This window comes from Haemaphysalis longicornis, unplaced genomic scaffold (assembly GCF_048455015.1).
Source record: "Haemaphysalis longicornis isolate Haplotype H1 unplaced genomic scaffold, Haemaphysalis longicornis Haplotype H1 scaffold_12, whole genome shotgun sequence".
Classification (NCBI taxonomy): domain Eukaryota; kingdom Metazoa; phylum Arthropoda; class Arachnida; order Ixodida; family Ixodidae; genus Haemaphysalis; species Haemaphysalis longicornis.
Window position 1 is genome coordinate 53,620,324 of NW_027526225.1, and position 71,882 is coordinate 53,692,205.

Here is a 71,882-nt window from a genome sequence, read left to right on the forward strand (position 1 = left end):
GATGTATTGTGCTTAGGCTCCCACCCTACCATTGTGAGCTCAATCCCATTGAGCTCATATGGGCGCAGATGAAACGAGGTGTCGCAGCCAGAAATGCCACATTTAAGCTGGCAGATGTAGAGGTGCTCCTGAGGGAAGAAGCTGCCAAGGTAACAGCTCAACACTGGGCAAACGCAGTTCAGCATGTGATCAGCATTGAAACAAAGTTCAGGGGAGACGGTGGAGCAAGTGCGCATGTTCAACCTATTATAATCCATCTGGATGAAGATGACATGGACTCCGACAGTGACCTATCTGGTATCGAGTCCTTTGAAGATGTGTAAGGCGGCCAGCTATTCGCCAGTGCCGCCTTTGCCCCTTTCAGTTAGTGTGGAGTGCGCAATTTAGCTTAAGTAGGTGTGTTTCCATAGCTGCAGGAGCAAGAAACTCCATCAGACAGCAGAGAAGACCAGACATGCTGTTTGTGTGCGTTATTAAGACTTTCATTTGCCATTACTGAATGTTGTATGCTGTGTTGTAGAGTCGACAGGGATTTTCCAGTATGACAGTGAGGGTGACAAGTTATTTCAACAATCGATGCATGATATCATTTGCTGTAGTGAACCGAGCGGTGTATTGTGTGGTGCTGGCTCAGGACTGGTTGCCTTGATATGTAGCTATGAGAATCAGAAAAGGCTGTTGCAGTGCTTGGTTTCTGATTTCATTTGTTGCAAGTGTGGTGCAGGAATTAGGCCGAATGAATGCAGTCCTGACAAGACACTGCGTGGCAGACGTATCCATAAAAGAAAATTGTACATCTCGAGCTAGAGGAAACCCACACTGTTCCAAACTATTTTCTGGAAGCAGGGCCACGCTTGCACTATGCGATAGTTTTCGCTGCACAGGGAGGATGGCTATTCGCATGTGTAGCATGAGGTGTGTGCAAGCAGAGTCAAGCGAGTTCGCAAATTCACTTCAAGCAGAATCATCTGCAGTGTGTGGCTCTACGGCTCCTTGTGCGACACTATATAAATGGCTATAAAGGCAAGTTTCACCTACAGGAAAAGACGCTAGCTCGAGTTTTCACCCCACGTTTTTTACATTGTTTGGACACTTATGCGTGCATTGGATGCAGAAACAAAGTTGCAAATTAAATGCCTACGTGAAAGCATGTAACTGAACATTGTGTGTCCGTGTGGCTGGCTGAGCCAAGTTGTCTTCTTGTAGAACATTGAGAACAAATAAATCTGTTTAAGTGTCTTATTGCTCGTTTCATTTGCTATGCATAATTCAGCAGTGCGTCTGTTTAGCTGTCTGAGCCAAATCTGACAGGATACAGCAGTGAGGACAAGAAACGTTGCTTCGGTGTTTTATTTCTAATTTGATTCTATTTAGCTATCTGCTGTCTTACGCACGACTTAGGATAAATAGGTTTTATCTGTTGCCTACTCCACTGGATAAAATGCAGAATCACAATGTTAAAAACAATCCCCAAAGCTTTGGGAAGGGGAAACAAGGTTGGTTTCAATCGATCCTCCCATGTATGGGAATCATTTCATGTAGTGCATATTTGGCGAGATTATAAATTTCCTCCTGAACATATGATCCGATTTTGCCTTTGTGTAGCAAGAAAAGTATGATATGCATTGACCAGTTTCAGTGCAGCGATGTGTACCATATGTGTGGTTCCATGCATCAACTCAACCGACATGTCATCAATCAGTGCAGATCACTACGTAACCCTTCAAACAGACTTCATTGCCTGTGTTATGAAGTGGGCATCAATTCATGTTGTCATTATGATTTACACTCCTAATATATGTGTAGACATTGCACGAGTTGAGTTGCGAACAGTCCTGTGGCAAGCAGCAGCTTGCTATTTGACTTGGAGCAGCGAGCTTCTCGCTCCAGCGGCCACTTGTGACGCAACAGTGAGAATGGATGAAATGCTGAGCTGTTTTCCACCCTGAATGCTCTATTTTGAATTTAGAGCACGTGCATGCAGATGACCATTGCAGCAGCAGCTTCTTACTTAAGAGACAAACACAAGGCGGGCAGTGTCTATATAGCTTCAATAATGCACATCTCATGCAAGAATTTGATTTGGTGAACAATATGCATGCGCATGTGTAGAAAAAGCTGAAAGGTGGTTTATTTGATTTCAGTGCTGCGTTTCATGTCTTCACATGCATTGTTGCAGCTGGTCATACCGGTGAAATCTAGCTAATGCAATGTCACTATCGCGAACCACAGCTCATTCACAAAGCATAAACGGGACAATGAAATTGAACTTACACTGGTAACACTCCTGTGGAATCTTAATTATCATAGACAATGCAAACTCAAAGCAGATGCCTATTCGTATTTAATTCACAAAGGTTTTTGTCCGAAACAACAACTTAAGGCACTCCAACAAAAAACAGGCGACAAAAACATACTTGTGGCAATTAACACATTTAACAATGGTATCTCAGCGTAACCGAGAAAAAAAATAGAAAAGGTGGCATATTAAATCCCATCACGTAGCTAAGCTACAGCTCGTACGCATTCACCGTCAAAAAGTGCGAAAATTCTGCTTCTTGTATTTGGCAACTTGATCACAATTTGGGCGAATACGCTTGCGCCCGACATGGACTTGGGACACACGGCTCGACATATATGCTTTAACGAAATGCAGCGCGCGCCGTCGCGTGGCTTGCGTTTCGCCCCGTGCGTACTGTCCATGGCGTTAATAACTTGCTGGCGTAATCTACGAGAAATAAACAAGGAGTTATCGCCCCCTGTCGCAGACACTGGTGCGATAACGTGGGTAGCACAGACACAGGAGGTACTAAACGGTAGAACGGTACTTCACGCTCAAGGCCAAACGCCCGCACAGGATGACGACGACAGCTTCGTATCATACAGCGTACTGCAGTAACTGCAGCGGCGGCTGCTTACCGGCAACGCGAGCGCTCACAAAGCAGAAGAAAAAACACCGTAGCGATTGTCATTACCGAGCATGTTAAGAACACTGCACACAACAAGCAAACAAGGAATACGACTGAACGGCACTAAAAATCGTCCTCAGAGAGCCCGACGACGCCGACGGTTTGACGCGAACAGCGGAGGCGGCCATTTTGGTAGAAGTCCGGAAGCGCGGAAGAACATGTTTTGTGATTTCTTCCGTGAGCGCGGCGTGGAGGCGGTCTACCGCGACGTCACGTTGATACGGCGACACCATTGGCTGGAAGGGGGTCCTTTGATGAGGAAAAGCCGCACTTTTCTTGAGTTGTATCCGAGTATAGGCTGTTTTAGCTGCACAGCACTGCGGCGTTTTGGGGTTGTCTCACACGACACTGGCTCATTGGCTTAAGCGACGGTGTCTTACGTGACCATATTTGTCGAGCGAACACCATGGACCATGGTACACGAAGCGATGCAAATACGGTCAAGAACTAAGGCAGAAAATGGCCCTCCGCGGCATGGTGGTGCCATCTAGGTTGATTAACAGTAAACAAGGCCCCTCAGCCATGGCCTCCGCGATCGGCTGCCGGCGGCGCGCCGTTGCTCCAGCCATCCTCGATCCACGTTTCAGAGTATCGGCGCTCTTTTCTGTCATTTTTGTATGCCGCCGACAGCGGGCATTGGTCGAGCCGCTTCACGTGACATTGGTTTACCTCGGAACACCCATGGGCGCTGACATTTTGGTGCCTCTGGGTTGCCGCGCGCGCGCGTCCTTCAATAAATCGTGGATTCCGGGGCACAGTGTGGCTGTATGACACGTTGAAAGGGAGTTTTTAAGCCCCAGGCAGAGTAGCGATGCCGTGCTGCTCTGTACCGGGCTGTTTCAACTGGAAAGAACGTGGAAAGCACCTGCTTCGCTTCCCGCTGCGAAAGAACGACTGTGGCCTAGCATAACCTACAGCCACTAGTAAAGCGTAGCTTATTTAGTGGCTTTAGCGTAACCTATAGCATTGAAGGACTCTGCCTATAGCCACTAAATAAGCTACGCTAGCGTAACCGAACGCGACCCTGTCGCACCGACGTGCAGGCTCGAAATCCTCAAAAAGTAAACACAGCTGTCATGGTTGCCAAGCGGCGCCCGGACCTATTCCGCCCGTCAAAGTCAGCCGCAATAGGTCGAAGAAAGCTGGCCACTCTGGCGTTAGGCACCAAAATGGCTGCCGCCGCGCGTCAGTTCGTTACTCTAAAAGGAAGAGAAAACATAAGTTTGGTTCATTCAAAAGACTGCGTCGTTAGAATCATACTGACACCACTTCTAACGTAAATTCGCTTAAATAAGCTGCATAATTAAGAAAAAAGGGAATGGCCATGCGACCCACTAGCTCAGTTCCCGCAACCGAACCTATGATGTCATACCAGACAGCTCTGCGATTGGCGGAGGGCGGAAAAAGCAAACGCAAATTAGGCAGAGCTTATAAGCTTGCCGAACGAGCTATTTGCGCTTAAATTTAGGGCACATTCTTTTTAAAGACCTAAGAATGGTGGGACAAACAGTGGAAGTTACGAAAGCACATGTAAATATAGAAGTACCGATGCGTACTGCTGTTGGTACTGCGCGCACTATGCTTGGTTTAGCTGCACAGGACTGCGGGGCTTTGGGGTTGTTTCATACGACACTGGCCGATTCACGCGAGTGACGATGCCTTACGTGACCGTATTTGTCGAGCGAGCACCATGTTTCACGAAACGATTGTCTTTATGAACAAAACAGGCCAGGTACAAATACGTTCAGAAACAAACCTAAGGCCGAAAACGGCTTGCCATGGTGTGGTGGCGCCATCTAGGTACGCTAACGGTAAACACGGCCCTGTGATGTCATTGCAGACCACGAAAACGCACGATTTAGCGGGAAAATCAAACCTTTAACTTAAAGCAATTTATTTCTCAGTGAATAAAGCATCGTTTGCATTCTGAGAAGCACTGGGGCACTACAAAACATGAAATCTTTCGAATAACCCAAACTTGTATTTTGTCTTCATCGCTTAAGCGTAGCTTATTTAGTGGCTCTAGGCTGTCCCAATAGCCCGGAGAGAGCGTAATTCTGAAGAGGCCGTTTCGCCGTTTTCCGCCGCACCGCGGCACGCGGAGTCAATGGTTGAAACAAAAGCCGTGTGTGCTGCAATGCTCCTCAAACTGGCGTTTCATCAACTTTTGCGATTCTTATCGCAATAAAAGGAAAGCATAGGTGATATTATGGATGCAAAGCGACTCATAGAACCTGATTATGCATATATTTTAGCCACGATTGCAGCTATCCGATTCTTTAACATGTGCCGTATTACGCCCTCGACACACGCACAATATTCGCTACCACCAATGGAAAATTTCTGGCGCTTAAAACAAGTTCAGTTAGCTAAAAGGTCATTATTTTTCAGGTATTTCTTATCCCGGCTTACGTACTTTATACAATCCGCATGGTCAATGCAGTTCAGTTGAGCGCGGGGCGCCCTAGCGTCATACCCACGACGGATGGTTGTTCTCTAGCCTTCGAATTAATGCCTGTTGGGTGGAATCACCCGTACTATTTTTAGGATTAACACGTTTAAATAGTATTAGCTGAGCGATAGCTTCAAGGATAAGGCAATCTGTTCTACACATGCGCGTTAAAGGAGCCATGAAGACAAAACACAAGTTTGGTTCATTCAAAAGAAGGCCTCGTTAGAATCATACTGACAGTAGTTTTAACGTAAACTTCGTTCAAATAAGCTATATAGTTAGGAAAAAAAGGAATGGCTATGCGACCCACTCGTTCATTTCCCGCAACAGAACCTATGATGTCATGCCAGCCAGCTTTGCGATTGTCGACGGCCGGTGAAAGCAGACGCAAATTAGGCAGAGCTTATAAGCTTGCCAAACGAGCTATTTGCGCTTAAATATAGGGCACATTCCTTTTAAAGCAGTAGGAATGGTGGGACAAACAGTGGAAGTTACGAAAGTACAGTAAACATAGAAATACCGATGCGTACTACTGTTGGTACTGCGCACACTATGCTTGGTTTATCTTGGTTTAGCTGCGGGGATTTGGGGTCGTCTCAGACGACACTGGCCGATTGACGCAAGCAACGGTGTCTTACGTTACCATATTTGTCCAGCGAGCACTATACTTCACGGGACGATTATTTTCTCCCCGAACAAAAGCATGCCAGGTTTAAAAACGGCTTGCCACGGTATGGTGGCGTCATCTAGGTTCAGTAACGTAAACAAACGCGCGAACCGCCGTACGTATCTCGTTGCCAGTTACGCCGTACAGGGTAGAGACACCCTAGCCGCCGCAATTCGGTCAACGTGCTCAACGCGATATTCTTTTCGTTTCCAACGAGACCCAGCAACTCGAAGCAGATAAGATGATTCAAACTTCGCCAGTAAACCGCGTTGCGGCGATAATTTTAGCGCGATTTTGATACAATGAGTTGCTTCGGCGGCGAGCGAGTGACCCAAAATGGCGGCGCCTGCGTATACGTGTCTCCACCCTGTACGGGGGACGCGTGAATAAAGGTATTCTAGGCTACATAGCGGTCGGTTCCCGTGATGTCATTGCAAACCACGAAAACACACGATTTAGCGGGAAAATCAAAATTTTAACTTAAATTGATTAATTTCTCAGTGAATAAAGCATCGTTTGTATCCGGACGAGCGCTGGGGGCACTATAAAAGACGAAATCTTCCGAATATAACAAACTTGTATTTTGTCTTCATGGCTCCTTTAACTTTGTATTTGAATATCACTCACTTGAATATTTGAATATCACCATTCTTGTCACTCATGGTTGTGACAAGAATGGTGACGTCAGGTGCTACCTACTTCTTCACAGCCTTCTTCACAGAGTGGAAGGGCGCTAATTTTTTTTCTTTGACTTCACCCATGATCATTCATCATCATGGTCAGAGAAAGTTGGCTTTCCTGCAAGGCGTATTGGCGTACAACAGCATCAGTGAGAACACTAAAGCTTTGCTTTAGTAATGAGGACGACCCTTCAACTTTACACCATAAATGCGAGAACTCAGTGCTCTTCATGTTGCGTAAACAATAGATGGGGCACGTCAACAAAAAATTCGCCGTCAATCTGTGGGAAAAGAGTGACAGAAGAAGCGAATGAGCGCATGCAGCGAGGGTTCGCATTAGCTTCGGAACTAGAATGACGGCCACGAAATGACGATACTGGCCAACAAAAAATTTAGTGCTCTTCCACTCTGTGAAAAAGGAAGACCTGCAAAGCTGGACGCATTCCACGTAGTGCACGAATCAAAACATGTTTCCATGTAATTTGCAATTGAGCATGCTTCCGAGCAAATTAGCTGAAGGAAACTTAGAAGGACTCGAGCATTACTTCAGCGCACAAACATAGGGCTGTCTGTTTCCATCCCGCGTCGTAGGCATCTTACTGTCTGTGTAGCACACCAAAACACTGTGTTCGAGCAACGGACGGCAGGTGGCCCGTTTGACGCCCATGTTTAATCCTCCCGCCAGCACAATGGTCGTGTCATCAGTGAAGACCTGAAGCATATAGGTACGCGTGCACGCATCGCCTCCTGTATTTTTACAATGCCAAACTCATCAGCGCGGACCGGCCAACCAAGCCCTCTCCTACTCCGGCCACTCTCCCCTAATCCCAGCCTTCCCAGCGCTTTAGTCAAGTGACCAGTTCATCTTGGGGCGACGCGTGATGGAAAGCGGCAACGTTGACAAAATGTGCTCCGCCGCGGCTCTGAGTTTTCTAAGGCTGGTGAGAGCGCCATTACCTGGCAATCTCAAACATTGGTTGCCCTGGCAACCAGCCACAAGCCTCTCTCGAATTCAGTTACGGTTGAGTGATCCCGATTCAGATCGGGGCCCCACCTTACGACATGTGGGCACTGCAGGCGTACCACGCACTCCAATAGGGAAGCGCGCAATGCGTTTGGCATTGTAAAATGCAGAAGGCGATGGTGCACGCCCACCCCTTTTCCATTTCCCACCCTTGAACGCATCAACCGGCAATCGGTGTTGTGCGCATGCCTAAAGTGAAAGACACTCAAGCTAAACAAGAGTATTGGCTCACGTCGACGATCCAAGCGGGCAAGTTGCTGTCTATGCCGGAGGGATTTGCTGCTACTCGGCGAGCTGGAACTTGCGGCGGCAATGGCGGCGGCAGCGGCTTTTCTATGTTGTCGCGTCCATTCGCGCTACTGTGCGGCCGAAGCTACTTCAATTCCCGCTCTTCTTCCTCCGAGCAAACGACACGCGTCCGTTCCATAGCGAGTTAAAACCTGGAAAAACTCGAGCTTTATTCCATCAGTCAAACATGTCCGTTTCCTTCAATCGCGTCGCAGGCATCTTACTGACACTGTAACACACTGACACAAACCCAAAACGCTTGACCACGGAGGACAACTGACAGGTTGCATTGAGCCGCAGACTTCCATGTTTAAATCTCCCACCAGCACGAAGGGCGTATCGTTGGTACGGGCATGAAACCTAGCTGCGTGTCCGCTCCCTCTCCTTCCACCCCCAAACCGTGCACGCATAAACCGGCAACAGCCTTTGCTTAAGCGCGAAATACACCGGCGAAAATGTCGTACTGAAAGCCTTTCAATCTGAAGAACAATTACGGGTTCACTCTGGCGTTCCGAGCGAGCAAGTTGCTCTGCATCCGCGCGGAATTCACAACTGATACACGTGGTGGCACTTCTGGCAGCAACGGTGGCGAAATGTTCGGCAGCAGCGGCTACGTCATTTTGACGCCCATTCGTGCTTCTCTATTTCATCCGCAACCGTCTGGTAAAGGCGCTACCGCCGTTATCAGCCGTATGCGCAACTTGTGAAAGAGGCAGTGGTGGTGGCGAGGGGTGAAAAGGTGTCGGCGGTCGAGAGGAGGAGCACAAAAGCGGCGTCCAGTAAATCAGCTACACCGGAATGAAAACGGGGGTGGGGGGGGGGGGGGGGTGAGACATATACTGCTTCGCAGTAAAAAGAACGACAGGCGATCATTGCCCCTACTAAAGCGAGAAAACGTTACCACTGAGACGGTTAGAGCGCTCAGCTTGGTTGTAACGGTGTACGAGGGACTTGCGCCATGCTTAGATCAGCATTTACAAACTTACATGCTTCCCCAAGAAAAGGCTTCGTGTAGCATGGCGGGCGGTTGGCTGCGCTGTTCAGAAACAGTACATTCTAAAAGTAGCTCGCCACAACAACAACAAAAAAGCAAAGACCAGATTTGGTTTTCTGGCAAATTCAAACTGCCACAGGGTACGTCCCAGTGCCTCTACCGCAGCAGTGTCTTGGTCCCGCCATAGTGTCAGCATCGCACATATGTTTCCGTTCCCTACTTGCTACAGGCTCGAAAGTCAGCGGAGAGCCCGAGGATACTCCCTGGATCTGGGGCGTTGCACGGGATCACTGGAAAAATAGCCTTACTTGCTTCCACGTGATTTACGACCTGTACGAACCGAAATTCAGGCTCAAGGTAGGCGGCGCTATTGCTTTTGATCTCGTTTTAACCGCCACTGATATTTACTGGACCGAACTTGCGCTCCGCAATGGACTTAAAGGAGCCATGAAGAGAAACTACAACTTCGTTTAATTTGCAAGAACTAGGATTCAGTATCTCACTCAGCTCCATTACAGCCACAAAAGGTGTTTTTAACGAAAACAAAAGCAAGAAGTATTTAAAAACTTTCAAATTTTGCGCCACAGTGACGTGTTATGAGCAAGAATGACGTCATACGGGCCAACAATAAAACAATTTTCAGTGCGTTAACTGCACGTTAGCGTTCTTTCAGTGCGTTAACTACACGTTAGCATTCAAGTGATGCGGTCAAATGGAACTGGAGGCCCCATTACAGACGTCCAGTCATGTGTCGTCGCGACAGGTCAGTTAGGCGGCCGCCAATCGCACAAACAAGGTTCCGTGACGTCATAGAAAAGTTGTGGGAAATTGGCTAGGGGGCCGCGACTGCTTCACACGTCTTCTTCAATATCTCCGTTATTTGTTCGAAGATTGCGATGATATTGGTATCATTGTTATCGGGACTAAGCAGTCTTTCCAATAAACCCAACTTGTATTTTGTCTTCATGGCTCCTTTAAAGATCGCACAAGCTCCTTATAAGAAGTCAACGAAGTTACGAGCACAGACGAGCGTCGGCGCACGGCCGCTCGATGGAAACTAGGTCCGGCCTGCCCATTCACGCACCGCCAATGGGCAGGCGCATGACAGCGGAGTTGTCAGTTGCCGCCGCTACTTTCGGCGGGGGCGCCGCACATCGGTGACGGCTCCCGCGGCCCACGTTTCGGGGCGTCTACGGAAAATCGACGATAATCGTTCCTTTAAACGTCGTTCACTCGCGTTCTAACGCACGTATCTGGAAAATAACACCACAATTTACGGCAAACATATGTCTTCAATGTCTAAGAATTTCATCTGTTTGTTGGCGGTAGTTCTTCTTCGAGGTTTAAAAAGACGAGTGCGATGCGGCCGCTCCCGCAACCCAGTTCCCGCGATGTTCGGTATTATGACTGTACAACATGTTACAATGCCAATTCGGTTTAAAGACTGCAGCATGTTTGTGCTGGAAAATAAAACTCATGCTGCCATTCACCATGCTAACTGAAAGACAATTTTAAAACGGCCGTCTTATAACCTTGTTAAACACGGGCTCAGCAGCCCCAGGGCTGTCTCATGTTTGAATTCAGGCACGGTAATTTTACTCCGAACCAAATGTCCCCAAATGCCGAAAAATTGTAGAAGGCTACATTTATTAGTAAACCGGTTATTTATTCGTTAAACAGGGACGTAAAATGCATGCGCTGCGCAACTGATTGCTTTGCGTGAGAGAAACACCTGTGTACTATCGGTAATGTGTTTGTGATTTGTTTTCTTCTTTCCGTATTTCGTTCTAATACTGGTTTGACTTCCCATGTGCGCTCGAGTGTCCCGCATGTGTGAAATTTGATGTGTGAAGTCTGATAGGCCGCTTGGGTGGGTATTCATAGATTTAAGAAAAACTGCTTGGCAGTGAGAACTTGTGAATTTTTGCGTGATTTATATGTTGCTTGGCATTTACGCTGCTCGTCGTTTTTCATTATGAACAGCACTGAATTAACTCAGCTTCCAGTATTAATAATCTGTACATGTTAACTTCAGGAGGGTGGAACCTGAATTAATGCGGGCAAGCAACACGGTTGGAAGGATTGCAGCATCGCGCGTCGGGGACAAGCGTGGGCATGGAAGCGAAGTTTAGGGTTGCCGCTTGTACTCGCGATGGGCTGCCACGTATCGGCGCGAACTCGGTTTGTGCGCGAAAAGCAGCAGCGACGGGAGTGTTGAAGCTCTCGTGAGTGCTTTGAGCTTTTCGTTTCGCAGAATTCCGCTCACTGCGCGTGTAATATAGCGTGCTAGTTTGCTCCTGACTATGAAATGCCCAAAACTGCTGCGTCCCGCGCTGCAAGTCGAATTCCTCAAAAATTCCCCCGCATTTCCCCGAGGGGGAGAATGTGAAAGTGCGAATGCACGGTTGTCGGCCCGCTTGCGGCGCTTGCGCTCGGCCCCCGCAGCCCACCGCCTCGCCGCCTTCTCTTCCATCTCTTCCATCGGGTTTGTAGTATCACGTGTACACCACGCAGTTATCAAGCCGCTATAACGCCGCTGAGTCGCCAACGCACGATCCGATCCGAGGCCGCAAAGTCCTCGGATCGAAACCTGGCGCCAGATGCTGTTTTTTTTTTATATAGAGAGGAGGACTGCGGACGCCGCCGCCGCCGGCGATGGAAGGTTTGGGGTCGCTTATAAAGTGCATTGCTACCACGAGTTTCCTGCCAAAGAGTGACTCCCAGACGCCTGGCTGCACATCATCTCCCGTCAAGGGATCGACAAGGGCAGCCAATGGAAGCCAAGCTCCAGATCGGTCGTTTGCTCGCTGCACTCCAAAGAGGATGACTACACGGTGGGATTGAAGCGCAAGTTGTTGCTGCCAACAGCTGTTTCGACAAGATATCCGTCGTACCCAACGTACATGCAGCCGGGAAGCCCAAATGGAGGAGGGCGTAATTGTTCAGCCGCTGCTCGAGGCGTGTGCGTCGGTATCTCAAGTACGCAGTCAGGGGCAAGTGAGCACAATGGTTGCTGAAAATGAAGCGATTGAACGTTCAATTCTGGGCCTAACTATGAACGAATAGAAAGATCAACCACACTCACCGACAGAGGCAGACCCAATACTGTACGCTCTCGCGGCCATGCAATCATGCGGCCAACGTAATTTTGGAACTCGAGAATAGCAGACTTCGTTCGATCTGACAGGCTTTTTCGATAACACCAAGAGAAATGCGCGCCGCCTTAAAATGAAAGAAAACAGGCTAAACGAAAAACTGCAAACACTGCGGGAACGCTGCGACGAATTCCGCGAACAAGTGAAGTAGTATTCGAGGAGGATCGCGCTGTACAGGCAGTTTAACACCGCGGACAAATTTGTAAGCTCCTTTCAAACTGTCCGCTGATGTGGCGCGCCAGCAACAGGGACCCGTACCACTGTCATGAGCTGAGCGAAATGTTATTGAAAAAGGTATTGATGCCGCTTCTTGCCAACTGGGCTGGAGACGTTAATAGCTGTTTGGAGAATCTATTGAAGCTTTCGCCAAAGCATTTCTCGCCAAAGGTTTTCCGCTTGTAAAGCTGATTGCCGGTGAACCGTATAGGTGAAAAGGACTTACATATTTTCTGACAAACCCAATGAATCCCCTTTCAAATGTTGTATTATATTTACCTTTTTATGTCCCAGCCATCTAATGCACTTTAATTTACCTTCCAAATGTATATAATAAATATATATATATATATACAGTCGAACACGAATATATCGAACTCCAAGGGGATCGGGGAAAAATTCGATATATCGATAATTCGATATATAAAATACGCCTATCTGAAGATTATCTGACAAATCCGCACATCACTGAGAGTTTTCTGAAGTCGTGGAAAACGGTAGTTTACAGTTTTAAACCTCAAATCACGGAAACTCCGAACCGCAGCATGATGACCACCACACTTTATTTATCACTGAAATGTCTTTGAGGTTCGCTTGTTTTTTCTTCTGCGTCGTAAAGGTTGCCAAATTGTCTTTAAGATTACAAGCACGCACAAATGATAAAATCAACGCTGTACACTGCGCCACAACAGAGGCGAATAACGCTGACGGAACCTCGGCTGCAGTAGGCGGTTGGGAACGTTGTCAGGCACTGAGTGCCGTTGTCTTCAGTATCCGAACCGAACACCTCCCCCATCTGGAGGCGTGCAACGAAGTCGCTTTGCACCCGACACGCTCCTGAATAGCCGGGGTGGGTTGTGCTGCATTCGCCTTTACGTCAACGTTGATGCGTGCATCGCCCTCAAAACTAGTGCGAGGAATTCCGAACGCCTTTTCAACCAACATCTTTTCAGCAGCCTGCGCCCAACGAATTCCCGCCTTCGTTGCTCCGAAATGAATGCCTTGGACAAAACAAACATACAACGCCGCATCGGTCCCCCTGCACGAGCCACCAAACAGCTCAATCACAGAAAAAGAGTGCCTCCGGTCAATTTCTTTTGTTCCTTTATGTCCTTTCGCCCCAACCACTATCCGCGTTTTAGCTATCATGGAGCTGCCCCTCGTGCTAGCGTGAAAACCGTTGTTGAAGGCCATCGAAGCGACATAATGTCGCGGACGCCGCCTCTGTCTCACCAAGCCAGGCAGCTCCTGCGATTAGTCAACATTATCACCAACTCCACCCCATCAGAGGAAGCAAACTTTCAGGGGCACCTTCGGCGCGGAATTCGATATATCGAATTTGCCCGTGACCAGGAGTTCGATACACGCGCACAACAGTCCTATACTTTTGCATGGGATTTTCAAGGGGATGTTTGCATTGTTCGATATAGACAATAATTCGATATATCCGTGTTCAACTGTATATATATATATATATATATATATATATATAATCGCAGAATAATATAGTAAGGAAATTAGGGGCTCGTTGGGGAAATACAGATAGGTCAGCAGTCTACGACGCCAAAGGAGGCATAGGGGTGTGGTTAGGCTCTTTTCTTTTTTTACTACGGTTAATGAAGTGAACATTTTTTTTTAAATGCCCCCAGGTGGGTTCCGAACCCACGACCTCCGGAATACCGGTCTGGTGCGATAACCACTACGCTACCGGCGGGGCTACTTTATCCTCCACTTTCTGGGGTATTTATGTTCAGGTGTTTTGTTTCCTGCGCTTGGGGGTGGTAGCCAGCGCCACTCGGAGTACTCGGGGTGAAGGGGACCTTCTTTTTAACCCACGGGCCGTGACTCGAGCGTCTACGACATGTCGAGAGTGGTCGACCAGCGTTGAACCCTCCTAAGCTCCCTATGGCACCAAGACTGCTCACCTGGCGGGCATTTTTTCTCCACTTTCTTATTTTCCAAATTCTTTACCTTGACCAACTACATCCTCCCCTTTGCTTTCCGAGGTTGTCTTGACTGCCAATTCTTATTTCTGTCTGCAAATCCTGTAAAATTTGCCCTTCGTTCTGAATATTAATTTGTATTGGTATCAAAATGAATGTTGTCTTTAGTTTGAGATTCCTTTGAGCATCGTACAGCCAAAAGAAAACAGGTTTGGCAAGCCCTTGCTGGCTGTCGCATGCCCATGGGCAAAATTTATCGCTGATGCCAACGCAATGTCGTGTTCAAAATGACAGCATCGTTTTACGTGATTCCGCCCTTGGTCACATTTTTGACCTCTTGTCAAAACTGCAGGTTGATGCCAACCGGACCTTCCCTGGAAACCTGGTCGATTCTCAGGCGCTCCAAGCGGCATTCTGGGTATGGGGTGTTGCGTAATCATATTCTCGACTATGTGGGGGAAGGGGGGTCACATTATGTATTTGCAACGCACGGTCACCCGCGCTAAGCAAACAATCTGTGCGAACATTGACTGAATCGGGCTTACGAACAGGGACAAAGAACCAGAAGGCGACACATTTAAACAAGGCAGCGTTTCATGTGCGTACAATCCAGATAACACATACATTCGTAGGCATTCGTAGGTCGAACAATACCGCGACAGTGAGACATTAAGCAGCACTACTTAAGGGACACTGAAGTGAATTTGTCAAGCTCCCGGTTTTGCTTGCACTGTGTAGACTGGCTGAAATTAACACACTTTGCATCGTTTATCCGGTTGACAAGTCGGTAATTATTCTATAAAGCTCGAAACAAGAAAAACTACCATGCGTGGTCTGCGGCGGCCGCACCAACTAAAGACTCTGACGACGGGAGGAGGTGCACCGTGATTGGACGCTGCCCACGATTAGCATTAAAACAAGTTTCGGTTGCGGTTCTGTAAACCAACATGCTTGACATCCGACGTTATCTGATGCGCATTCTCAATATCTCAGTAATCGTCATACCGCGCTTCGGCCATGTTGTCGGCTGTAAAATACCTAAGATAAGCCTCCTAGGACGGATCGGAATCGTAGCATTCACTAGCCGAAACCTACGCAGTGCATGAACGCCCTCCGCGTACCCGCACGCGCCCAAATGTCATGCGCTTTTCCCCCATATTTGGAGCTTGCCTCACTCATGCCTGTATCGTAAAAAGCGTGTTTGCACCAGGCCAAGGGTCTGCTGATTCTGGCCTGTGCCCACTCCCCGCAAGCAGCCGGTGCTCATGGCAACAGCACGCCAACGAGAACTGGCTAGCGCGTCAGTGTCAGTCTGCGCGCGTTCTGCGAACTCGCTCGTGGAGCAGTGAACGTTACGGCCCAAAAATGGTGAACTCAGTATAGAAAACATCGGCCGAAAACTGAAAAAAAAAAAAAAAAAAAAAAAAAACAGATCACAAAAAAAGTGCCCTCGGGGATTCGAACTTGGGACTTTCAAAATATCATACCGAGCGCTCGAGAGACCACTCGGCCACGGGCCAGCGCTGTCGACGGCTGAAATATAAGGTATATAATGTATAACCAGTGTACACCTTTTTTTAGTTTTAGCGTTTTAAGCACCTTAGGTGACTATTTGTTGTACTGCGCTCGTTGAGTAAGCGTCCCCCAAATTTCCACAATATCTCACGTCTACAATTGCATTTCTTCGACGGAAAAGCGTTCGCAGATGCGTAGTCGTGCTGCTGACCGCTGTGCTTGTTCACCCAACGCAAAAAAGTGCTTCCTGCTCCCTAGTTTTACGTTGTACGGTAAAAGTTTCCGTTGATTTTATTTACTTAGTACCTATATTGGCTTCGCTGACTGTTCTCGCCTTCAAGTGGCCTTAGATTTTCCTACTAGCGTACGAGTCAGCGAAGCGTCGCATGTGCGCTTGTGCAGCGCTTGTGTGGAGCGACCTGGACTTGGAGCTTGATGCAGTATACAAACCAACAAAGTAAAGAAAGGCGCATTCTTCCATTCACAAACGTGTCGTAGCTTAGTTTCAACTGAGCGAACGAATTGCGACGACCCGTTGGCGGCCGGCGGGTTAAACGCTGTACCATAAACGCTGGGCCGGCTGACTCTGTCGGAATCTCGACGAGCCGTGCAGTAGCGCGGTCAAGCCAAGTCATCTCATCTTGACGTCACACGAAAACACCTCAGAAAATAGGCGAGGATGCGGAGAGGACAGCATTTTCGAATTGATTTTAAATGCAGAGCATTTCTTTAACTCACGATGTCACCGGCGTTGGCGTGCCTCGGCGTCCGCAACAGCCGTTCCAGGTGCGCCTTCTCCCCCACTCCTCCTCTCCCGCATCACGCTACCCTCCTCGCTCTCAACAACAGGTCCGCACCCCTCCCCCTACACTATATAAAACAATAATACTTACCGGCGCCTGGTTTCGATCCCACGACCCTGCGGGCGGAACGCAAGGTACATGGTGCTCTACCCACTGCGCCACAAAGCCGACACAGAATGGAAGGCTACGAACGCGCCTTATATCCTTGACTCATTCAAACTACGTCAAGAAGCTGCTGATACAACGCATTCACTACCTGTGGCCGGAACGCGAGGTACATGGTGCTCTTCCCACTGCGCCACAAAACCGACACAGAATGAAAGGCTACGAACGCGCCTTATATCCTTGACTCATTCAAACTACGTCAACAAGCTGCTGACACAACGCATTCACTACCACCAACTCCCCAAACACTAAACGTTAACGCAATACACCCACCCCCTATGCGACGCATTTACTCGAGTCCCCCTCGCGGGGAGATGGGTTTCTTTTTTTTTTCTACTCAACAAATTCTCGTAAACGCACTCAGAGTGGTCGAAACATGGCCTGAGGACTCCGGACTGCAATTTGCGCTAGTAATGCCGCAATGTTTACAAATCACTGCAGTGTCCCTTTAAATAGAGAAGGTTCAACTCACACTTGAGTACTGGGCAGCACTAACTACAGTACTTTCAAATTCAAAATTCAAATTTTGGGGGATTAAGGCTATGAGGCGCCCTATCGTGGCTCTAGGTTAATTTTGACCTCCTGGGTATCCTTAACCTGCGTCGAAGTCTCGACACACGGGCGCTTTCCCTTTTCGTCTCCATTTGGAAAGCAGCTACCACTGCCGGGATCAAACTCGCTCAGCAGCGCAATGTCTTGGCCACTGAGCCACCGCGGCGGGTCCAGCTACTGTACTTGACTGCTGAGATCGTGTGTTGAGCTTAAGAAAGAGCCTCCTTCAACTTTTATCTCAACCTGTGCACTGGTGTTAATCGGCATCATTGTTACTGGGACAGAACAGACAGGAAACGGTTTCAGGAACCAGTTCCGCAGAGCCGGAACCGGTTTTCAGAACATTTCCATCACTAAGGCCAAATTGTAGGTACTGCGGACGTCCCGGCACACGTGTTTGGCAGCATCGTCGTGAAGTTGCATTTTTGGGGAGTTGCGCGTTGCGTAACAGTCTCCAAATGGGAAAGCTAGCCACAGGGGTTTGCGGGAACGTCACAATCCGTATAACTAAATCCTCGCTCTTATGAACAACAAGGGACCTTGAAAAATAGCCATTGAATATATCGCATTTCTGTTCCGTAGTATTTTAGGATTCGTTTAACGCTGAGCCAACAGCAGCCAAAGACATAAGCTAGGAAAAGCACCTCATTTACAGTGGCAACAAAAAAATTGGAGGCACGTTTTGTAACGCGCGGCAAGCGAGAGCAGCAAAAACTTGTACGCACTGTCACAGCAAGCAACGATTTTGTAAGTCAGTGTGCATAAAGATATCATCCTGTCTTTATCAGGAGCTGTGCAACTGTTGCTATTGTTACCATGTGTGCGACTTCACCATTAACTTATCAAGCTAGAACCAGGGAAAACGGGAAATTCGGCGTGCGACTGGGTAAAACTGGCAGAGAGGTCCGGCTCGGTTCGGCAAGTTAACAGCAATGCTTCAGTGAGATTGCGAGAGGTGTTTCGAATGGTACGCCCTCTTCAAGAGCGGCATGACGTTAGTGCAATATGACGAGAGACCGAAAAGACCGTCAACGAGCCCAACCCCTTAAAAATGTTGGTACTATTCGGGAAGTTTTGCGCGAGGATGTTGGGGAACAATTCAACATTGCTATCACTGTAAATGTGTCATGAGTGTCACTTCAAGCGCTCTAGTCCTCGTCTCTGCACTGTTTTTAGTGTGAATAATGTGTACCCAACTAGCTCAACGTCAAGCCTTAGTAAGGCATGTGTAACGGTGCCGGCGAATAATTCTCACGTGTGATTTGAACTTTGCACTGAGTTGTTGCCAAGTTTGTTCCCCGGCTTTTGACCCCGGGTGCAGAAGGAACAACCCTTTGAATTCAGACAAGAATTCTGTCAACATACCGCTAATAACTCATCATTTATGTTGATAATCATCACTTGCCATTTAACTAAAAGAGGGTGCACCTTGACTTCGGGGAAAAAGGACAAATGTTTCTTGTCGTGATTGACGCAAGCAGGAACGCACTGTTCCGACAGTCTTTCTTGCCGTTTTCGAAGCCATTGCGCGAATATGGCTTTAAAGAGTGCTTCACAGCAACCACAGTTGTACTGTAGTGAAGGTTCAAGGCAACGTAGCAAAACTTAGGAATAACCGCCGAAAACACGCTCCAAGAGGACAGAAAAAGCTGTGGAAATGCATTTGCAGGGGCCATGGGGACAAAATATAGCTTAGCTAAACTTCAATGAACGCTCCCCTGGAAACTCAATCTGCTCTACTGCAGTTGCGGAAGGCGTTTCTTAACCGAAACACCACAAGAACTACTGCAAAACTTTTAAACTTCGCGCTACAGTGACACCACTAGCGCGCAAGCGGCGTAACATGGGCTAGACCCCGAGGTTATCAGTTTGTTAACTGCACGTTAGCATTCAAGTGATACGAGACTACAATTGTCCAGCCATGTTTCTTGGCATTTAGTTCGGTCAGCGGCCGCCAATCGCACAAGCAAGGTTCCCTGACGTCATAGAGAAATCACCGGAAAGTGGGTAAGGAGGCGCCACTGCTTAATCGGTTTCCTCTAATATCTCGATTATTTCTTTGCTACAAAATTGTGTTATCGGAACAAAGCAGTTTCTTTACTGAATTAAATTTGTATTTTGTTTTTATGGCCCCTTTAAAGGATGCTCCAAAGCAAGCACCGTTGCACTGCTGCGAAGGGTGAAGGTGACGGAACAGAGCAATCGGCTACACAGTGGACCAGACCCGTCCTGAAAACTTCTGAGCCCATACACCACCCATTAAATGAGGAACTAAACAGTTTAAGTCACAATACAAAAAGTCTGTTTACAGAAACAGACGTAATGCCGGTTGTAATGGACTCAATTTAATTTGCAGTTGCTACTAGCTTGGCTGTTAAAAACAGGCACATGTACAAAATGTCTTAAGGCTAAGCACATTATAAATGTCTTCAATCACAGCATGAAAATGACGTTCGTTGTTAGGGGTTTATGAGAAGCAGTCTAATACGTATACGCCGTTCCCTTCTCGTGTACTTTCTTCAAAATGATCACATTTGGCAAACTAATGTGTTCTGTAAGCTTGCAAAATTTCATTAACATGCATGTGCTAAAAATAAAATATTATGGGTCGAACCGCGGCTTTGAAACAATGGCTGCTGCCCATTCAACTGTGGTGAACACCTGTGCTCTTTGCTAGGCTTGCTTATAGAGGGCAGTGGTGTAGGTTGGGTGGCAAGTTATGAACTACTTCTGGTCACATCACATTGTCACGAAGGCAAAGACGATGCAGTTGTCTTGAAGGAAAAAAAGTTTATTAGAGCGAACTTGTGCTCCCCCAACAACTTCAATAATACAGAGGCGGCGAAGCAGCAGTAAACAAAAGGACGCCCGCAGGCGAGTGTCCGCGAGTCTAATACCGCGACATCTGCTCTGCTGGCATTTATCTCTCGGCGCGGGTGTTTCTCGAACCATCGAATTGCATCCAGAACACTGTAGATCGAAGAAGATGGACCTCGGTTGGTGTTGGGCAGGTAGTCTTCGATTTCACTATGGCGCCGGCCAGGTCGAGGGTGTGGTGTGTCGACGGAAAACCCTCGCAAACCGAGCCTCTTATAGGGGCAGCGACGGTAGATGTGGTCGGCCTCCACGCAGTGATAACACAGTGAACGATTATCGGGGGTTCGAACGCCATACGTCCCTCTTCCTCGGCGTATGGTTTAGGACTACCGTGGGTCGGTAGGGCAACAGCGAAATACGGCGGGGTACGGCGGTACGGCGGGGCGTCTTTACGGCAGGTGGCAGCATGGCGGGGTCGACGAACAGCCGCGGTAGTAGGTCATCGCTTGGAGCTCGCGGGGTTATTTGGACACTTTCATTAGGATGCTGCGTGTGTGTCTGCAGCAGCTGGTCGGCCTGTTCCTTGCGTACCTGACTCGTGAACGTTTTTCAAAGTTCGGTCTCGAATAACTCCCATATCGTCAGTGTACGTTCGTGGTTGTAGAACCAGATGCGTGCGGAGTCTTCAAGGTAGAAAAACACTTGTCTGAGTGTTTCGTCGTCATCCCATCGGTTAAACGTTCGGACCCTCTCGAGATGCTCCAGCCATTCCTCAGGATCTTCCGTAGGTGACCCGTGAAATGATGGTGGCTCCCGGGGTTGCTGCAGAACTACAGGAGGGATCGCTGCGTTGGTCATCGTGAATGCGTTGTTCATGGCACCAGTTGGTCTTCCGCCTTCACTTTATCCGGCAGTAGTCTAAACTCCGTCTTTAGGCCTTGCTGTCAGCGGCTGGCACGAGTTGGGCTTGGTTAACGACTTGAAGAGGGTTTAGGGTGCCTCCAGCACCTCGACCAGATGTCACGAAGCCAAAGACGACGCGATTGTCTTCAAGGAAAAAAACCAATTTATTGGAGCGAACTTGTGCTCCCCTAACAACTTCAATAATACACAGGCGGCGAAGCAGCAATCAACAAAGCGACGTGCGCAGGCGAGTGCGCGCCGTCTGCTCTGCTGGCATTTATCTCTCGGCGCGAGTGTTCCTCGAACCGTCGAATTGCATCCAGAACACTGTAGATCGAAGAAGATTATTCTAGACAGGTGCCGTTAGTTCGAAGCACTCTCCCTATCAAAACAGATAACGCGTGCGGAATAAAGAGTGGAACACACGCCTCACTTGGTCCATGGATAACACAGATAACACAGCCCTGCGCAGCCAGTCGGCCAAAACAAAACATAAATGAACAAACCTAATGCATGGTTTGTGGCAATATAGACTCACTTCATTTGAAGTCATGCAAATGAAGCGGTTACTCTTAATTCAATTGAATCAAATCGCGTTTCGAACCAGTTCAAGAATCCCTTAGACACTTGTCACTGCCTTTTGGCAAAAATCCCTTACAAACACTTCTGACTGCTATTTGGTTTTGTATTTTCAAGTTTTTATTTCACGTGTTTGCTCCATGGAAAACACAAACTAGAACACACGCGGATTCAGGATTTGCACAAATTTGACCCGATTTTCATCAGCAGACAATGTAATGTATTGGCAATTTCATTTCGTTCGTTACGCAGTATTACCGCCGGCAAGCCAAGGAGATGGCCCACCCGTTGCCGGACTTCCATCTGCCCAACAGTAACCTGAGCAGTGACATGCTCTTTTTCTACTCATTCGGAGAGGTGCGTCGGCAGACTGGAGATGTATTCACGCGCCCTGAACCCAAGAGGGTCGGTTTGAGGGGTGCAGCCTTTTGCTTGGTTTTCTCAAAGTGCTAGGGACTGCTGTTTGAGATGTGCGGCATTGTTGATGTTCACACAAGAGTTTATGCATGTTACAGTGGAGGATCACCCGAAAACACATTAATAGAGAGCGGTCAAAGTTTGACAAAATGTCTGATTATGTAATTTCAGAAATACCTTTACCTTACACCCTGTGTGTGGTGTCCCCTAACCTATACCTATACCCGATAGCCTCCAGGACTAGATAAATCGGGTAATGAAGAGAAGTCAACCAATAATAAATAATAATGAAGCTGTAGTCAACCAATAATTTCAATAACTGTTATGTTCAGGAGGTCCCCCCATCAGTCTCTGACTCTGGGATCTTCTTCTGAAATCTTGTATTGCACACATTAAAATTCAAATAATTTAGTACTGCAGCTGATACAGAAAGCACACCAACTAGCGTGGTCGTCTTTCAGTTATTTCGGCTTTACCTTTAAACTGTTCGTGCTTTACATATGAAATATCTGCAAAGCTTTGCACGACACTTGTTCCGATTTATTTTCCTCGGCTATGTGGGAAGGGTCACGTAACAAAGCACGGTCTCGTCAAAAGCCTCCATACAACAAAAGGTACGCCCGATGAGAAACGTTTCCAGGACGCAATTTTCACAATCAAAGCTAATTACTCCGCACTGGACAACTACGCTCTTGCTACATGTATTTTGATGATGCCACGACGAGCGATGTGCAGCTTACGAATACAAATCAAGTGCCGAGCAGTCCTACAGCGAAGACGTTAACTTGAAATTGCGTCCTGAAAACTTTTGTCGCAACGTGTAAATTAAACGACGTCACACAGAAGTGTTTAGAAGCATAAACAACAAAAATGCACCAAATAACTCAAGCAAACATGTTTGCGAGTTACTGCTTTGTTTCTCAAACTGCCAGTCCGTTTTAAGAATTCTTGAGCTCATACTGAAAGCACAAGATGCTTGAAAGCATCTTGTCTCACACTGCACGTTATCGGCTGAATGAAAGGGCCGGGAAAAAAATGGCCGCGCATCTGCTCACTTGGCTGCAAATGTTGCCGAAAGACGATGTTCGTGCTTTTCTTCTCCCCCCCCCCCTCCCGCCCATCTGCAACGCTGCTACCCTCCAGTTTCGCTCTTCCCTCATTAAAGGAGCCATGAAGAGAAAATACAACTTTGTTTATTTTGAAAGAACTAGGATTCAGTATCTCACTCAGCTCCATTACAGCCACAAAAGATGTTTTTTTAACGAAAAAAAAGGCGAGAAGTATTTAAAAACTTTCAAATTTAGCGCCACAGTGACGTGTTATGAGCAAGAATGACGTCATATGGGCCACCAATAAAACATAATTTTCAGTGCGTTAACTGCACGTTAGCATTAAAGTGATGCGGTCAAATGGAACCAGAGGCCCCATTACAGACGTCCAGTCATGTGTCGTCGCGACAGGTCAGTTAGGCGGCCGCCAATCGCACAAACAAGGTTCCGTGACGTCACGGGAAATTGGCTAAGGGGTAGCGACTGCTTCACACGTTTTCTTCAATATCTCCGTTATTTGTTCGAAGATTGCGATGATATTGGTATCATTGTTATCGGGACTAAGCAGTCTTTCTAATAAACCCAACTTGTATTTTGTCTTCATGGCTCCTTTAAGAACAGAGGAGATTTGCTAAAACCAATTCAATTTTGGCGTTGTTCCACTGCTCGCTCGCCATCTGTTGGAACATTTTGTTGCTGTACAACTTGGAAGGCTACCACTCTCTGTATTTTTGGGTCAAAATAATGTTTTCAACACGTTTTTTTACATGTTGCCGCACAAGTCAGGCAGCCATACATTATTTATTAAAATAACACTCCACATACCACTTATGCCTCGAATATGCCTATTTTTTTAACAAAAGTGTGATGTGGGCGAGTGGGTACATTATGCTAAAAAAATTACTCAGCGCTAAAACAGGGACGAAGAAGAAACACGTAATATGTGTTCGGCACTGTGTTGTGTATTGCGTGTGTCTTTATCGTCCCTGTTTTAGCGCCGAGTAATCTTTTTAGTTATTTTTTTTCTTTTTCCTGAACAATGTTGACAAGTATGAAGTGAGTTTCCGGATTTAGTGGTTTGAAAAAGTTTTGCCCATGTAAACCTCTCGTTTAAGTATCCCGGTAAATTTTTGCTAGAAGGCAGAATCGAGGGACAGACAGGCAGACAGGCAGACAGGCAGACAGACAGACAGACAGGCAGTCAGACAGGCAGACAGACAGACAGACAGACAGACAGACAGACAGACAGACAGACAGACAGAGACGGACCAAAATTTTCGGTTTAAGTAGCCCAAGAAATACTATCGTAAAGACAGACGCAAGTAAAAGTTTAATTATGTGACCCTCCTGCATGTCCCAACGACCAGTACATGTGCGAGGTGCTACCGGCGGCTGCCAACCGCAAGGTCATCGAACTTGGACCACTTCCCCCTAACCACATAAGGTACGTACTTTGTGGGGCGCCCCCTACGTTTGTGAAGCTACTACTCTGCCACGCTTTGTCTCCCTGAAGCACTTCACGGTGCAGACCACGGGTGTAGTCATGCGGGGGTGTTTCGGTGTCAGAACCCCCCCCCCACCCCCCCCCTGAAATTTATGCATGCGAAAAACATATTGTTGGGGCATCCAGCGCAGGCTCTCTCCCTTCTAATATATTTTTTTATTTTTTCGGTGGGTATGACACACCTCGAAATATATTTTTGGCTCTGCCACTAGTGCAGACAGTTCCCATAACATCGCGTCTAGGATAAAAGGTGCTGCTCTCGTCAGCAGCAAATGCAGGTACCAGGACCACTTGTGGCTGCATGCAATGGTGATAAAGAAACTGGTTAGCTGCGTCCATTATATGAAGGAAAGTTTATCATCCACCTCAGTGCAGCCATACGGCTACAAAGGAAAGCTGTACAGCTTTCTCAGAAACTTCGCAGTTGAAGAAAGATTTGTCCTGGTCCAGGATTCGAACCCGGGACCACCGCTTAACCGCACCAGTCGCTTTACCAACTGAGCTAACCAGGAGAGTAGCAGTTTGTAGCGCCACAGCGAATTGATCAACTACTCGATGTGATGGACAGGTGTTAATCGACCAGATTTAGGGGAAATCCCCAAGGTGGAGTAAGGTTCTGGGAAGGAAACTCCTTCGCAAAAACTTACTCCACCTTGGGGATTTCCCCTAAATCTGTTCGATTGCATCTGTGATACTTCATATGGCGCGCTGAATAGCAGTGTGCAGAGGTTAAACACAGCCTGCTCCCTACAGATTGACCTCGGTCCATTTAATTTATCACTTAATTCAGCCGCAGTGATAGGCCAATTACATGGAAGAACCAACTTACCTACTTAGTGCAGCAATGAAGCTCGTTTTGAGCTTTTTTTCCCTCTCCGCTTTGGAAAGCAAGCGCCAATTTCCCCTCTGCGACAAACACAGGAACAACGGCCTCTGGAACCACGTTTTAATTTCAAAGTCACTTTTGGCATAAAAAAACACGACCACAACACGCACCGCGGGAGGCAGATGAGCCCAAGATAAAGGCGCATATTTCGAATGTGTTTTCCAAAAGCAACCAAGACAGCAGGAAAGACAACAAGTGTTATACTATCTCTTTATCTGGAGACACGTGCACACAAATGCATTCTTCGGTGGCAAAAGCATCCTTACGGGTGCGGATAGGGAAAAAGAACCCATCTGTAGGCCAGTTGTCGCTAAAAAGATGGCCATGGCCTGGTCGGAAAGCCTGTACAAGCAGTCGTTTGGGCATTCTGACACCCCTAAAGTGGTCTGAGAGGGTAGTGGGTTATTTGGCATGATGGCATGAAATGCGCAAAATAAGGGCGGGACGTACACAAAAATTCAGGGCCATCTCTATCAACGTGAAACCTGGGGAGGTTCGAAGCATGCATTGCATGGAGTGTATTCTTGGCGCCTTGGCGTTTTTGCCCACGGAGATGAAATCTTTTGAGGGTAGGGGTGTACAGCTTTGCTGTAAAAGTTTTGTGTCTTTGAAGCACGAAGCGTTCTAGTTCGAGGCGTTGGAAAACGAGTGTCCCGGTGTGTTCTTTTAGTACGCGTTTTTGCCCACGGAGATAAAATGTTCTAGCGCGAGGCGTTGGAAAACGATTGTCCCGGTGTTTTAGTAGCGTGACTACATGAAACGACGATGACGACAGCAGACGCCGACATTCCGAGCCCCTAAGGGGCTGCCCCACAGTCATCCACACTTCTTTACTGACCCTACCTGTCCAGCCTGCGGGGCACTCGACACTCACTACCATTCCCTCTGCGAATGCCCCGCAGACTCGTACCCCCCCCCCCCCCCCCGTTCCCTCCCCTCACCATTGGGAGCAGATGTTACGTGACCCGGGGGAGTCAGGGCAAGTCCTGACCACCTCCCGGGCCCTGGCGGTCGCGGCGGCCCTGTGGGCCTCCTCCACCCCCAACACCTGATCCCGATGGACGAAAAAACGTATTTCTTCCCCCCCCCCCCCCCCTTCGAAAAAAAACCATTAGACACCACACAGCGCAGTGTGGTGTATTCACAGTGTGATGTCTTCTTTCTGTCTCTGTCGTCCTTATTTCGCCCATTTTACGCTTAGAAGCCGACAGCACTGTCGAATTTCCTTGTCCGAATCTGGTCTCAAAAATAATGGTTTGTACTCGTGAAATTCGTAAGCCTGGTAGCCCCATATGCCACATCGAGTACAAGCGTTTGAAGTAGTTCTGTAGCAGGCGTCGTAGCTCCTGGAAGAGAGTCACCGAAACAACTTTCGAATGGGCCTGTGACGAAGAAGACGAACTCGATCCGCAGAACTCACACTTCCCTTGCACACAAAAAATGTTTGTTGGAAGTTTTCTACGGTAATTATAAACACCCCTACCGTACACCGCAAACAGTGTACGTTCATTCTTGACCTGGAACAAAGTTTAAAGCAACTTATCGTGTGGGGCCATTGCAATTACAACGGGATAAGTAATACTGCCTGCTTGACGGAAACAGTGTGCTTTCGTTGGGTGGTCTAGCAATAGAAGCAAGGAAACACGGCAGTGTTTGTCGTACCTTTTTTCGAGGTCAATGAATTACTTATTGTGCGCAGTCTGTGCGATTGTGCTGCCGTGTAACGGAAAGCTCTCAAAGCCCAGATTTTGCTAGCCAGCTTCAGCCAATGTTAAGAAACGAGGCAGGACCTTGTGTTTCATGGATACCACGTCCATAGAAGTGAATATATTTTATGTCGAGCTCTTCTCAACAAACAATTGATGCTGTAGAAGTTAGCTAAGGCATTGCATTTTGCAAGACGAACATTTTAGTACCGCACATGGAGCTTAGAAGTGAATTTGTAGGTGCAGCGTATGTGAATAACATCTCAATTTGACACTGGTTTAATGCTGTTGTGCTAGTAAACGCCACAAGTTTTAAGCCGAACCACGTGGACGGTAATATTTGCAATTTTTTAAATGTAATAAAGTGAGTTGCATGGTAAAAAACTTCACCCTACCTCACTCACAAAAATTGAGCAAATCATTACTACATTAGACAAAAGGTTTCTGTCCACTGCCAATCGCCAGCACGCTTTCTAAGTTTCTCTTTGCAAGCAATCTGTGCACCATAGCCTTCTTCCCTAGTTTGTTTCCAGTACTTTCGCACATAGACACATAGACCTACACTTAAAAATACACACACACAAACAACAAGTGCCGCACCTAGTGACACAAAAAACAAGCGAAAAAAACTCCAGAATGACAACCTCCCCCCTCCAAAAAAAAAATAATAAACGCCGACAGCACGAAACCATAGCCACGATGTATAACCACATCATCATAACCCGTAGCTCGCTAATGTGAAGGCAGAAATAAGGTGACTGTGATGGAGAATAACCAGTAGAGTAAAACGTCATGCCCGCGTGCGTCGTCTGGAGGAACGAGGGACGTCGTGATGACACTTCTACGCCAGTAAGGTGCCGACGTTGGCGCCTGTACAAAGAACACGTGGGGCGTCGCGTCGTCCTACATTCTGACCCAATTCCTTCCAGAGAAAGAGAGAGAGAATAAACTTTAATCCGAAACAGGCATTCATTTTGAGCGAATTCTTAAGCTTTTATGGTAACGGTTTGGTGCATTTTTCACGCCTACAAATAAGGACTAGCGAGGTTCCATTAGTCTTCGAAGTAAGTGTGTTGGGAAACAAACGTCCTGGAGTGTGTGCTTGGGTACTCTGAGTGGGTTGGCTATCAATAGGCACCGTATTCAAGATCAGTACAATCAAAATAAAGGTTCATGCGTGTCTGCCTTTCCTACGGATTACCACCGTCAACACTCAAGAGAAATAGTTTGCTCGTACGTTTCCTAAGTTCTGTATCACCCCTATCCCGTGTGCTGAACAGCTCCACTGATCATCTTACCCTCACAGAGTAGAATGATTTTGACTTTGCTTTTTTAGCGGCGGAGCCATTGTAAGTCAAGCTTTTCCGTCCGTCTGCTGAAGGTCTCGCGTCACGCAGGGGCAGGTTCCCAGATCAACCGATAGAGGGCGCAGTGGTATCGAAGGTACGGGAACCTCTCCCTCCCTCTACGAAAGGGAGCCCCCCGCGGACGCTTAGCTGCCGATTCCTTTGCTCGAACCATACAATTTGCACGGCGACGGCGCTGCCGTTATCTGGCGAGGGCCCGTTGACGTTAAGCCAACATAAAATCCAAAAATTACCCCACCTTCCCGCGAGGGGAACCCTGTGGAGATGCGACGCATCTTGGGGGTTCACTTGGTGTTTCCGTTGGGTTGATTCTCTAATTGCGTGAAACGTGTGAGGAACGCGTATGATGTATTCTTTATTTAACACGCGGCGTAACGTTAACGACGACGGCCTTGTGGTTGCTGAAGTGTACGGGTAGTGGATGGTGAAGTAACGGGACCACCGTGCAATTTGCGGCGAAGATCAAGTCTATGCCCCGCGGCTATGACGCAACGTGACGCGGCTATGACGCAACACAATCCAACACAATACACTTTAATCCAATCCAAATCCAATCCAAGCCAACCCAATCGAATCCAATCCAATGCTCCTCGCGAGAGACTGTTCGCTATCGGAAGGAGAGGGGGTGAGCGGCGGGGAGCGCAGCTCGCGCGGCGAGGAGAATGGGGGAGGGGTGCGGACGGACAACAACAACTCCGTATGGAGGGACAAGGCGAGTGAATGAGATGCAATCGCATCTAAAAGAACCACAGCTCCGCTGTTTCAGCAGGTTTCACACTGGATGGAACTGGGTTTATTTTTTTCCTTTTGTTCTTTGTCCGCAGACTGAACACGCTGCTGAAACACACGCCCCAGTTCGCCAGCACATTCGACTGCCCGGCCGGCAGCCCGATGGTGACCCCAGGCTCCGCCCGATGCGTATCCTGGCCGGAAGAAAAGAGCAAGCCCATCGACTCCCTCGACGCCTTCGCGCAAGCCACAATATAGGCCGTGCCTTCTTTGGCGAGAGGGCTAGCACGGTTCCTGCCGGACAAAAATCGCTAGCGACGTGAGAGCGAACAATTTGGGGCTGCGGGCTGTTTTTTGCTGCACTTCCTATCTAGATCATAGTGGTTCCACCCACGGTTTTGCCTCTTCCACCGGGGCATCGACTTGGATTTTTCTGGCAATTCATTTCGTTCTAGTAAAATGTCGCTAATGTTTCGATTGTGACGTTCAAATTGGCTTCACAGTTCCACTTTACCTTGGTTAATTAAAATACAAATGCGCAAGCAACTCACCAAAGTGAAAAGGTGACTTGCTTGCTTTTCACCAAAGTGAAAAGCAAGTGAACGGAGGTGTGCTTGTAAGGCTTGGCAATTCCACACTTTATTGTCTGAAGCGTGTGCATACTGAGCCACTTTACTAGAATGAGTATGAATAAAAAGAACAGCTCTGAATCATTTCCATGTCTCTGTTGTCTCGAAAATTTGGGAGCGTTGGAGCTTCATCTGACAGCGCTTACGTTTTCTCAACCCCAGCGATTACGGGCGTGTGGACAATCAACAAAAAAATGGTGCAGCTTAATTGCACCAGACTTAAGGCAGGGTCGACCTTGGGGTCGACCTACAGCTCCTCCCCACATTGACAGCGGATCCCATGGGATCCGCTGTCGGGCCCTAGCCGGGCCCCAGCAGTGCAAAGCCGTTTTAGACGGCACTGTAACAAAAAGACCATTAGTGTTTAGTACAGTGTTTTATTCCGTAGCAATTGCCGGCATCCCTTTCGTCGTCGTCTTCCGACGGCACAGCCTCTTGTAGCGCGTCCTCGCCTCGATGGACCTCCACTTCTTCGTCAGCTGGCCGGTGGTCGTCTCCACGTGTTGATTGTGAAGGGATGGCTTGACAGACTCGCTGTCATCGTCTTCGGCGCGGCGGACTCGTGGCGCGCCGGTCGCTACACGACGACGAAGGCGGCCCACGCCGGGCGGTCGTCGCGAGGCACGCGCTCACGTGCGCTCGCGGTTATCCGTCTACGCCGGACGGATTTGTGTCGGCCTAAAGAGACCTGCTGTTATACGATGAAGTTCGGAGGCCTAGTCGGCACTGTCGAGTCTCACTTTTCCTTGGGGGGTTGCCAGTTGTCTTCTAGAAGAGACTTGGTCATTAAATTGCTGAAGAAAATTAAATAAAACTATTGTAACTGTCCCTCACAAAATGGAGTGCAAGCCGCAAACTGTGGCCAGAAACTGTCGCAAGGCGTGCTTCCACACGCACGCGCCCGGCCGCGACCACAAAACACGGCGCCGCGTGCGGGCAACTGACAAAAATGCTTTATTTCCCTTGGAATAGGCGAGGGCTCATGCCAGCATTGTTAGCTCAATAAAGTATTTTCTCTCCCTCTCATGGGTACGTCGTCTGCTACCGCCACTTCCGGTTCGAGATTTCTCATTCCCTCCCGTACGTCGGCGGAAATTTCACGTGCGTGTGTGCGTGTTGTTTATTTGTCACATAGTGCGTACCTTTTAAAAGAAGCCCCTAGTAGGATTAATCGTTGCTATCCATTGAATGTGCGATGCATGGCCGTTTTTTTGTTTTTTGCGGTGGAAACAGATAAACAACAAGCACACGCGCGCGTGTAAGCCGCCGGCGTACGGGAGGCCAGGCGAGATCTCGAACCGGAAGTGGCGGGGCTCCGTGGGAGCACACAGTAAAGATGGCTGTGGTTTGTTTCCCCGAAGTCCGGCGTAGATCAGGAACCCAATCGCCCGGGCTCCGGTTGATTTGGCAGGAGGCTGGCAGGGCGATGGTGTTGAAGTTCTTGGAGACGGCGGTCGAATTGACGAACTCAAGGCGTTGGGGTTGATTAAATGAAACGAAGAGTTTACATACAGCTATTTACAGTAGGAAAACTGGGTACATGAGTAATAAAGGAAAAACTTCAAACTTCAGCTAGACGCTAGCTCCGAGTGCGCACAAATCACTCGAGCTCCTCAACTACGTCTAACTCTCCTATTCTCGGAGCGTACACAAACCGCTTGAGAAACAACGGCCGAGACCCTGCCTCGCCGCAGGATCCGTCTAGTTGCCCGGTACGGCGCTGCACCCTAAACTTCCGACGCGATCCTAACCTTTATCCTAGGGGGCTCACAAATCCCAACTTAGCTTCAACGGTCGCGACTCCTTGTCCCGCCGGGAACTGCCCAGCTCAGCGTTCGATTTCTAACGACCAAGTTCGGCCTGATAACACCTCGAGATCACACTCTCTCGGGAACGCCCCTGTAGCGTTCGTACACGCGTAAGGGAGTGGCCAAATTCACACGTAGACAGCTGTCACTCAGCACGCCACGGAATATTCAATGAGGCGCCGCCATCTTTGGGTCAACGGCACGCTCGCAGACGAGCAGGTGCGCGCGACCCCGCGGGGTGAGAGCGAAAGGCGGCGACGGTGCACTGTGCCGGCCGGGGCGCGTTAACAATGGTGTCTCGCGCGGCGCGCGCTTCGACGCCGGTAATCCCACCACCTCCGCTCGTCACGTTGACGGTTCCCGGAATCCGGCGGCGCCGTCTTTCTCAGTGGGGGATTATCCCTGTGGTATGCGGTGGGCCAGACAATCCGTCTCCCGTGCGCGCCGTGACGAATTGGCGACGGCTGCAGCGTAGAGTCTACAGTGCTGAGCCACCAGACATTCTCACGCGCCGCCCGGGCGCTTGGCCCCTAACCTCATCAGTGGACCTTACACACACCATGAAGTTTCCTCCACGGAGCAGGCAATGTACCCATGAGCCTTTGCACGTTTTACCATCAACCGCGGCAGTGGTGCCCCCTCTCGGTAGCACACGTTCTACATCAATAGTCGCCGTGGTGCCCTCTGTCAGTACAAGCACACACTACAGAAACTATAGGCCGTTTACAGTGCGGCGCATTGGGCGCGGCCATATTGACCGACATGACGTCATTCGGCATGGCTGGCCTTTTATAATGCGTTTCTCGCCGTGGCCTTCGCTGGTGCCCATCGGCGAGCGCCGGCGCGGCTGTTGCCGCGAATGGAGCTTGACGTTAATGTTAATGGGGCCTCTAGTTCCATTTGACCGCATCACTCGAATGCTAACGTGCAGTTAACGCACTGAAAATTATGTTTTATTGTTGGCCCGTAAGACGTCATTCTTGCTCATAACACGTCACTGTGGCACAAAATTTGAAAGTTTTTAAAATACTTTTTCTTTCGTTACAAAAACACCTTCTGTGGCTGTAATGGAGCTGAGTGAGATACTGAATCCTAGTTCTGTAAAATTAAACGAAAGTTGTATTTTCTCTTCATGGCTCCTTTAAGTCACCTTGGTCCATCACATCAAGAGCTCCCCATGTGAGCGCAAGGCGAGATCACCAAGTGCCATCGCAGCTGCACAACAGGGTGGGACCAAAAGAAGACGTGAGTGCTCCCACCCACACCTGTATTACGTGGGCAGTCTAGCTGACCCACTAGTTCTGTTTTTTTCCCCATGGCACAAGAGCACCAACTACGGGATGCAAGCACGCAGTAGCACGTTTTGAAAAGCAACAATTTGGAGATCGTTCACGGTTTGGGCCAGGCTTCAGTCTCTCCACAGGAACACGTCTTCGAAAGTATTTGGCAAGAAACAATGACAGCTCCACCAATTAGGCCGTATCGGCTCAATCGCCTTTGTAGTGCCTGCTGAGACCACCAAGCGCCCAGCTGTGGGGCCCCTTCAGCTCTTGTGTTTCGCACCCTGGGAAGGGAGAGAGGAGGCCCATGCAACGATGTGCCTTGAAAGATAGTCCTTTATTGTTGCCAGGGAGCTCAGTTGGTGCGTAGCTGGTAGTCGCCGTTCTGCGTGATGTAGCGGACCCACGGCAGGGCCTGGTAGCCGCTCTTTTCGATGATCTTCAGGTAACGCACCTGTGAGGGGGGAGGCAGAGATCGCCGGGTCAAGTTCAAGACCTCCTTAAAGGTACCACAAAGAGCACAGCTTTCGTGAGGCACCATGATGTTAGAGGAGTACTGACACCAATCTTTGGCATTAATATTATTGCACAGTTCGCTTCCTTTACTCAACAGAATACCCTGGCTGAAATATGAGCGGCCTGTGACGCAAAGAACATACTTCAATTGGATCTCATTTATCGCGCCGACGGAGCAGCGTGCGGAGCAGCACTCAGCAAATGGACATCAGCATGACATCATCCCGTGAAAGCCAAAAGAAGCGACGTGTCCAGTGCGCATCAAAAACTCATGATGTCACTTCACGCGTGCGGCCCTGCGAGCGGCGAGCAGGTGCCAGTGCATTCACAAACGGGTGCACGTAGCCAGAGCTACAGGCATAACCGCTGCCCAGAAAGGCACTGTTGGCAAAAAAGTTCCACACACGGGAAAGGAAGTGATAATATAGCCCGGAATCGCAATAGAAGTCGCCATCAGGACTTTTATTGAAAGCGGTTATTGAATTTCCGCCGCAATGATAGGCCAGCACCTTCAGGCAGCTCAGCCATTCAGCTCCGGCGGCGGTGCCGTCGGAACAGCACCCCCACCGGGCTCCGCAGTGTTTTGACGTCCACACAAAGCGGTGAGGTCATGCCGGGATTCTGTCATATGCACCTTTCGGGATGAAAGCGTGGGAATTTGAAACAAACGATTTTCAGGCTGTTCAATGAAATTAATTATCGCGCGCTGAAGTATTTAAAGTGCTGTTTCGGGTCCGCCATACTATTAAGCATTGAATAAAGCAATGAAAGTGGAACATAAAGTACTCCTTTAAGGAACAGCTGGGATGTGAAGGCGTTTTTAACAATGGGTGGTCTGCAAAGGGTGCTTCACTGCAAGCACGTGTGTAATGAAGAAAAGCCCACTCTCTGGAAGAAGACCTGAAGGGGCTGAGAATAAACGTAAAGTTCTACAATTTTTTTCTAAAAACAATTTTCACATTTTCTGTGCTGGCTGCACAAAGAGGGGGACATCAAGAGCTGCCCACGTGAGCGCAAGGCGAGATCACGAAGTTACCAAACGAGAGAAAGATACTGAGCTGATTTTTTTTTTTTAACAGGGATTTAGTGCTGTTCAATACTTTTGTCTCTGCTTCATGATGCGACCGACATGAATTTTGCAACACTTTCACCGCCGTGCAAGTGCTGAAGACTCGACTGTGTACACGTATGCTATTGAAACAGGGTAGACAAGGTTAGGATAGCAGTATTAAAGGAGCCATGAAGACAAAATACAAGTTGGGTTTATTGGAAAGACTGCTTAGTCCCGATAACAATGATACCAATATCATCGCAATCTTCGAACAATAACGGAGATATGAAAGAAAACGTGTGAAGCAGTCGTGACCCCCTAGCCAATTTCCCGCAACTTTTCTATGACGTCGCGGAACCTTGTTTGTGCGATTGGCAGCTGCCTAACTGAGCTGTCGCGACGACACGACTGTAATGGGGCCTCTAGTTCCATTTGACCGCATCACTTGAAAGCTAACGTGCAGTTAACGCACTGAAAATTATGTTTCATCGTTGGCCCGTATGACGTCATTCTTACTCATAACACCTCACTGTGGCACGAAATTTGAAAGTTTTTAAATACTTCTTGCTTTTTTTTTATTAAAAAACATCTTTTGCAGCTGTAATGGAGCTCAGTGAGATACTGAATCCTAGTTCTTTCAAATTACACGAAGTTGTATTTTCTCTTCATGGCTCCTTTAACGCTATCTACGGAGGTGCAGATGACACTGCAGCAGAGATCCTGAAGCATCAGTTCACACCAAGCGCAATATCGCCCCTCTTCATCCCCCTCCACACCACGCTCCTTGACCAAGAAGGCTGCTCGTTGCTCAGAACCCCTCGGCCCCCAAAAATGCAGAATGAGCGGGACCTGTGCAAACACTGGTTTTTACTGTCAAAGCGAGCAATTTGGATTATCGATAGAAAAAGCTGAAACCTGCAATTTCTGACACAGGAGTGAGTTTCAATAAATGTGCGAAAAAAATTAAAAACAAAACATGACCAAGCTAGGGGCACACTATTCAATTCTACTGCCGTTTTTATTTATATTGTATTCTACCACAGTTATTACCACTTTACCTACAAGCTATACTAGTCATTTTTTGTTGTTGTTCTGGGTACGTGAGACGCGTGCAGTTTGTCAGTGTTGGTGCCAGTAACTTTCACTTGATTTTCTATGAAGGAAACTTGGCATATGGGCTGTACATGCCAGGCACAAAAATTCAGGGATAAAGGGACAGACAACCGGCTTCTGTGGGGGTATACGCTCTCTCTTCCAAATTAAAGGTATCACCTGAAACACCCTGAACCGAAACAGTTGCCCTGATAGGGCCGTAGAACGCTTGAAAGCGGAATTTTCAGATTTACCAGCCTTGCGTATTCTGCCAAAATGAATTCTGTCAACCCTGACAGTTCAGACGAAAAGGGGTCTTTGGGAACTTGTACCCAGCAAAAGCAATAACGTGCAACCTTTCCTATTTTTTTACACGGTTTTCGAATCACGCATTGAAACCGGCAGAATTGTTTGTAACGTATGGTAGTGTCCCCTTCAGATGCCACGCAGCACCACCGTTCAGATTCTGGGCAGTTCAGGGCCAAGTTGAAATTATCTCGGCCAATTTACTTGCAAATTCCTTGTTCCCCATCCCCCGCCATCTAAAACTCTGGCTTTCGTAAGAGCCAGAGGACGTGCACTCCACAGAAATCGGCTGCCCATCCCTCTGAGCCTTTTCACAGCCCACAGGACTGACACCCCGAGGGAAGAGACTGACCTGGATCCCCGAGGTGGTGAAGTAGGGTATCTCGAACTTGACCTGGATGGGCGCCCGGCCCTCGGACTCCTCGCTCTCCACGCTGGGCAGGCCAAAGTGGGCCCGCATCAGGTACTCCTTGCCACCCTGGGAGCACCCACGACAGCCAATGCATCTTCATGCGGTGGCATTCCCGGGTTCTCTCCCCCCACTCATCAACAGCCCATTCAGGTCCACAGCAGGCCTCTCCCATCGACTGCACTGCCCGAGCCCATTCTCTGCCTCCGAACGTTCTTATTTCGTTCCTGCATCTGGCAACTGGCCTTCCCCTTCTTCTAGTCCCGTCGTTACCCCCGTGGTCAACTTGTTGTCACGCTATCTTCTACTCGAGCTTGCTCCCTGATCCAAGGTGCTCGTTTCCTCTCCTTCAACCTTACTCCTACATAGCCCATTGAGCCGACCTAAGTTTGCTTTCCATGTGTCTAGTAAGGCACCAAGCTTCAGCTCCGTATGTCATCACCGGCAGTACGCACTGGATGCACATTTTTCTTTTGAGTGATAGAGCTAGCTTACTTTTCGTCATTTGGGAGTGCTTGCCGAGTGCTCCCCCACCCATTCCTAATCTGTGCCGGATTTCTCCCTCGTGGACGGGGCCAGCACTAACCACCTGTCCAAGGTAGTTGTATTCTTTCATTTCTAGCGTTTCATTTTCTAAGCTCAAGAGAATGTTTTGGCACGTTTATGCCTCATCAGTTTAGATTTATTAATGCCAATATTGTTTTTGAAAGACAATTCAATGTCGTTTTATTGATACAAAAGCTTAGCTGTTTAAATCTTTCGTTACCGTGGGAAACTGACCTATTTTTAGTGATCTAAGAAAATATTTTTTTGTGCTAAACATATTGGTTAGGCACATACTGCAGTGACATAATAATGTGCAGATGATTGAATGCCCTTTCCAACAACACCTGATTTAATAATGTTTTCATAAATAATGACTGCGAAAAAATTATCAAATTCAAAATTTATGTCTTGGCGCTGAAAAAAAAGAAAAAAAAAAAGGAAGTTGTCTACATAACAAACCACCAGTAGTAGAAAAAATTTAAACTATACATTTTAAAGGCAAACATTTCAAGAACCTATTTCCCAGACATTTACTCCAAATTCTGTCGAATACACTGGCTCCTCAAACATTATTCTTTTGTGTGCGTGTGTGTGTGGAATGCATATCTTGTAACAGGAAAAAAAATACAGGGACGGGGGAGGGAGGCGGCACACACGGGGCGGCAGTACACCCTTTTTGACATTTCCACATTGGAGTCCAGGCATCACTCAGAACCGACTGACTGCCCTTGCAGCCAATTCAAAGGAGCGCGCTTTAAGCAGTCTACAAGGAGCGCCAGTCTCGTTACTAGCATCAGCCCTGAAGACTACGACAACGGCAACCTGCATGAGTGTAATGTGCGTTCCCAAAGCTCACATAGAAGTTGCAATTCACCAAAAAAAAGATCAGCGACACCGACCATTCCAAGCCGACATCAAGAGTACAGATGAACGGGGTTTAATTAATGTGCAGAAAAACTTGGGTTACAAGTCACCCACGAAATGCTTTTATATACTAGTTAACAAAACTTGTTGCTGAGCTAGTTGGCATATACTTTAAGAAAGAAGAAAAAACGTGGTGCAAACGAGACGTGGACGAAGAAAACAAGGTATATGTCTGGTGCCTCTATATGTCTTACCTTGTTTTTTTCTTCCACGTCTAGTTTGCGCCACGTTTTCTTTTTTCTTTTTATATCTGCAATCAACTGGTGTAGTAGCGTCTTCAACATTTCTCGGTCATTTATTTTTGCTGGAAGACAAGTTTTTTGGGAAGTACTCTCACCGTTCTTTCGTCTTTTTTCACCCCAAACCACCTGCACGCCATTTCGGGTCGTTGCTGCTTCTCCCGAAAAGGGCACATACTAGCAGAAGGAAGAGAAGACTCACAGGAAAAGACTTGATGCTCCAGACGACGGCACTCTGTTCGGGCGCGTACTTGACATTGCCGACCGTCGTCTTGAACTTGGGCGTGTCCGCGTCCATCGGCACTGGGATCACTATCTCCACGTTGTTGGCCGTTGACCGACGCTTGAACTGGCTCTTGGCCTGCACCAGGAGTCCCGTTATCCAAGTGTCGCAGTTTCCTCACCTTTTAAAAACTGGAAGGAGGCCTCAAACTTCGGCAAAACACAATTTGAAGGGCGAATTGGTGCACAACTCAGGTGACAAAGTTAGGGCGCGACTGAGGCAACAAGCACTCACTCGCAACCGCTGTTATTTTGAAGCATTGTCTCGTATAAATACACATTTAATGACTGGGAGCATGCACAAAACAATAAAGACGGTACGATAGCTACAATCAAAATGAAGCCTCGAAAATATCAAATTCCCTGACACGCAGACGCACAGATGTGCCCGCTGACGCACTGGTCTCTCTCTCTCTCTCTTCCGATATAGAAAGAGCCACTAAGAGCTCCCTGGCTCATGACGAGAATTTCAACCTGCTCCAAGGAAGGTCTGCCTTTGGTCTGCAAAGGTCTGAAAGGTTTGCACTGTTCTCGATCCACAGGTAAATGTGCGCATGTTTAGTGACGAAATGTGCTCCGCCATTCACGCATCTGTCCGCATGGCCAATAAGATTTCCTCGCATGAAAGCGATATTTCACGTACAGTGCAGACCATTTATGACGCTTACAGTACAGTACCGGATATAATGCGGCTTTTCATGACCTCCGGTAGGCCTCCCATAGAAGTCAATGCACAAGCTTACCGCTCATGATGCGGCTGCCCGAAGTGCAATACCATTTAGAGTCGACCGGCACAGCTGGGGCAACGTTTTAGGGTGGCGAGAAAGAATGAAAAAGACGGGATCGGCCATCCCATGCAGTGCGTGCTCCCTGCCCTCCTCTAACTTCGACATAGAAAGGGAAAAAAATAGACACTCTTTAGTTTGCGTGTTCCATTTGCACGCACGTGATAAGAACAACTGCCCTTGCTTGATGCACCTCACCCACCTCCTCAGGCGGTAAGTTGTTTCTATTGTGATGCTGGGCAGATAAGCTTTTCGAACATCTGGAGACAGCGAGCCGCAGCCGATGAATGCAGCCAGCAATGGAGCCAGCAAGAAGCAAAAGCAGTCATCGTCTCTAGTGACCACAATGACGCGAAGGATGATTACTGTGGATCACCAAACACAGAAGATGAGGCAATGTCGAACACTGATATTTTAGTGCACATGAACAGAGTCCGCACTTTGACTGCTCAATGCAATGACGCCAGAGGTAGGCAGACTCACTCATGAGTACACTCACTCAGACTCATTTGGCCTCAAACTCGCGCGGGAGTTTGAGTTTGAATGAGTGCGAGGCTAGTGTGGCATGGTGAGTTTGAGTTTGAGTTGAGGCGACTGAGTCGGAGTGAGTTTGAGCCCGGGCGACTGAGTTTGAGTACAGCTGAGACCAACTGAGTTCCGAGTCCATTCTGAGTTCCGAGTTAATTTTGAGTTTTGAGTACAGTTGAGCTCAGAGTTAATTCTGAGTTTTAAAAGGCCTCTCCCATAGATCTCCAATTATCCTGGCCCTGTGCTAACTGAGACAAATTTATCCCCGCAAACTTCTTGACCACATCTGCCATTCTAACCTTCTGCCACCCCCGGTGACATGGTTGCCTTCTCTAGGGATCCACTCTGTTACCCACTAACGGGTACCTTGCCTGATTTTTATAGCCGCTAATAATTGCTCCTAGTTATATTCTAGCTTTATTTGCTCAGCTTATTATGCGTCCTTACACACTTGACAGCATGCACTAGGCCCCCGGTCGGATATTGCATACTTTGGCTCTGTTACCTGTTTTTTTTTTTTTTTTAATTTTTTCTCTGTTACCTGTTCTTTTTCATTGTGAAACATTCTCTCAGGTCCATTCTGCACATACTTTCCATAAATAAGAGTGGTTTGATATCTTCCGGGTTTGTTTAGAGGTGTGGCACGGCATATATCAACACGTCTAATAAGAGTTTTGCATTGCACTGGAACTTCGGAGCTTGTGCAATATTGCCCCGAATATTGCTCTGCTTGCACTCTGCGGATGCAAGAGCACTACACTCAAATGGTGGCACTAGTGAACCCCCCCCCCAGATTGAAGGAACGTCAGTCACCTTGACCATGTACTCCACTCGGCTGTGGGCATGGCGCTCGATCACAGACTCGATCCAGATCAGCGGCTTCACCTGGGAGAGCAGAGAACACGGGGACGACAGGCTCGCACTGACACGCTTCTTCAAATAGCTGCAAGCGACCACTTCTTGTGCAGTGTACGTCTTGTTGCTTACATGAAAGCGCGCCCTTTATACATATATAGGGGTTAAACGACAAGAAATCCCCAAGGTTGAGCAAGTTTCTGCGAAGGAAAGTTTGACATCCGCCTGAATGCAGCCATACAGCTACAAAGGAAAGCTATACAGCTTCCTCAGAAACTTTGCAGTTGAGGAAAAATTCGTCCTGGTCCAGGATTTGAACCCGGGACCACCCCGCTTAACCAGAGCAGTCGCTCTATCAACTGAGCTAACCAGGAGGCTAGTTGTTTGTAGCGTGAGAACGAAGGGGAAATCTGGTATAGCTTTAGGGGAAAGCTGTATAGCTTTCCTTTGTAGCCGTATGGCTGCATTCAGGTGGATGTCAAACTTTCCTTCGCACGTATATAGGGGTGAAACCACAAGCAATTTCTCGATAAATTGGCAAAAAACAGTTTAAACTTGGCACTAGACTACCTACAGCCTGAAAGGTGGCGCCATGTGGTGCCCAAATGCGACGCTACCACACATATACAGGCAACTCCACCAGTTTCAATGCCCGATTCAAAAACTGCATAAAGGAGTGAGGAAGACTGCACTCTATGGTTGTTTTGATGGGGAAGTTCAAGTTTTCAAACCCATCTTTTCATCTCACATGCAGTTAAAAAGAATGTTGCCGTGCAGCTCACAGTCATGGTTGCAGCATTCGTTTTGGCAGCAAATGCAAGGATGGCGGATCTAAAAATTCCTCTCTCAAACGTTCCCTATTAGGAAAACCATTTTATTCCAACACGTCTTGCACAGCAAGGGTAGGAGGGGACAATGGCAGGAATCACGAGCAGAAACAGCGAGACACAACAGCCATATTTGAATCGATCCAGCGTTGTCCACGGCGCACGGCGGCAAGCAATGGTCCAGTTTTAAGGCCGCCTGCTTCTTAAGTGATTCCCTTTCATTTGGGGTATAGAGCGTATGCTTTAGAAAAAATCAGTTGTCTGTCCTTCGAACTGTGGTGCCAACTTACACAGTGAAACCCCATTACAAGAGACACTCAAGGGACCCAGGAAATATCTCTGTTCTTGTATGCAATGTTGCTAACAGGGCGAACATAGAACCAACCAAACTGTCTTCATTTAAATGTCTCGTATAACCATGTGTACCTTGTAACAGTGCCTCTTGTAGCAGCAAGGTGTTAATGTACAGTCACAAACCCTGTGATAACGAAATCCTATGAGTATAAAATTCCCGCAGCAAAGAAATATTTTCGGATCCCCGGCGAATGTTCATAGAAGCCCACGTAATTCATATCTCATGGCAACGTGTTTTTGGAAAGCTATCCCGCATTAACAAAATTCGCTGGAAGTCCAGTCGGCATTTTATCTACCCATTTGAGGCTAACAGTGTCCAAAAAATACTCAAATTTTATTTTGTTTTTTTTCCAGACTGCCCCAGCACGTTTGCTGCCACAGCACACTTACATGGCCAACGCCATATGTGTTTACTACAGCACACGTGCATTTGTTATGTGTGCTGCGATCGGCATGTGTGCTCTCAATAAGATGCCTCCGCCAGCCCAGAAGCACCAGCTTTCATCACTACAAGATAGGACAGCCATCATTGCCCAAGTCAGTGGCTCAAGTGGAGGAAGCGATGAGTTTGGAACCGTCTCCAGGTCGCTTTACCATTCTGAAGAGCAAGGTCGGCACTTTTTAATGGCGCACGCGTGCAAAACAAAACACTGATGCCTGTGGCCTTTCTGGACGTCAACGAAGTGGAGCTCACTTAGTTTTGTTAGCAGCACTGTAAAAATGTGCAGAGAAGGCAAACACGTGGGATGTTTTGGATGCGCTCAACACGACTCGGTTTTTCTTAGGCGCACACGACTACAGTTCAACCTCGATGTAACGAAGTCGGTAAAAATTGTAATTTACTTCGTTACATTGAAATTTTGCTACATTGAAATTGCGGTTATAATGAAGAGTTCATCGCATGAAGCGTTTCCTGCAAACGAAAACGTGGCGCGCATATGGCTGGCGCACTGTTTGTTTCTGTCGGAGCTTAATCGTCTACGCGGGCATCAGCGTGAACCGCATGGGGCATTTTCTGCACGCAAAAACTCACCCCACAAGCCACAAGCGTGCTGATGCAGCCTCAGAGACCACCCGCACGATGCGGGTAGCTCCAGCGACCGCTTCTAACCGCTCACTGAAACGCAACTGGAGGGGCAAACGAGAGGGGCATGCGAGAAAAAAAGCGGATAACGTGGGTGAAATTTTCACTGTAAAGCGTCATACGCACCGCTTACGAAAGCGCCCATCAAATATCCTTTGCGGTGGTAAGCCTAATCGCCTGCTGGTGGTGTGGTGACAGGTTGGGCTGCCAGAGGCAACCCGATGGGGGGCCGGGGTGGGACCAGATCAGATTCGCGGTACTGGGTTTCCGCCGAAACCAGACGCCGCTCGCCCCTTGGCGAGCCGCGTCGGCGTACCTTCCCAGGGGGAAAGAGGCGAACCTCTTTCGCACCTCCGGGAAGGTGATGTTTTCTGTGACCTTGATGTTTATTATTACGCCGAATGTGGGCCCTGACAGTTAATGCAGAGGAGCTGTTGTGAACTACAATTATCTGTGGGATGGTCATGTTGGGCGCACTTGGCACATGTTATCTGGCCCCGACACGAGTTAGTACCATGCCCGGACCACTGGCACTTGAAACAGCGCTGCGGGTTCGGGATGTACGCTCGGATGGAGCACCGGATGAAACCAGCATTGAAATGGTCTGGAAGGACGGAACGGTCAATGTCAGGATGATATGTCTAGTGTGTACTACCTTATCGTCTCTTCTTATGGTTATGCGCCTGACAGCCGTCATACCTTGACTTTTCAGGCCTTCAAGAAGATCGGCCTCTGTCTCGTTTGCTAGATCTGGCTCCGAGATCATGCCCTGCGAGCTGTTGAGGCTGCGGCGGGGCGTGACCTTGATGTCAAGATCGGCAATTCGGGTCTGCTTCAGGAGTTTTGTGGCCTGCTGTTGACTGTGTACCTCGACCAAGATCCCGCCGGTTCTTTGCTTCTTAGCCTTATAGGATTCCCCTATAATACTTTCTAAAAACTTCAAAATCAAGAACACGGACTGTGAAGGAATAGGCCTGGCTTGTTCAAGAGATTCAATTACCAAGAAGTGGGGGTAGTTATCAGGTTTTGGGATTGTCATGGTCGGAAGGGGTGGAAAGGATACTTCGGTGCGGCCCCTTTTAGGAGTCGATCATTGGGCTTGGAAAATTTAGAAAAATCCATACATCATGTATAAAAGCAGGGGACGGGGGTACTTTCTTTGCTCGGGTTCCCCTGATACCGAGAGAGGTCCCGGAGCTCCCTGCCTGGTAAACAGACAGGGAGCCCATGCGCCGGAGCTTGACCTGGGCTCCGACGGCCAATGTTTGAGGTTTCTACCCTTCACCTTAACTTTTTCGTTACTGTGGGGAAATTGACCAATTTTGGGGGGTCTAACAAAACATTTTTTCTGTGCTATAAATATTGGTTAGGCACACATTGCAGGGACATAAAATGCAGATGATTCCACGCGCTTTCCAATGACATGAGTTTTAATAATGTTTTTATAAATAATGATTGCGAAAAAAATGATCAAATTCGAAATTTTTGTCCAGGCGTCAAAGAAAATTTAAAAAAGTAAGTTGTGTATAATAAACCACCAGTAGTAGAAAAAATTTAGAAAATACATTTTGTAGGTAAACATTTAGAAAACCCATCCTAGAAAAAAAAATGAGTTGCGCGGCACAATTTGTCAGATATAAAAGAAAATGTTAGTCCGTGTGGTGCCCGTGCTTTGTGGTGAAGCCCAACCACTATTACAAATTTTGCTTGTTTGGATGGTTCTCTAGAAGAAATCTGGTGGTTTGTCATTATTAAAGGCCCCAATCAGCCTCCACGTGATGTAAAAATACCTTGTCAATGACTATGACCGCACATTATTGAAAGTAAGCAAGCGATGTGAAAAAATCCGCTTGGAGTTGAAGACCAAACTCTTTGGTGGATGCTTGTTGTCGTTCTGATGATTGCTTATCAGTCGGAACTTTCATCTGCGGTTTATTATCATGTTATCACTCGCTGTAATAGCTCTTCTTGCAGAAATAAGGTACGATACACTGAAATCGTGCCCAGCAAGCTTTCACCAAGCCGCCGCCGTGCTACAAAGCGAGTTCAGCACTAAGAGCCTACTACATTGCAGCGCCACCTAACAATTTCGAACAGAAACAAATACAAGGCTGTTGGAGACTTTGTCAGAATAGACGGTTCTACTAAGCAGCGATACTAGACCTCCGGAAATGACCTCGTATGAAACCAAAACTGGCCGGTGAACAGCTGGCGGTGTTCAAGGCCAAATGTAAGCGTTCTCCTCATCTGAACTGATACCCAACAACTTGGTGTTATCTTTTGACTTTCAGTGGAAGCTGTTATCACAGAAGTAAGGCAAAGATAAAGTGGAAGCACGAGCGGCATGGTTGTTTCGAGGAACAGTAGCAGGCAATGGAGGCACCATGGCAAATGAGCTTGTAGTTGGGTAACTGCGTAGTAGCGCCAAATATGAATTTCGCAATGCAAAAACGAAACCGAAACTGCTGGTAACTGGTTGAAAATGGCAGACATAATTGCTAGACATGTGGGGGACCATCAGAAATAAGCTTTGGCAGAATAGAGCTGCACTTTCTCCGAACCAAAGATCACTAGTGAATAGCTGCCGTCATTTTCAAGTAATTATCACCTCTCAACGCTGTCGGATTACAAAGCTGACAACATTATTTGGTACTTGAGCTGTCAGGAGCCTATTGACAAAAAAATATTATGGTAATGCAGCCTAACCACGATCTGCATGCTTTTTCCTCAAGTGCCGCAGCCACACCCCCTTCCTCAAAAACACACGCACCTCAGCTTGCAAAAAACGCCGTCAAAAATCTCAATGTTGCCGGAGCAGGAAAATTTAAACTGATTCTAAAAGTGCAGTGCCTAGACTAACCACTGGCCACATTAGGTGTACGAGAAACCACTGCAACACGTCGAAATAAGCAGTATAAATCATCAATCACCGGTGATCGATTTGAATAGGCGTGGTAACGAAAGAGTTAAAAGCCATTACCACAGTCGGTTACAGCATGAGTATGGGGGCTCAGGGCCCATGGTGTCGCCAATACCGTCACCAAGATTACTCAAGGTGCCCCGTGCGGGGACGGGAAGTTTTTTTTTTTTTTTTGTTAGAACTTTGTTCAGATCAGCAACCGCCCTTCCCCTTTTTAAATACCAGGAGATAGCAAGCCCCGAAGCTGGAGGTTTCCACTACGTGTACGCTGGGCTGATAAACAACTGCCTTCAGCATCACGAATATAAGGTGGGGTGGGAAAAAAAGAAAAAAACCCTGGCTTTTGTTTTTACCACGTTGTCTCGTGGGCATATCCCACTCTTGTTCCTTCCCTGCCGCACCGGTTCTCCTCGTTGCTAAGGAGTGCAGGCGTGCTCCCTCAAAAAACAAACACAAAGTTAAAGCCGCACTCACGGTTTGCAAGACCGTGCAGCAGCGTCTGATGCGGGGAAAAAAAAGGTGAAATAAGGGCCGTGTGCCTCTGTATATAAGCGGTATTAGTTTGAGTGATGACAAAGAATTATTGAAAGGTAAGTGGCAATATGATTGGATTCGCGCTTGTTTTGTTTGTAGTGAGGCGCCACTTACAGTGCGCACATTATAGGTGGTCTGCACTGCACTTTGGTCTCACTATCCTCCAGACTTTGTTACCCTCAGCTCAACTTGGGTAAGGCTTGCCATAAGCCACCCATTCGCTTCTGCAGCGGCCACCAGCACGGGTTCTCTCAAAGGCCCAGTTTTGGACTGGGACTTCCACCGGAATGCGTCCCGGCATGTGCCTTGTTTCCGTCCTCACAACTCCGTTTTCATCCCCGCTATCATCCTCGAGGCATCAAGAGAGTGGCACACGGCAGGTGGTGTCACTGCCTTCTCGTACTGCTGGTCTTGCCTTTTCTTTTGCTATCACCTCCTGCCACATAGGACCAAGTCGTGAACCATCGGCTAGCCAGGCGACATCATGCCACCAGAAATAACGTCACTACAACTAGTTTTGAACCCCGACATTATGTTGCGTGGACCCGCACTCGGCGGTGCACAAGCCAAGGATCCACACCAAGGTGCTTGCACACCAGTGCACAATGCAGTTAACAGAGCTTGCTGCCAGGCTAGCTGGTTCATGATAAGTGCTAGCGCAGAACAGACAAAACACGTGAGACTTCGTCCCGTCTGTCTCTCCTGTGTTTTGTCTGTTCTGCACAAACTTTTATTGCGAATGCACAATGCAGTGTAGAGATGAACAAGTTATAGGCGAGACACGGCCCTCGCAATCCAACCACCAGAGAATTCCTGAATTCACTAAACACTGGCAAAAGAACAAACACTCAACACGCCCACGGTGACCGAGATGGCGAGAGCAGCAACAAGCCAGGCCACTCACATGCGTGTTGAGCCGGTAGGACATGAGCTCAAACTCGCCGTCCGGTGGAATGAAGGAGATGGTGCGGTCGTTCTCAAAGCGCGACAGCCGCACGCACTGGTGGAACCTGACGTCCTCCAGCTCCACCGACTTGCTCTTGCCACCTGGGCAGGGGAGGGCATGGCATCACTCAGGGTAACGACCTCAACTGGACGTGGCCCTTTTTGGAGGATTTCAACAATGCACAACGGTGCTAGGAGAACTGTTTGCAGGTGACACTCACAGCCACATTCTGAGCCTATCCTCCACTCCATGTGTTCACTCAACTCGGCTCAGCGGAGGATACAGCAATACCGTTACATGCGAAAATGGCTTTCCAGGATCTCCTTGATTGAAAGCTCGAGTGAAGAAGGGATTCACAATACGAGGGTTAGTGCTGTATTTATTCAATTCTAGGTGGGTACCTTTTCTCTTAGGGCAGGATAGAAAAGCCACGAGTTGGATTAAAATTCGAGGATTTATATCAAAACCTGCCAACCAAACATCGAAAGCTAAAAGGAGGTGGAATGCAGTTAGTGCTGCCTCGAGACTCCGCTAAGAATGCAGTACCTGGAGCTGAAGCCAACCAGAGCGCAGGAGACCAGAGACCGCTCTGACCCCACTCAGTGTTCCATATTGGTTTGGCAGCAGTGCATAGCAAGGTCATTACCAAAGTAATGGGAACCGCCATTCAGACGCTGAACACGATAACAGAAGGATGAAAAGGGTGACAACTTCTGGCCCCTTTGTTAAAAGTCTGGTCCTGCTCTGTTAGAAGCTGGCACGATGGTATTGACTAAAACATACGCGTGGCGCAGGCTGTAAGAATGTGCACAATGCAACGCCAGCCAGGGGCGGAATTCCTGGTTTCCACCATTCCATGCCCTTTTCCAAGTGTCCACCCTGACTGGCTCAAAGCAGACAACCGAATGCGACGCAGCACGTCCACAGGTCAGACGCCTCGCAGGTGCAACTGCATCGCAACTGAGATTACTGCTCCAGGAATAGAGGACAGTTCATTATCCACACAGCTCTCACTCTCGTGCCTCAACTCGCTGCTTACACACGTCCTTACGACCACCGGGATCGCCTCCCCACCTCCGTGTTTGTGTGTCCACCACCGTGCTTCACTTCCCCAACAACTCCCATTCAGCTGCCAACAGTGCCCCCAGATGTAAACATCCATTCCTGTGCTTCATCTCGCTGCCCTACACTCTTGCCTGTCATCGACTTATCTTGAGCGATGCCCCAGATGCTCATTCCCCTTTCCGTACCCTCGTAAATGTGGAAGCAATAAATGGCCCATGTAGCGAAGAAGCCATGAAAGAGCTTTTTCTGGAAATGGTCAACAGCACAAGGTTCTTCAGCAGCGAGATAACAGGCCAGCAGTGAAATGCACTCTGGGAGAGGAGTGAGCAGTGGCGGCGCAGCGCGCAGGAGGCCGATCAAAGCCATCCGAAAGTGAGACATGCACTCACGGCCGGTGCTCTCGAAGAGGACCTTGTCGTTGAGGCCGAGTCGCAGCTCGGGCATGCCCGAGAGGTAGACACGCATCTTGATGGCGCCCACGATCTCGCTGCGCAGCACCGAGCCGCCCGCGTTGGCCAGCAGGTTGACCGACTCGATGACGTCGAGGAAGACCTCGTTCTTGCGGTAGCGCACGCCCTCGGAGCGCCACGACACGGCGTTGGTGACGGCCAGGGGCAGCCGGGGCTGCAGCTCCACCTTGTGGCTCTCCTGGGTGATGAACTCCTGCAGGATCTTGCCGTCCGTCGTCTGCGGGTAGCCAAAGTCCATCAGCTCGTCCAGCAGCTCGTAGATGATGACAAAGTTGTCCCGGATGCTCTCCTCCTCCAGCTCCTTGAAGTACTCGCTGAACACCTGCGACAGCAAGGGGCATCGACAGCAAGACCTCATCAGAGTCCAAACTTGTGACAGATTTGTTTGTTCTCGTCGGAGTTTTGACTTTGATGATGATGATGATGATGAGGCCCTCAAAGTGTTCCGCACGTACCCACTCAGGGGGATTGGCCAGGGACAGTTTGGTCCTGGAAGGCAAAACCAGTTTGTCTGGTTTCCACCTTTCAAGCCCAAACTTGGAACAGTTGTAACTTCTGCTAGAGACCAGGTAGAATGATAATGTTAGTCTTGTTGCCCTCCTTTATTTGTGCACAGTTCACTGGTACCTTGTTCAGCTGCATACCTCCAGCAGTTTTTTTTACAAAGGCTGCCAAGAAATCAAACATAAAAATCCAAATAAATTTGAACGTAATTGTTTTACACTAAAAAAAATTTTATATCTACAATCAGAATGAAAAGTTATATTCCCCCAATTTTCATCATAATAACTGTAAAAATAAACTTTTTTGGTTTAAGACCAGTGTGCCTCCTTAAAGAGACACTGAAGTGAATTTGTCAAGCTCCCTTTTTTGCTTGCACTGCCAAGACTGGCTCAAATTAACGCACTTTTCCTCATTTATCCAGTTGACTGCTTGCAGGCAGTGGGCGCAGGCGAAAATCAGCAGACCCTTGGCCTGGTGTGAACACGCTTTTTACGATACAAGCACAGGTGAGGCAAGCTCCAAATATGGGGGAAAACCGCATGGCATTTGAGCGTCTGCGGGGAGGCGGAGGGCGTTCACCCACTGCGTAGGCATCGGCTAGTGATTGCTACGATTCCAAGCCGTCCTGGGAGGCTTATCTCAGGCATTTTACAGCCGACAACATGACAGAAGCGCAGTATGATGATTACTGAGATGTCGAGAATGCCCATCCAACGATAACGTCGGATGCCAAGCATGTTGCTTCACAGAACCAAAACCTAAACTTGTTTGAATACTAATCTTGGACATCATCCAATCCCGTAGCACCTTTACCTGACGTCACTGCGGTTAGTTGGTACAGCAGCCACAAACTGCGCATGGTACTTTTTCTTCATTCAGGCTTTATAAAATAAATACCGCCTTAGTGCCCGGATAAACGATGAAAAGTGTCTTCATTTGAGCCAGTCTACGCAGTGCAAGCAGAAACAGGAGCTTGACAAAATCACTTAAGTGTCCCTTTAAGGGAATATAAGCCATGCGAAAATATTAAGCATAGTGCAAGGCTCTGCATCGTTATATATTTGCACACTCGCGCCTTACAGCAAGAAATAAGGAATGTTAATGAAACCACGGAATAATATGGTCTGCAAGTCGAGAAGAAACCCAATAGCTTGTATGGAAATGTAAAAAACCCAATCCAGCTTCGGAAATGTAAAGACGTTCGTCAAGACTTACGCCAGGTAGGACTCACCAGACCCAACTAGATGCGAAATGCACTACTATTTCGAAGGACATGGGGGGGGGGACATGTAACCATCATTGTGTCGGAATGCAGAACGAAATCAGGCAATGAACGTTTTAGTATTCACACACACAAGTTGCGCGATCACTTCCTTTTTGTTTTTCGACTTTAACGAACAGCTGATCCCTTGGGGGACGCATTTTTTTAATTACACAGGGTAGGCAGTTCATAAATGATAAAAGGTGTTGTTGGAAGAGTGTGGTATCTACTAAGACCCTCTGATTTTAGTTTGTGCTAGTTTCTGCAGGCTGCCTGTGTCTTATGGTGATCTTTCAAAGAATTGCAGGCGCTCACCTTGGGACAAGACGACCCAGCAATCATTTGTTGTGTGCTGATCACCAAGTATAATTTTGTATTATCCACCATACTTCTTTCGTAGAATGTTCGTGAAATTTATGCCACATTGCTTGCCCAGAGTAGTGATCAATATCCAAGGTGTGACAATAGTAAGCGTAACTGGCGTGCTGTCAGGTATGAGTGCTCCGCTAGACTATGTAAGAGGACAAAACTGATTCACATCATAGTGTACAGCCATAGCACGACCATCTAAGGAAACTCTGCTTACGGGGACACTGCTAGTAAATTTCAGGGCAGTGGAATTACCATAAGCTTCATGCGTGTGCCGGTTCTGCCACGCTGGTCTGTGACACACACGTGGCGCTCATACAGACCGAATGTACCACACTAGGAGCGTGTCCAAATTGTTTACCGTCATAAATGAGCCACATTTGCGGACAGAGTGACTGCTCCACATTACTATGTGTTTCGAATGCATGCACACGGTAGAGCTCAGCACTGAACTAGCCCCAAAAGCAGCGGCAACAGTGGAGAGTGGGCCAGAGACTCCCACGGCTGACTTCGAAACAGGCCGCTGGGGTGGCGCCCCTACCGGCATGTTCAAGGTGTACAGCTGCACAACAGTAGGGCGCTTGGAGGTTGTCTCACACGACACTGGCCAATTGGCATAAGTGACATTGTCTCAAGTGACCCTGTTTGTCGAGCATACTCAACATTTCACGAAACGATTACTACCAACCATAGCAAAAATAGGCCGGACCAGGTACTAATCTGGTAAAAAAAAAAAAAAGTGAGTGCAGACAGCGGGCCTGAGCGGTATTGTAGCGCCGTCTAGAAAACGGACAGTAAACGAAGCTTTGAAAGACGTTTCGTTGTCGGCTGCAGCCCTAGTCGACATACTGAACAGTCGTTTCATGTCCCTGCCTTGGTTACGTCATCGCTGATGCCATGAAACACAGGATTTAGTGGAAGGATTGAAATTTTGGCTTAAATTGTGTAATTTCTCAGTGAATAATGCACCCCTTGCTGCCAGACAAGTGTTAAGGGCACTATAAGACACGAAACCTCTTGAATAAAACAAACTTGTATTTTGTATTAGTGGCAGCATCAATGTTGCGAGGTGTGAGTGAGAGTAGGCAGAGCTCGTTAAAAACCCTGGGATAGGCAGCAGTGCGATGCATGCTTAGAAGCATGCACCTCAGCAAACTTTGCACGTTAGATTCCGGGAGCACCGCTGCTCTGGTCCAACTAGTGAGGCTTCCCTCGTCATCAGAGAGGGGGAGGGAGGGGCACGAGGGATGCGAACCTGTGTCCAATGCACCACCACTCACTGCACACGGCACACCACAGAAGTCTCAAGAAGGTGACAAAGCAAAACTTCAATTTCCTTTAGCGATGCTACGCCACTAGGACTAGGATGCGAATTACACAGTACCGAATCGGTTCAAGGCGAGAGTGGTACTCACAGTCACTATCTTGTGAAGGAATGCAAATATGAGGGCTACGTTGGCGTTCTTCTTGGAAGTGGACACCACTGGTGTTGAGAAGCAGGTCAAGGGTGACAACAGGGCAGTGACAACAAGGCGAGTGAGCACAACCACACCACACTGCTGGGGACGGGCACACTTCCAATGTTCACTCGGAGATACACGCTATTATTTCAAAACATTCGAAGTAGGCCAATGAGCAGCCAAGCGAACCCATTTCAGTTAGTTTAGGCATCAGCAAAAGCCTAACACGAGTAAAAGTACTTGTAAACAGGCTAGACTTTCAGCAGTGCAATAAAAACTTGCTCAGCTAACGAATGCAAAGAAGTACACCATTCAAAGAAACAACAATATGTTGCAATTCTGGCTTACATGATGCAATACTCTTTTAGCTCATTTTGTTTTGGCCCACCACCTCGGGTGAAGGTCCGATCAGACCTTTCCTTCACAAGTACTGTCCAGAGTAACAACAAGTGGCTATCACTCAAGACTTGCCATGTCTTTTTTTTCTTTTTTTTAGTGCTGCCTTTTCTGAGTGTAGCGGCATACCACAACTTCTAATAGTCGAGGCTTTCGTAAGCTACGCACTTACTGTATCACATTCCCAGCTCACCAAAATGATTGCATTACGTCCAACACTTTCAGCCACATCTCAGGCCATTTAGGTAATCTGCTGACAGCAAACTCCGTCCAGCTTGAGAAAACCATCCACGCGGCCAATTCTCTGCCATTTCACTCTTCACAGTTTGTTTTGACGTACAAGTTTCCTCAACTAAACTTTGTCTAGCTTAGGGCACCTTACGATATTACTGTCTTCACGAGGCTTGATGGATACCATACACCGACCCAGCAAGTCACGGGACACACCAAAGTCGCCGACGCTACGTCTATCATCACAGCCTGGACCCCCTTACTCGTATAGCCACAAAACCTCGACTGCCGCACATTGACGCCATCTCCTGTGGAAGCAGTTTAGGAAGTCGCCTCCATCACCCCTTTCTTCCCGAGAGACTTAGGGGCGTGGTTGGAGCAAACTGGACACACTGCTGCAATGCCAACACATTTTATCACGTTCACCGCCACAGTCTACGCATTAGTCAGTGCACAGGTTGATTCTCAAGGGACCAGGCTGGCACCAGTTTTTCCACTGGTAAAGGCCGGAAGTTGCGTGGTCAAGTTATACATACGATCAAGTGGGCAACTATACTGACGTGTTTTATCCCCCTCTCCACATTCGTCTGCCCACTCGTCAACATTTCTGTGAGGCTTGTTGGTGGGCAAATGAGTACATCCCGGAACAAAACAATGCAGCACACAGGACAGAGTAATGAAACGACATACACAAGCGCTGCGTGGTCAAGAGACAGAGTGCTATGTTTGCGCAGTTTCGTTCGGAGACCTTGATCGGCCTCCCCTCACAGGAGGGCGGCAGTGAACCGAGCAGCCCAGTGGATACGGTACAGGTTGTTGTGCTTGATGTACATGAAGGCGACGTCGGCATGGCGCAGGATGGGGGTCACGCAGCCCTCCTCCTCCTTCTCCATGAGCAGGGTCATGAACTTGTCAATGCAGCCCATGTCCATGTCGCCCCGGTAGTTGCGCGAGATCAGCACCTGCATCCATCCCGTCCACCACCACCGTCACTCCCTCGTCGCCAAGCGTGAGAAATGAGCCGCCATGCATTGACAGCCAGGCATTGACAGCCAAGCCAGGCTCCACCAACGGTGGAATCGGCCAAGCCGCGGCAAACAGACAACCGGTTACAAAAGCTGCCCCGACGAGGAGATGAAAAAATCCAAACTCCGCCGAGTAGCTGGCGTTCGCACCGCTTCTTTTCTCTCGTGCTGCAGCCAACGGTCTCAGCAGCGTCTGTTGGGCGACTTTATTCGAACGACGAGTCAACGTTTGCTTTGCAAGCTGGGCCCTCACCTAAAACTATATCTAACACCGTGGTCCACACTTAGTCAGCTAGAGACATGGAGCCGCTGTGGTGTTGGGATTGTGCGCTCGTCTCAAATTCCACAGGTCCAGGGTTCAACTCCCACATAGGCTAGAATTTACTCAGTTTTCTCTTCAACGCAATAGCTTCAGTTTCTTTACAGGAGCTATTTGAAAGAAATTCGGCAGCAATCAAAGCGTTATTTGACCTGTGTTTTTTGTTTGTTTATTCTGTCAGCCATCGAACATGATTGTGTGCCATCTCCTCGCTATAATACCACATTCTTGTCCTACAAGGTCAACCAAGGCTTTCCACTGCAAACAGAAATGCCACTATTCCAAAATTACTTTTTGGCACCACTACTTACAATGTTAAACAATGGGGAAGTCTCATCAGTGCAGCTAGATAAAAAAAACTACGATAAAGTGTCCGCAGGACACTTTATCGTAGTGACCTGTCGACACTACAATAACTGTGGACACTACGTAGCAAGATGGTGAGAAAAAAAATTCGCTCCAACCCACGCTGTGAAGGCGGTTGCACAGCAAAGCTTTAAATGACACCCACAACAATTGCCCTAGCGACGTCACTTGAATTCGCACACATGGCTCCACAAAGAGTGAAACCAGAGATTCTGCCAGCCGTTACCTGGAATTCGCGTCCCAAAGTCAGCAGAGTCGGGCACAGCTGGGATAGAGCGGCCACCGCCACTGTAGCGTAGCCGTGTGCCGGCAGGAAGATCGCCTTGTACATTTATGCACTCCTCTAGCCAGCGTGCAGAAAAAGTTTTGTGTGCTCAGCCCCAAACAAAGGCCATGTGCCGCTGCATCAATCATCCAATGATTGCGAGCCATTGCACAACTAACCACCGTACCAAGTACGCAGCACATGTGCAGGGGGTTGCGTACAAGCTACCATTATTGTGCTGCAAATTATCAAGTTCGAGAGCACAAGGCCGCCACAAAGAACGTCCCGTCAGGACACTTGGTCGCGCACCTCCGAGATTGCGCCACGTGTGAAGTGGACTTCCATGGCGTCATTACCATGCATAAAAACAGTGATAGGCTTGCGCACAAAATCATCGAAGCGATGGAAATTAAAGAGGACGTCGACACTTCTGTCAGCACTGCGGCGTCAGTTGTGCTAACCTATAAAGAAGAACTGTTTCTGTGCACCCGGACCCCGTGGCTAGAGGAGTGTATAAATGTACAAGGCGAGGTATAATAAAATTAAGTTGGTAGTGTCAGCGCTTGTGCTTATTCAATATTCAATCAATATTCAGCTTGTTTCTCCTTTTGCGACAAGTGCCACGACTTAATTTTCTGCCAAGTTGGCTGACCATATGCCCGACCAGTATTTAATCAATATTCAGCTTGTTTTTCTCCTTTTGCGACAAGTGCCACGACTTAATTTTCTGCCAAGTTGGCTGACCATATGCCTTAATTCCCGAACAGAACTTTTTACATTGGCAATCTAGCAGCTTTAACACACACGCCACAGCACTTCCCTCCCTCTTTTTGTGTAATGCATATGCGTTAAAAAATGCTTACATTCTGCGTTTTCACTGCTCAATTAGCCCAAGTACTACCTTACTGCGTTCATCTACGATGCACGTCACGTTTGGGCCAATTTCAACCACTCCACTCGAATATGAGTAGGCTACGGTACATGATTTGACGTTTGTTCAGGGAATTTGTTTTATTCCTTCCTTTCCATTTCGCAGACTGACACGGGATTTCGGTTGTGATGCCCCAGATAAAAAAAAGCACTTTTAGGCCCCTGCTAGCTCGTAAATTCATTGCTTCTAAATAGCGGGGAAAAAAAAAAAAAAAAAAAAAAGGCCACGCCCACCGAAAACCAACCCCGCGATGCCTCAGGAGGGAAACGTCAGCCCAGTTAGCGCGGCCTCGACAGCCGCCACACCGCGGGCTGAACTCCCCTGCGGCTCGCAGAAGTCGATATCACAGCGCAGCAGCAGCAGCAGCGCTCCGCAGGCCGCTCGTTACTGCACCCACCTTGCCCTTCAGGTCCAATATGTAGATCGCTGAAGCAGACATGGTGCCCGATTATCTGCAACAGAAACAGAGCGGGCACTCGTTGAAGCACGCGCTGGAAGCAGCAGTTGGCAAGGGAACTCGTGCTCTCATACAGGCACAAATTCCACCTAAAAGCAGAGCTGCAAGTGTGGTTGCGATCGTCGGCAATACGATCGGGGGTTCGACAACAAATGTTGACGGACAGCTGCGGCAAAGGTGGGGCGCGGAAATAGCCGGAGGAGGCATGGGATTCTGAAGGCGCGACAAAAATGTGGCAGACAAAGCAGAAAACGAATCGCGGCCCCGAAGCCGGGGACAAGACACTCGACATGGAGGCTCACCACGGCTGCTGACAGTCGGAGAAGCAACCCGGGTTCGTTACCGTCACCGACGACGGGTCTTCGCTGCGCCCAGGGAAACGCCGGACACCAGTTCACTTCGCACTCATAGCTGAGGAAGTTACAGAACGCAGGATTTAAGTAGAGAAGAACTCGACGGGATCGACCGAGGTGGAAAATGCCACAGCAGTCACGGACTGGCCGGTTGTTCGGCCATGTTTTGCTGTAATCCAATGCAACGTCTGGGTGACTTGGCTTGACTTCAGAAGCGTTCAAATGTTGCTTTCTTCAGTTGTGAAACGAAACTAAAAGTAATTTGTTGTAAATATGTAAGAAATTGAGATTCGTTTACTATTTACTACTACTATTATTTACTGTTTTGTCACGAGTTAGTAGCTTTTTGTGATTATTCGTACCACGCACGTGTCAGTGGTGTCAGAGGGACAGACTTTGCTTGGCGCCGTGCCTAGAGTTCCTCTAGCCGTGCCTCGATGCACGCGCGGGCATCAGGGCACGCGGTGGTAATTTTGTGAAAAACCAGTAGTTAGTTAAAATCAACACTTAAAATATTTTCCGCTCTGTCCCCCTTAAAAAAACTCCCCCCACTTCTCCGAAGGAAAAGTGCGGAAATGCGAATGGATTGGGTGCACCGATGAGTGCGCTGTGGCAAGCAGTAACGGAAAGAGGCGCGCGCTCCACTGCATTTATATACATTTTCCGAGCGCAGCGAGCGGAGAGAGGGTACGCGGAGAGGAGAGAGAGACCCGCGCAACACGCCCGCCCCGCGCGCGAGCTCTCTCTCCCGCCGAGCTCCGCGATGCGAGCGCCCTCACACGCCCGAGCGCGCTCCTCCTCTCCACTCACTCTCCGCTACTCCGCCCGAGCTCCGCGATGCGAGCGCCCTCACACGCCCGAGCGCGCTCCTCCTCTCCCCTTGCCCTCCGCTACTCCCGCCCGAGCTACCACCTGCTCCGGTTGCTAGGCGCGCCACAGCTGTTGCTAGGGGCGAGGAGGAGCGCGGAGAGATAACACCTGCGGGCGCACGCCGACGGAGCACGACAACCCCCGACTAAGAAATGCATTCGCATTTACGACGACGACGAAGGCAGAACTACGAGGCGCGCGCTCACGTGCGCGTGCGCTCGCGCTGGAGGAATGCAGGCGCACGCCGGCCAACGCAGCAAGACAACCCCCGGCTAATAAATGCATTCGCATTTAAAAATCAGCCGCGAAACGTCAGTTTGCGCGGTTCCTGCTACAAGTGCCAAAACTCATATGGTAGGGCGTAGGTTTATAACTACGGCATACAGGAATACAATTTTCTTCTGTATGACGTAGAGTATAATGCACTGAAATGTTCTGGTACACTACCATAGAAGTTCCTTCATTGAATCCAGCCTCCCGGGGTGGGTTGAACGTATCGGTGGTATCGATGTAGCTTGCGTGCTTTTGCAGATGATGCTGTAGCGCATTCATGTGGACTCTCATTCTTTTATTTGCCTGCTCAGAGCAGTTTTCGGACAGCGCAAAACTACTCTCGCCATAGACATTGGGCCTCCTCGATCCAATCCTGCTGGTCCGGGGGCAGCCCGATCGAGGACTGCGTTCGTCTCATAGTCTCATAGTCTGGAAGTCTCATAGGAATACGTGGGAAAATCGAGCGCCGGATCGCGTCTCGGGCAGTCCACGGGCGATCCGGCACTGATACTCGAGGAGACCCATTATGTGAGAAATCCAAATACGAATAGAGCTCTAGCTGAGCAGTCCGAAACTTGAAATAAAAGATACCTATTTCTCTATTAATTTGTGCTTTTAGCGTCCGAGGAGGTTCATTTCTTCCATGACAGAGATAATAGACTAACTGTCAACCATTGTGTGCTGCCGAGGACCACTAATTATAAACTCCATGGGAAGCCGTTGGCTTCCAGCGTCAAGTAAACGCCGACCGTATACACCCATAGATGATGTCGTACACCCATAGCAGTGTGTTTCAATATGCATATTTACACTAAACGCCGCTAAGCCTCGCACCGAAGGAAGAAAGTCCCTGTTTATGTGAGTAACCTAGCAGGTTCATTTTTCCTTGCCATTTTCACTCCTCGTAGCGGGAGCGGTATTATTAAAGGAGTACTGACACGAAATTTCAAAGCTGAGATAACTATGTAAAACGCTTCCTTTTTATCAGGAGATATCTCCCAGCAAGTTTCAACAGCAACCGTTCAGCGGAACATATTTAAAATCCATTTTAATCTTCGCCCGCACGAGAAAGCCCAGAGCATCATCTGCTACGTGCCCCAAACTGCCGACGTCGGGGCTCCCGTGACGAAGCCGACGCGCTGGCTGTGGTTGGCGCGCGCTGCTCGGGCGTGTGTTCACGTCATGGTTTTGGGACTGACGTCATGCTGCCCGGGCCTGTGGGGACGGCGAAAACCTCGGCCGGTCTGGGCGCGCGCGTGCGCTCGCTCGCGCGCGCTTCCAGAGAGGCAGCGATACGGCAAGAATGGTGACGTCATGTTATACATGCTGTCATGGCGGCCGCTCGGCGTTTTTCAGTCGAAACCGAAACTGGCACGAATAAACGACGCCGTAAATTAATGTTTACGCTGCGCTCGACCGTCTAATCTGTCATTCTATGATTAGTGGGCTGGTAGGCACGCATAGCAGCGAAAAAAACGTAACATAAAAATTTCGTGTCAGTACTCCTTTAAGAATTAATTTGTCTGCCTAAATATATTTAGGGCTGTTCATGTTTCGACTGGTGGGTTCACGTGTGAGTGAGTGAGTGAGTGAGTGAGTGAGTGAGTGAGTGAGTGAGTGAGTGAGTGAGTGAGTGAGTGAGTGAGTGCATAACTTTATTGAGCCCGAGACGGGGGTAAGGGAAGGAGTGAGATGGGAGACCCCTTCATTCTTCCCCCCTCAGACGGCAGCCAGGAGTCCTTGCGCCCTGGCGGCGTCTTCGGCCATCTGGACAGCCCGGAGTTGAACGTGCGGGTCTGAACTGAGCAGCACGATCCCCCACTGCTATGAGGAAGTGATGTCTAATGCTTGAGGTGTGGTGCCGACATCGCCGGGCAGCGCAGTTCGCCATGCATGGGACGTTGTTGAAGAGGTGAGCTCCCGCCACTCAACATTTCAGTGTATTGTTGTGTTAATGCGGGAAACTGCGGTTTATTAAAAACTTAACCTATTGTTCGCTTTTGCCACTCACTTTGTGAAGGTCCAGCCAGCCAGCCTGCGGCGAGCGGAGCACGGCATGAACAATGGCATGTGAAAAATTGCTTAAAAACGACGAACTGTCTGCATGCCGTGTATACAAAAAGAGCAATAAAGATTTTCATCCATTCCAAGAGTTCTTCTATTTGTGACACAGGTAATCAATGCACTGCAGCGGCAACTCAGATGGAGTGGCTGCGGCAATGGGATAGAACCAACTAAAAGTGCAACAAGTTGGCGCCCAATCGGAAGTCCAATGGGGCCTCCAATGGCAAGATTGATTGATTGATTGATTGTGGGGTTTAACGCGCCGACGCAACGCAGGCGATGAGGCGCGCCGTAGTGGAGGGCTCCGGATTAATTTTGACCACCTGGGGATCTTTATCGTGCGCCGAAATCTCGTACACACGGGCGTTTTTGCTTTTCGCCTCCATCAGAAAAGCGGCTGCCGCGGCCGGGAATCGAACCCGCAACCTCGTGCCTCCAATGGCAAGACCTATTGGCATTGCAGTGGGGTGTCCAAAAGGTTGCCCAGTTGGCCGGCCAATGGGTGCCAATACATAATTGGCCGACCAATAGGCCGACCGATTGGCCGACCCATTGGAATTCCAATAGGTCGGCCAATGGTTTTTTTCGGCTGGGTTAATTGTGCGTCAAAACACCGGCAAGTCACAAGCAATCTCCCGTGGCCACGTTTGCCGCAGTGAGTGCATTTTACGCCAAGATTTCAGGCTGTTTAAACATCGCATCAGGCTAGGCCTCACGAGAGGAACATATTCCAAGGCTGGCGGAGGAGAGCGCCTTAGCACTTGCCCGCACCCAGGGCCGTACCCAGAGGGGGGGTTTGGGGGTTCGAACCCCTCCCGAAATCTTTTCCAGGCAGCACGTAAACAATACTTACTGTTGCTTTCAGCAAAACTACCCCCTTCCCAAAGTTCATAACCCCCCCCTAAAAAAATTTCTGGGTACGGCCCTGCCCGCACCACGCGCATGAGCAACAGCGCAGCTCTCTTCGGCAAGCTGCGGCTGCCCAAGAGCTCCACGTGCCGGTCCAGCCGCAGCTGCTCGTCGCTGACGCAAGCTCCCACTACCCCACAAAGAGACAAGCACCCGACGCGGCGATGCACGTGCAAAGCAAGGAAACGAACGTGGAGGACAAAGCTATGCACACCGACTCCACCGAAGAAAGCGGCTCGCCTGCAAAGTGGACGATGAAAACAGCGACAGAACAATCGATTTAGGGAATCAATGAAAAGTGACCGAAAGGAAACGAAACAAGACCGCCGCCACTCAAGGAGCCGCCCCAGCCGCACAACCAACGTCCCAGCACTCGGCCCCGAATGCCACGTTCCCGGATGCCACCATTGCCCGTAGACGACACGAAGATCATTTATCGCCCACAAGCCGGCATTCAACTCTCGAAATGGTCCCTCGCATAAATTACTAATGCCATCGGAAGAGCAAGCAAAATCACGCAGAAGGAATTCTACGACAATGTTCGCATTCAAGTGTAGCGCATTAAAGACCTCATCATTGCAAGTACGCCAAGGAAAGACCTGGCTTTCGACTTCCTTGGAGAAATCAGCAGCATTCAACTAGGACGAGACATATTCACAGTGCGAGCCCATGTGAAAACTCCGGAATGGATCAGCAGAGGAGTTATCAACGGCATTCCACCGAATACCAGTCCCCGAGAACTCATGGACGGACTCCGCGAGCCAGAGCGATATACCGTCGTTGCAGCACGAATGCTGGGAAAATCGTCTGCAGCCGCCATCTACTTTAATGGCCCCCACGTACCGTTCAACGTGGTATATCAGAACGGTGACTACCTTTGCCAGCCCTATCGCAAGACACTACAGTACTGCCGTTCTTGCAAGGAGCTGGGCCACCGTCAAGACATATGCCCGCATCCAGCTCAAAACTTCTGCCACAAATGCGGCCAGACCAATCAATCACCTGACCACGACTGCCGACCATGCTGCAAAATTTGCACACAACCGCATGAGATCGCAGGGACAGATTACAGGCAGAAGCTTAAACCAGGGGCGGTATTCTCGTAACTGTCCCTTTTGAAAACGTTCCTTTTGCGCCCCTTCCTCGTGACGTACTTCCGGATAAGCAATGGGCGTTGGCAGGTTTGCCGCGCTTGCGTAACGTCACTTCCGGCTGTTTGCTTTTAGCCAATCAGGGCTTGCCAAAAGGGACACTTTTGAAAGGGACGCAAAAGGGACAAAACTCAAGAATACCGCCCCAGGACCACCCTCCACAACGTTCGACAGCAATGGGAAGTAAAGAACCACGAACCACAGAGTGGATGGCGGCCCCGCACAGGAGACGTCCCGGGTCTACAAGCAGTCAAGACCACCACTTCGGATGGCAGCGATAACAACGCGCAGAGAGGCAGCAGAGACAGATCCAGAACGCGTTCGCTACATCGATCCGGCTCGCGAGCTTCATCCCAAAAGAGAGTGAGCTACACCACTTCGGATAGCAGTGATAACAACGCGCAGAGAAGCAGCAGAGACAGATCCAGAGCGCGTTCGCTACCTCGATCCGGCTCGCGAGCTTCATCCCAAAAGAGAGTGAGCTACGCCAATGTGGAAAGCGAATCTGGCAGAAGCTCCGAAGACGAAGCTGCCATCAAACTTTTGGAGATGAAGATCCAAAGCCAGTAAACTCTCATTGATAAGCTGCTCATTGATAAGACAAAAGGACAACAGAATACTCAAGCTGAAAATCGCTGCCATCACTAAGAAAGCCGAAGAATATGGCGCCCTCCTCTACCAGAAAAAATTGGGACAAAGCATATGACCAACTTCATGGCACGCTCAGGACGAAAAGGACCTGGCATATTTTACGAGGCCTCCTGGCGACTACAGCGACAAAAATGCAGCAAAAACAAAACCACCAAAAATAATCCACTCATACGCAGGCACCCAACAAGACATACTAGATGAGATCCAAACCAAGTTGACCGGTAACATCCCATCGAGTCCAACAAGTACTGATCCGTACCGTGGCCAGCATAATCCTGACATCGATCGGCCCTTCACAAAAGCTGAAATGGAGGCAGCCTTGGCCAAACTCACAAGGAACACTTCGCCCCGCAATGACAAGATTACCAATAAGCTCCTCCGTAACCCTACGTTCAAACGCAACGGTAGCGCTCCTACGGTATTTTAACGTATTCTGGGAAACAGGCGAACTTCTGGCAACGTGGAAGCATTCGGATGTGACCATGATTCCCAAGCCAAACAAGCCTCTACGTAGTGAGAATCTTCGCCCTATATCTCTGACTTCCTGTACAGGTAAACTTCTTGAACACATGGTCCACGAGCGGCTCACGCCCTATCTCGAGGACAACGGGTACATACCGGACACGATGTTTGGGTTCCGACAGCATTTGTCTAGCCAAGACATCCTTTTTCTTCTGAAGGAGGACATCATAGACCGCCTGGATCGCCATCACAAGTCCTGCGTACTCGCCGTCCGCGTCAAGGGCGCTTTTGACAATGTCAAGCACGAAAAAATCATCGAAAATCTGCAAAAAACCAATTGTGGCCCCAAAGCTTACAATTATGTTCGAAACTTCCTCACGAATCGCACGTCAACGGTGGTCATCGATCGGCAACCTTCGCAGCGAAAAATCCCACCTACCAAACAAAGGCACGCCTCAAGGTTCGGTGGTCTCCCCGCTGCTTTTCAACATCGCCATGCCACACCTGCAAAGAAACTTCAGACCATCGAAGGTTTAAGGCATGCTCTTTACGCAGACGGCCTCACGCTTTGGGTGAGAGCGCCTACAACGGGAAAACAACAGGACGCTCTGCAGGAGCTAGGCTATCGACGGGATACAAAGCCTCCAGTGCACTCCGGAGAAGTCCGCACTTCTCGTGCTGAAGGCTCGAACTCGAGGTTGACCACCCAAACTTGTTGATGCAAATCCCAGCGTCACTCTTTACGGAGTGGAAGTTCCCAAGGTCAACTCCCTTCGGGGACTGGGTCTTATAATAAGGATGGATCTGGTGCAGCTCATCTTCCCAAGCTACAGCAAACGGAGACACAAGTCGCCCACCTCGTTAAAAGAATCACAAATCAACGAAGGGGTATCAAAGAACGAGACACCAAACGGATCATTCAAGCATTAATAACCAGTAGGATGACGTACTACACCCCGTACATAAAAAAATTGGACATAATGATCAGAAAAGCAACCAAGACTACTCTGGGCGTCCCTTTTATGGTATCCACCGACAAGCTGCTTAAATTAGGCGTACATAATACGTGGGAGGAGATGGTCGAAGCCCACAGAGCCAGCCAACTCGAACGCTTCAAGCTCACTCCTACAGGCAGAGCAGTACCCCGCTATCTCAATTACAGTGAAACCTACATCGCGGACACCGACCAAAAAGCCAAACTACCATCGGAAGACCTCGAGGCAATCTGTATATACACGCATACCACGTAACATGCACCCCTCTTACCACAAAGAAAGAAGAAAGGCAAGATCGAAGGCACTCCTCCGAAAATATGCTAAAGATCTCAACACAAGATACACAGACGCTGCTCGATGCCCAGACCACACTGCTTTCGCAATAGGCGTCACGGACCAGCGAAGCCTGACGTCTGCAGCAATACCGGCTCGTAACCCCGAAGCGGCGGAAGAAGCAGCCATTTCCTTGACAATGACGACCTGCTGCGACAGAGCACTTACATTCTCACCGACTCTCAAGCGGCGTGTCGGAACTTCCAAAAAGGACGCGTGTCGGCGACAGCACTTAAAATCTTCAAAACGCGCCCCATAACTTCCTGACACCTACGTCACCTGGGTCCCGGGGCATGAAGGGATGGCGGTAAACGAAGCAGCGCACGCTGCAGCCTGAGAACATACAAGCCGGGACTTCCTGCCGCCCAACATCCGCGCTGCAACGGGCGCAGAAGACGGCCATTACCTATAGGGCAATATTGGAGCACTACCGACTTGAGCGGAGGAGATATCCCCCACCACACCTTGATCTCACCAAGGAAGAAAGCGTAATCTTTCGTCGTCTCCAAACAAACACATACGCACACGGAATAATCATGCACCGCATTTACCCCACGTAATTTCCGTATCTCTGCCCTTACTGCGACATACCCGACACCTTGCCGCACATGATCCTGGAGTGCCCTTGCGAAGACCGCCGCCCAGACCCGCCTGTGGATAGCATCCTCAACAACCCTGACTACCGCAACACAAGATATTGTAAGCGCTCATACAACCGGCCAACACGACATTGCTGAAAAGTGGGAGGCACTGCTCGTCTACGAGGACCCGGAGAACAGAAAAATCTGGTAAACCGGGCGAAGACGGCAGCCACCGCCAGAGGTTTCCTGGACTGAGGAGACCTACCACCTCGGACCGGCAAGGATCAAGTCCTAGCTAGTCTTTTCAGACAATAAACGTTTATTTCTCTCTCTTTCTCTCTCTTACCATTTTCAGCCTAGTTTCTTAATTGTTGTAAATTAATGTGTGGTGTGCGTAATAAAAATTAGGCTTCAAGGAGAGCTGGTGCATTATGGTGGTCCTTTTATAGGGAAGTCATGGAGTCGCTCCCCGAAGTTTATGCTATTTGTTTATTGTGCGCAGTGCCGTTGCTGAAAATACGTGGACACTCCAAACTGAGTTAAAATCTTTTCGATTCATTTCCACTATAATGTATGGCGTATTCTCATCAAAATAAATTTTCTTATAACCGCGCACTACGGGTCGTATACGTTGTCCTCGCCACAACTTCAACTGTGCATACCGTGCTAAGTGAACCCTCACAGTGCAGTGAAGACTTTATATGAACCATCTTCCCCTACCCTTTTTCCCATGTCCCCCAACAGGGCCTGTTGGCGTCCTCCTATAATAAAGTCATCCATTCCAGAGCCGTACCCAGATGGGGGGGAGGGGGTTGGGGGCTTCCTCTCACCCTGCGCCACACGAATTCTACTGCAGCATCCGCCACAACACCGTGTAAGGATTATTTGGGCTCCCGCCCATGCCGACGTCCCCGGCAACGAAGCTGCCCACCAGCATGCCCGAGATTTGACACACCGGGCTAGTCAGGAGTTCGGCGAGCAGTGGCGTGTCTGTCCCCTTTTGTCATACACAGAAATCACGCAGCACTACCGCCTGCAGCGAACAATGTACCCTCCTCCACACAAAAACCTCACAAAAGAGCAAGAACACCACCTTCGATGCATCCAAACCAACACCTTTCCCCACCCAACTAGAGCCCACATTCTGGCCCCCACCCTCTACTCCTCGGAATGCCGCTTCTGTGAGGCTCCGGGCACGCTTTACCACATTGTGTGGGGCTGCGAGAAGAACCCCAACCTACACCCCCTGCCCTTCCCCTCCCCTGAGCACTGGGAGAGAGCACTGACCAGCTCGGACCCTGATGACCAGCTTTGGCTGGTGAAGAGGGCTCAAGAAGCTGGACGGTCTCAAGGGGTCCTGCAATAAGGACTCTTCCCCAAGGCGAACTGCTTTATAGGGACGTTTATTCCTCCTCCTCCTCCTCCCTCTCGAAATCTTTTCCAGGCAGCACGTAAGCAATATTTTCTGTTGCTTTCAGCAAAACTACCCCCTTCCCAAAATCCATACCCCCCCCCCCCCCCCGAGAAAAATTTCTGGCTACGGCCTTGCTTCATTCCATTCCATTCTTATCTAACGAAACGAACTCAATTGTCGTAATCGGTTTGTGTGATGTCTCTACTTATTGACTTGAGGTACAAATGCTTTTCAAGTTACTATAAACATATGCCTACGCGTAAAAATTTGAAAAACGCCTTCGGGTCGAACCATTGAACATTTCGTCGAGGAACTTGTTTAATGCATACAATATCATTATGGTCAGCGCCTATTCTATGAGTTGCCATTTGCGGCCTGATTTATGTTTTATGCATGTTATTGTACAGAAAATTCTTTACTGCGAGCGCATTAAGTTAGTTTTTGTATAATGACATGTATGAAGCAGAAATCGGGCCGTAAGGCAACTCGCAAAATATTAATGATTGATTGATTGATTGTGGGGTTTAAACGCGCCGACGCAACGCAGGCGGTGAGGCGCGCCGTAGTGGAGGGCTCCGGATTAATTTTGACCACCTGGGGATCTTTAACGTGCGGCGAAATCTCGTACACACGGGCGTTTTTGCTTTTCGCCTCCATCAGAAAAGCGGCCGCCGCGGCCGGGAATCGAACCCGCGACCTCGTGCTCAGCAGCGCAACGCCTTAGCCACTGAGCCACCGCGGCGGGTAACTCACAATAGGCATTGGCAATAAGGACAATTGACCATAAGGACAATTTCTGGCCAGAAAGCCAGAAATGTGCATGAATATACGATGGTGTCCACGTGGTATCAAAACATGCTTTGCCAAGCATTCTCCAATATTGGCCTTCCAGAGCTTCGCCATTTGTTGACATGTCACACTTCCCAAACACCAGCCCAATAATGGCGGCCGAGGTACAGTTGAACCTAGTTATAACGAACACTGATATAGCTAATTATCGGCTATAGCAAACTAAATACGAGCATCGTTTCACCAAGCTTTATTTCAGTGACAGTTATTCTTTTTATAACGAAACCGAAACCACGCGAGCCGCATGTGATATCGGCTATGACGAAGAAATGTTCGAAAAAGGGCTAATAAACTACTTGTAAAATCTCCCGGCGTCCAAAACCTTGGAGATAGAAAAGGCCCCTTCCTTCGTAGACCCTGTGGGTAAATTCATCCTGCCCATTGCTGCGAAAAGCCACCTGACGATCCTACTTAAAATAAATAAGAAGTCCTGTTTTTTTTTTTTTGGACTTTGTTCTGCTATAACTTCACGTTGTCATGTTCTGGTCCATTTTGTTTGAAATGCCACAAGGAGACAGGCAAAGATTATACCCCCTTTATGGGAGGTCCGAAGACCAGCATATAGTGTTTTTGTTTCTCAGATTTTTCGCTAGACAGATTGCCGATTTTTTGGACCCGATTTCTGCTACTACTGTTACAACGGATGTCGGATATAACGAACTAATTTACTGCCCTGATGCTCCTTCGTTATAACAGAGGTTAGACTGTATTGCCAAGCTCGGACACATTGGCCACTGACGATTTGCCATGCTTGGACACGGCTGCTGGGGAGACACTTCTCCTCTTTACATGTGCCCAGGGCCCGATTAGCAGTGCCGAGGGCCAGGTTAAAAAAAAAAGAAACAAAAGCCCCCCCTCCCCCCCTCTGCGTTACCCTCTCGGAATTCTTGAGACTTGCCGCTTCCTAGAATTAACTACAGCGAACACATGCCGTATTTACTCGAAGAATCTCCGGAGTGTTTATGAACATCGCCTGGGCGTCTACTTTCTTGCAAACCACGTGGAGAGGTTGTCATCGAAATTAAATATTTTACCAGGAAAAGAAGAGGCATAGACAGCGCAAAGATTTGTCGGGCAAGTTGGTTCATACTGAAAGAAGGACAAACTGCACCAGAAGTTAACGCGAAACGAAGAAATAAATACGACGTTTAAAAGTGCAGTGTAAGTGTCCTAAGTATTTCTTCCACTTCTTCAGCGCAGTGTACCTTGGTTTGAATAGACAACATCTTCCCTCGGAAGTCAGGAAGCGCATTCGTGAAGAATGGCTTCACTAATTGGGCAGCGCACGCTTCGAATGCCGGCGTGTGAGCTGCACTGCTATCGAAGCAGAGGTGTGGGCCTTTTTCAGTAACTGTTCGCACATCCCTACGCTACCAATCGTCTAGCTATTTTTTATTTCCTCCAACAGAAATTTCATCTCTCCTAAGCAGCGTTTCACGGATATTGTGTATATTTAGGGTTCGTTTTCTGGAAAAAATTTACACCCCGAACATATTTCACGAGAATGGGGTTATACCCGATTTCTCCTCGAATGGACCTTTTTGAAGTAGCGATCTGCACAATTTTGGGCTGGCGGACCGCCGTTGTCAACTAGTATTTGCTAGGAGCAAGCACCATAAACACAACTGTTTGACTCTAACGCTCGCAACCCCACACTGGCAAATGCTGCACTGACATTGTTGAGAGACCTTGAGAGAGAGAGAGAGAGAGAGAGAGAGAGAGAGAGAGAGAGAGAGAGAGAGAGATGATCAGCTCCGTCACCCTACTCGCTGCATGGTTTTGGGCAAGTGCAACGTTTTTACCTCAGACTGAAGAACTGTGAGCTGATTTGAGGATTATGCACATTACGCAACGAACAGCCTTTTCGAAGTGATATCGGTAACCGCCGTTTCACTCAGGGGACATCAGCAGGGGGCTTAAACTTTTTCGAGACAAACTAAAAAGTCAGCAATTTTTTTTGTAGCTCTCGGGGGGCGGGGAGGGGGGGGGGGGGGCTAAGCCCGGGGGGACCCGGTTCATTTGAGAAACCATGGATAATACACCCTAGTCTATGCATCTAAATTACCCATCTTTGAAACAATGCTGACGCTCCACTTCTGAGCCTATATTCTCTGGACAGAATAAAGTAAAAACTCGAAGTATTAAATCCCGTAAAAAAAAAAAAATCAAAGTAAACTTTGCGAACAATGTGTGGTCCGTCTCATGAGCGGGCGCGACCACAGAACAGAGAGGGCGCGACACGAGTGGCATCTTTCTAGCGCGCCTCCTGCTCGCCGCGCCCTCGTGCGGCTCCCAGTAACTCAAGTGCTGAGACGCTGAAACAATGCGATTTTAGGCAGTGGAAATTGCGAGTTTATTACTTTTCTAGTCAATCACAGTTCAGCAGAGTTTTTCGCAGTGCACTGACCAAAGCACCACATTTTTCTGTGTCTTCGTATTTAAGCAGTGACGACAAACGCGCTCGTACTGCCCGCACTAACCGGTTTCGTCACTATGACGCGTATGAAATGAAATGGTGGAACGGACGGCGATCAGCTGGCGCGATCCGAAACGTGACTGAAATTTTAAGCGTGCGCGCAAGCTTGCGCCGGCTTGGAGAGCAGCCGGCACGGCGGTGGGTGTGTGTGTGTGTGTGAACGTGTTGTAGTCAATTGGCGCAAGCGCGAGCTGGGCCCACACGTCCCGGGGGCGTGCAGCCGCCCCAGTCTTCAAGGGTGTCGTCCCACGAGGGCGGGACACGGCGCAGCTTTCTGGTCGGCGAAGTTTATTGAAATGATCGCCGCATAGCAGAGGCGGCACGGAGCCGCGCGAAACAGGCGGGCGCCTTCTCCGAGGCCCATCGGAGACTCCCGTGTTGCTCGAGCCGCGGGCTGGCATGACCAAGTTTGGAGGAGGAGCTGCTCACTCCGCCGGTCGTAACCCGTGGTCAGTGCTCGTTCCCCTCTCTGCCTGCAACGCGCATATCGGCCTGTGCATGTGGGCGGATCGAGCCATCTTGAGCCGCCAAGGGCTGCCTCCGCAGCTTGGGCTGCTCACTCGAAGCTGTGCGGTTAGAAGAACGATCATTCACTTCCTGGCACCGCGCTGCTCGCCCGCCGCGGTGGTCGCCGACGATGCGGTCAAAATGCTGGGCAGGTGCTTACTGCTCCGCTGTCGTCGGTCGCCCCCTCTCCGCCAAGCACGTGCGTCGCAGTGTCCCAGCGAAAGCATGGTGGCGAAGCGCGCTTTCACCGTCCGGCAGCCAGCTGCGCTGATTAGACGCGTTTTCACGGCGCGCGGGTCCACTTTGTTTAGATCGGTTTGAAATCTATGGCGGCACTAAAAGGGATTCGTTCCGTCTATTCCTGTTGGACTGGGCAAATGACAGAACGCGGCGTTTTTGGACTTCGGCAATCATTTGTTATCCGAAGAGCGGCAGCTGAGTTCGACTCGCGATCGCGAGAACCTGTTTGCACCTCCTATTCTTTGATCAATCATTTGTCGCGTTTCTCGTGCGAGTAGTAGAAACAAAAGTGACCAATGAGGGTTTCGCACGTTTGTGAGATCCTGCGTAGTAGCCCTTCTACAAAGAGAACCCGTAAGGTCTCGAAGGTGCGCGTCATAAACCTCGTAAAAACAAGCCGCCGCGACGGAGGGGGTAGGAGACAGGCGAGACATAAACAACGAAGTCAGCCTCAGCGCGATGCACCTACAAACACGAACAAGCGAAACGTAAAAGCCAGGCATCAATTTTTTGTTGCTCAGGTTTTTCTAAGACAGGCAAGTTAGACTCACATGAATGTTCTGGCAACCTTTTTTTATAGGTTATATAATGCCACATTTGCCATCGAAGTGCTACTGGCGTTCATGTAATTATGTTCTCATCAGATCGAGCTGAACTTTTTTTTTTTTTTGCTGTCTTCTTCCCCACTTTCACCTTGAGCTTGTTCCGCATTCTGTTGGTGTAACACAAAGCTAGTCAGATGGCTATGCGTGTGCTGATAATAATCAACCTTGGGTTGATGATGACGTGTTATCATCAACTGCGTGATGCCATCACAAAATCCTGAACTTAAGGCTTCATGACGAAGGCCCCTCCGTCCTCTTCCGATAACTTTTCTATCAGCCGTCCCCCCTCCCCATGTATTCCGCTTCATCTGAAATTGCCTCATCCATCCACATGTCCATCTGCTCTTCATGCGATCGTTGAAGCACGGAGCATTGAAGTGGATTTGTCAAGCTCCCCCCCCCCCCCCCCCCCCCCCCCCCCACCCTTTTTTTTTTTGCTTGAACTGCTATACTGGCTCCAATAAACACACTTTTCATCGTTTATCCGGTCGATAAGGGTGTATTTATTCCATAAAGCCCGAAACATGAAACACTACCATGCGTGGTCGGCAGCGGCCGCCCCAACTAAAGCAGTGACGTACGACATGTAATGTGGCAGGACGATGTCCAAGATTAGAATTGCACCGTGAGTGCACCTTTGCAAAAACGTCTGTATTAACGTTATTTGCGTGTATATTTACTACATACTGCAACGAAGTCGTACAGCAATGTTATGTAGTAGAGGGAAGCATCCCA

General features: G+C 48.7%; 2 protein-coding genes across 2 annotated transcripts; one reads left to right on the forward strand and one right to left on the reverse strand.

Annotated features, from left to right (window-relative positions):
- Positions 1 to 14,744: 14,744 nt before the first annotated feature.
- LOC144161974 (neprilysin-1-like) lies at positions 14,745 to 29,937 on the forward strand. Its single transcript, XM_077692516.1, has 4 exons — positions 14,745 to 14,806; positions 21,975 to 22,079; positions 24,556 to 24,632; positions 29,476 to 29,937. Exons 2-4 carry the CDS (start codon positions 21,999 to 22,001, stop codon positions 29,636 to 29,638), a joined length of 321 nt encoding a protein of 106 aa, XP_077548642.1. The 5' UTR covers positions 14,745 to 14,806; positions 21,975 to 21,998; the 3' UTR covers positions 29,639 to 29,937.
- Positions 29,938 to 33,415: 3,478 nt separating this feature from the next.
- On the reverse strand, positions 33,416 to 56,959 carry Ap-1mu (adaptor protein complex 1, mu subunit). Its single transcript, XM_077693284.1, has 10 exons — positions 56,717 to 56,959; positions 56,355 to 56,409; positions 53,857 to 54,013; positions 52,380 to 52,447; positions 48,750 to 49,152; positions 47,254 to 47,396; positions 40,589 to 40,660; positions 38,383 to 38,541; positions 36,415 to 36,540; positions 33,416 to 33,551 (listed from the first exon to the last, which is right to left on the reverse strand). Exons 2-10 carry the CDS (start codon positions 56,394 to 56,396, stop codon positions 33,453 to 33,455), a joined length of 1,269 nt encoding a protein of 422 aa, XP_077549410.1. The 5' UTR covers positions 56,397 to 56,409; positions 56,717 to 56,959; the 3' UTR covers positions 33,416 to 33,452.
- Between the last annotated feature and the right edge of the window lie 14,923 nt (positions 56,960 to 71,882).

Coding starts and splice junctions, on each gene's coding strand:
- LOC144161974 (XM_077692516.1), top strand. CDS start 21,999: ATGGCCCACCCGTTGCCGGACTTCCATCTGCCCAACAGTAACCTGAGC. Junction 22,080..24,555: donor TTTTCTACTCATTCGGAGAG/GTGCGTCGGCAG, acceptor CCCAACGACCAG/TACATGTGCGAGGTGCTACC. Junction 24,633..29,475: donor CTTCCCCCTAACCACATAAG/GTACGTACTTTG, acceptor CTTTGTCCGCAG/ACTGAACACGCTGCTGAAAC.
- Ap-1mu (XM_077693284.1), bottom strand. CDS start 56,396: ATGTCTGCTTCAGCGATCTACATATTGGACCTGAAGGGCAAG. Junction 40,661..47,253: donor CCTACCGGCTCAACACGCAT/GTGAGTGGCCTG, acceptor CTGCTCTCCCAG/GTGAAGCCGCTGATCTGGAT. Junction 38,542..40,588: donor GAGTGGAGTACATGGTCAAG/GTGACTGACGTT, acceptor CTCCTGGTGCAG/GCCAAGAGCCAGTTCAAGCG.